The sequence below is a fragment of the Anopheles arabiensis genome, chromosome X (assembly GCF_016920715.1).
Source record: "Anopheles arabiensis isolate DONGOLA chromosome X, AaraD3, whole genome shotgun sequence".
Taxonomy (NCBI): Eukaryota; Metazoa; Arthropoda; class Insecta; order Diptera; family Culicidae; genus Anopheles; species Anopheles arabiensis.
The window spans coordinates 21,147,290-21,219,378 of NC_053519.1; the positions used below are offsets into that span (position 1 = coordinate 21,147,290).

The 72,089-nt window shown below is 43.3% G+C and overlaps 2 long non-coding RNA genes across 2 annotated transcripts; both read right to left on the reverse strand.

Moving 5' to 3' along the window:
* Positions 1–23,371: 23,371 nt before the first annotated feature.
* LOC120906101 lies at positions 23,372–27,001 on the reverse strand. Its single transcript, XR_005740026.1, has 4 exons — positions 26,341–27,001; positions 25,671–26,266; positions 24,835–25,577; positions 23,372–23,716 (listed from the first exon to the last, which is right to left on the reverse strand). It is a non-coding gene; the product is annotated as an uncharacterized LOC120906101 (long non-coding RNA).
* Positions 27,002–30,867: 3,866 nt separating this feature from the next.
* On the reverse strand, positions 30,868–31,871 carry LOC120906427. Its single transcript, XR_005740090.1, has 3 exons — positions 31,481–31,871; positions 31,309–31,410; positions 30,868–31,230 (listed from the first exon to the last, which is right to left on the reverse strand). It is a non-coding gene; the product is annotated as an uncharacterized LOC120906427 (long non-coding RNA).
* Positions 31,872–72,089: the final 40,218 nt, after the last annotated feature.

Genomic DNA, 72,089 nt, shown 5'->3' on the forward strand with positions numbered 1-72,089 from the left:
AAAAGAAAGAATGAAAAGAATGCAAAAGAAATGTGCACATTTGATCTATTTTCGGACTAAAAAAATTAATATCTATCGCTGATGATGTAATAAATTTCCCACTAGCACTTGCAATATTTCTGTCACACAAATCATATGGTTTTCCTATTTTACAAGAATTCGCCAAATTTGGATCTATAAGGCTTACATTGGCTCCTGTATCAATAAGGAAAGGAAATTCTCCAATATTAGTTTTTAATTTAACAGTATGTATTGTTCCAATATGTGTTGTATTCGGTACGCTGTGGGATGCTGTGGATGGCACGAAGCTTGTGCTAGCTCTTGGATAGGGCATTGGATTGAAACTTCCACGAGGCTTCGGAACCGGTTTTTGGTTGAAATCGGCTTGGCCGCGTGGTTCAAACATTCTAGCGAAACGTAAAACTGTGCTGTAATATTCCTGACACAACTGATAAGCTTTGCTTAAATTTGCTGGAGCAGATGTTTTTAGGATGAAAGACAATGGCTTATCTAGTCCCCGTATAAACGAATGCAGTGCTTTTTCGTTGAAAATTTGCGTATGTATTGGTGCATGTTCTCGATACTTTTCATTAGTTTGTACATGTGCAATTATAAGTGCTAACGTCTCTTTTACTCTCCCATAGTATGCGGTTAAACTTTCAACGTTACTTTTCCGCATGGTAGATAATTCGAAATCTAACGTGAACAAATCTCTTTTATCACCGTAATGTAAGAGAAGTACTTTTTTTATTTCTTTCCAATCTGTGGAAATATTATTCGTATTTAATACTTCAGCTGCCTCACCGACAATCTTTCTTCTTTTTGTTCTTTGAACTAAAGTACCTAGCAGCTGCGATATTTTGCAACTCACGCACAGAGTTAAAATTTCTTCCACATCTGCTATCCAGTTCATTAGCTCTGTATGTTGACCATCGAATTCTCGAAGATCTTTTACAAAATCGGGAACTTTTCCAAGCTCATAAATGTTCGGCACATTTGTCTCCGTAGTCATTTTTACTTCCTACTTACCATAAAAAATTTGTCACCGTATGATGTCTTCGGGGGAAAGCTGGGCAGCTTGCAGAGAATGGTCCTTTTTTCCGTTCAGGTACTAGGGGCCTCAGCAATCAATCGGGCGAAATCCACAGTGTCCCAGTTCTCGCTTGGTGCAAATAATTAGTGGCTCCTTCAACCACTCGATAGAAGTGTTTTGCTTCACGTGTAGGATTTTTTTATACTTTACTAGCTGGCCCGACAAACTGAATCATTCCAAAAAAAAACTAAAATATTCCATTATTGCTTCGTTACTTGGGATTGTTGTATCGTGCCCGCATCCCCTCAGGATCCGATCATCGAGTGTAAACCGCCAGGCACCACCAAGTGTCAAAGTGCCGTATACAACACAACAACAATCCTGCTCTTTGTATGAGAGTTAGAAAATCATTATTAAATTAAGTTTAGTGTAACATCTGGACGATTTTTAAATCTTAAAACCTATTCTCATACCACCATAAGGTGTGTGCGAAGTTTCGTTGAAAATGATCCAGCCGTTTTAGAGGTTGCTCGCAACAAACACCGTGACACGAGATTTTAATATATATAGATATGCACTTATACTCTTCCCTCACACACATACAACCTATTCGGGCGCCAGTTAATATATTTTTGGATCAAATGATGCGAACGCTTTGAATTCCAGATTCTAACTGTCTTTATTTCTCCTAGTTTGATTCCTATCAACTCTAATCCTAACCTTATCTTGTATGTATGAGTGTACGGCTTATCTTATATGAATATGGTGCTTGGCTATAGATATTGGTTAATATAGTGGTGTGTCACATACACATAGGAAGGTTAACTCGCGTTTCGATTGTTTTCGATAAATGTGTCTCAATTGTTTTTTCTATGAACGGTATGGTCTGGGTGTGTTGCTATGGTGTGGATTGATTTGCTGATGGGTTATAATGAATGTGTTGCAATGGTGTGATTTGGCTTTCCGAAGTGTGTTACAATGTGTCTATAGCTGATAGTGTGTATTATAATAAGTTCTGTATAGCAGATATGCTACAAGTATATACTTCGAGGTTATCTGAAGTAAGTATCCAGCACATCCGAGGTTCGGATGGAATGTTTCCTACCTCATCACCTTGTATTGAAAGAGTCGAGCACTAGCACAAAGATTCGACCGGTGTTTGATGGATCGGCAAAGATATCAAGTGGCTATTGTTTAAATGATGTTCTGTTGAAGGGACCGGTTATTCAAGAAACATTATTGAATCTTTTGCTACGGTTTCGCCTACAGCCAATTGCCATGACGGCTGATATAGAAAAAATGTATTTGCAAGTAATACTCCACTCAGATGATACACCGATGCAACGAATTTTGTGGAGGAGTGATCCCACAGAACCAATAGAAACATTAGAACTTCAGCGTGTCACCTTCGGGCTGTCACCTTCATCGTTTCTAGCCACTCGCGTGTTGCATCAGCTTGCTCATGATGAAGGAGACAACTTTCCAATGGCAAAGGAAGCACTCCTAAACCATTTCTATGTTGACGATTACATTGGAGGTGCTGATACGGAAGAGGAAGCTGCCGAGCTTTACAAACAACTTGTAGCATTGCTTAGCAAAGGAGGTTTTAGTTTGCAGAAGTGGAGCACAATTTCGGAAAAGTTGTTGGAGAGCATCCCACCCAAAGACCGTGCTTCAAAGACCGAAGGGAATTTCATATCTGATGATCCAGTCAAAACCCTGAGTGTTGTATGGCTACCAGCATCAGACCATCTGTATGAACAAGCGAATACTAATGAATTTGTCGAGCCTCTAACAAAAAGAAAGGTATACTCGATGATTGCCAGGTTATTTAAAGATAAAGAAGATAAAGATGCAGAAGTTATGGCTCGCCTCTCTTAATTGGGACGATACATTACCAACAGAACTAATGCATGGATGGAAAGAGCTTCATTCCAATCTTCCTTTGCTGTCAGAGTTGAAAATACCCAGATACGTTTGTTTGACAGAACCTACATCAATTCAGCTTCAATGCTTCGCCGATGCTTCTGAAGCGGCATAGGGTGCTGTCTTGTATCTGAGATCCGAAGATGCGAATGGACAGGGAAAGGTAGAAAATTTGGCTGCTAAATCGAGACCAGCGCCCTTAAAGAGAGTAAGCTTAGCCGTCGATTCGTCTCTCGCAGAGGTCTCCCTGCAAAAGTTTATTCCGATAATGGACTGAATTTCCGCGGCGCAAACAGTGAGCTCGTTGAATTATATCGCCTGCTGAACGATTCCCGCCATATAGAGGCACTGCATGGAGCGGCTGCCATGAATAACATTGAGTGGGGCCAGTGTAGTCGGTTTTGCGGACGACATCGCCGTCCTGGCCGAGGGCCGCACACCAGAGGAGGCGGCGACGGTTGCCGAGACAGCGATCGAGGCGGTGATGGGGTGGCTCGAGGAACGTCATCTCAGTCTCGCCCCCCACAAGACCGAGGCGGTCTTAATCTCGAGCCTGCGACGAGGACGAATGGAGGTTCCGGTACGAGTCAGCGAGGTGACCTGCATGACTAGGAGGTCAATTCGCTACCTGGGCGTTCAGCTTCAAGAGAAGCTATCGTGGAGACCGCATGTTTAAGCGGCCGCGGACAAGGCCCTACGTGCGGTGGCAGCTGTCACCTCGGTGATGAGGAATCACAGCGGCCCCCAGGTGGCCAAGCGGCTTTTGCTGGCTGGAGTGGCTGAGTCCATCATCCGCTACGCCTCGCCCATCTGGGCCAAGGCAAAGGACCTGCAGTGGTGTCGGAAGAAACTCGCCCAAGTCCAGAGACCGTTGGCACGTGGAGTGACGAGTTCATTTCGCTCCGTGTCCTACGAGGTGGCAGTGGTGATGGCTGGTCTTGTACCCTACCGCCTAATCATCCAAGAGGACGCAAGGTGCCACAGTAGGCTGTTGGCCGAACCTGACACCAGCAGGAAGGAGGTACGAGCAACGGAGCGAGCGGCCACGATGACCGAGTGGCAGGACGAGTGGGACCGTGCGGCGGCAACACCATCGGCCAGCCGCTACTTGACGTGGGCTCACGGGATGATTCCCGACGTGCATCGGTGGATGGGACGGAGGCATGGAGAGGTGGACTTCCATCTCTCGCAGGTGCTCAGCGGACATGGATTCTTCCGCGAGTACCTGAGCGTCTACGGGTTTGTCTCGTCCCCGTAGTGTCAACGATGCGCAGGGTCGGTCGAGTCTGTGGCCGTCATGTTCGAGTGCCCAGTTTTCGACGATACACGACGCGAGCTGTTGGGCTGGGGGACACCCGAGGCAGTCCGTCTAGACAACATCGCCGAGAAGCTGCTGGAGGGTACGGAGTCTTGGGAACGGAGGCGGCTTTCGCAGAAGACGATGAAGTCGCACTCGAAAGTGTGGCCTCACTTTTCGGTGAGGAGATGGGGGATGACGTGATAAGGGACGTCACGCGGCGCGTAAACGAGTCTCGAGCTTCGCGACAGCGGTCTGCCCGCAACAGACGGCGTCGCGGCAGAGCCGACGATCGGGCACGAGTGCGTCTGGCGGCAGACGTCAGAGCAGCGCTGGAAGCCCGCGACGACTAGATACTGCGGGCGGCAGTAGAGGCGGAGCGCGAGGGCCTAGCTCCCTCTTCAATTCCTCGGAGAAGCAGGGGAGGACCACCTTCACCGGAGACGGCGAGGGCTCGGCATGAACGTCGCCTGTTCATGCAGCGAGCGTGGAGAGCTCGTGTACAAGAAATGGGTCCGTCAACAACGCGCCGTCGTCGGTCCACTCGAACAGAGGCGGATTTAATTCGGGCACGACAGAACCAACGCGAGAATGAGAGACGCCGTCGAGCTTTGGCTGCAGGTCGGCGATGGACGCCCGCGGAGGAGGCTTCCGCTAGTGAGGCGGAATGGTCGGACCGTTGAGTAGAGAGGAAATCACGATGACTGAGGTTAGGAATGAGGGAGTCATGCGGACTCAGGAAGCGTTCCTTTAAACAAGGGGGAAGAAGATACAATAAAATAATAAAGAATTGGGATAGCGACATCCGAAAGGACTGAACTACGTACGGCAAATCCCTGGCGGGCGACGCCCTACGTCAAGAGTGTAGGTTTGACGTTGTTTTGATATGAAATAAAACCTGCAATGTATTAAAAAAAAATGAATAACATTGAGTGGCATTTCATACCTCCACGTGTACATTTTGGAGGCTTGTGGGAAGCGGCGGTCAAGTCGTCCAAACGTACGCTGCGAAAACTATTACGCCAACAACCTTTATCGTTTGCCGAAATGACGACCGTGTTGGTGCAGATCGAGGGACAAATGAATAGCCGGCCATTGACACCATTATCAGAGGACCCTGTAGAGTTTGATGCTTTAACACCAGGTCACTTCCTCATTGGGACAGCATTGTTGGCCCTTCCTGACAACGATCTCTTGGATGTTCCTGAAAATCGAGTCCGCAAGTGGCCGCTAGCTAGGATCGTTGAAGTCCATCCGGGGTTGGATGGGGTAGTTCGTGTGGTGACTCTTCGTACGTCACAAGGATTGTTTAAAAGACCAGTGTCGCGCACATGTTTGTTGCCATTTGAAAGAAAGGAGAAATCTATAGCAATTTACATTTTTGGAAAATTTAGGTGGCCGAGATGTTTGGCGTCGTATATTTGAATTTTGTTCACTGGGTGACTGCAGGCAACTGACAGCTGTAAACGTAGCATGTGACTTTTAACAGCTACCGTTTCCGGCATCCCTCTCTCTGCTGGATCGTAAAACAAAGCGGTTTAGAAACACAACGTAGGAAAAAAACTTTATGTGAAGTATCGTTCTTATAAAGAAGAGCCTTGAATTAAAACACCCCTCTATTTGAAAGAGTTCATGGATTGTCCCCATATTTAAAAAAGGTGACAAGGAAGATCGTCGTGCAGAGTGGTAACATGTGTCACCACATATCCAAGCTTGGGTACACGGGCTTGACCCCTTGGGCGGATGGTGGCATATGGCGAACCAGGAGGGGGGTGTGTATCCCGGGAAACCGGGTGCTTGAACGTCGGGGGGGCAACCCGACGCTAAACAAAACGGTCACGTGGGCGCAGGGCCAGTCACCCAGTCCCATAAATCTACGACTACGGAAAGCTACAGAAGATTTCGAAACGGAACCAACGATACCGACCCTACGCAATGCCCCAGGACTACTCTTAAAATGGGCTCATGGAACGTACGCACTCTAAGCGAAGCCGGAGCCTTGAAAAAACTTGATGATGCCCTAGCCACACTGAGCATGGACCTCGTAGCTCTACAAGAAATTCGGTGGCTAGGGAACGGTGTGCACAACAGGCGTGGTAAGCAATGCTACGACATTTACTACAGCTGCCACGACCGCCACCACGTGCTCGGAACGGGTTTCGCCGTAGGTCCCCGGCTGAAATCCGTAATCATAGATTTCAAGGCTATAAACGATAGGCTATGTACCCTGCGCATGCGAGGCAAATTTTTTAATATAAGCCTCATAAACGTTCACGCCCCTACCGAAGATAAAGAGGAAGAGGAGAAGGACCTTTTTTACGGCCGCCTCGCTAGAACTATAGATGCGTGCCCCAGGCATGACCTCAAAATCATCCTGGGGGACTTCAACGCAAAAGTCGGTAGGGAGCCAATGTACCGCCAATACACTGGCTGTCACAGCCTGCATGAGCACAGTAACGATAATGGTAGTAGATTTGTCCAGTTCGCCGCAGCGAACAATCTGGTTGTAGGAAGCACCAAATTTGCGCGCAAGAAAATCCACAAGATTACATGGGCGCACCCGGGTGGAGAATCCTTCAACCAGATCGACCACGTGTTAATAAGCCGCCGACGACAGTCGAGTCTGTTAAATGTCAGAACATATCGAGGAGCCAATATCAATTCCGATCACTACTTGGTTGGCTTAGTGATATGTTGTAGAATCGCCCGCCCCCACGCCAATGGGGGCGGAGAAAACACGTAGCCTCGGCTCAACACGGACTCTCTAAGGGACATTACTGTCCAACAGGAATTCAAAGCCGCTTTAGACGAGTCTCTACTACCAGAAAACAGTTATGAAACTACGAGCGACAGGTGGAACGCTCTAAAAACAAAAATAATAAACTGTGCAAGAAATGTACTCCCACCACGTCGTGGCAACACCAAATCTGGCTGGTTCGACGATGAATGCAGACAAGTGACCAAACGTAAGAATACTGCATACCGAGCAATGCAGCAACGGCATAGAACGCGGGGATGCGCAGAGGAATATTCACGGCTCAGACGCGAAGAGAAACGAGTTCACCGCTCCAAGAAGCATGCTTTGGAAGAGCAAAACATGCGGGAACTCGAGCAAACCAGAGAGGCGTACGGACCGACACGAAAGTTTTACCAAGCGATAGCAGGTCATCGAAACAACGTTGTACCTAAGGTTACCTGCTGTCGCAACAAGGATGGAGATCTGGTCAGTAACCAGCCAGAGGTCCTCTCGCGGTGGGCTCAGTACTTTGATGAATTACTCAACGACCAGTTTAGCGAACAGCTAGAAGCGCCACTAGCAGATAGTGTCATGCTACTGCCACCTAGCATAGAAGAAACACGAAAGGCTATCCGTCGGCTGAAAAATAACAAGGCACCCGGAACCGACGGAATTGCAGCTGAACTGGCTAAGAATGGAGGTGCACGACTAGAAAACGATATTCATCAAATTGTTACTGAGGTGTGAGATAGCGAATCGATGCCTTGTGATTGGAATCTCGGCATCATCTACCCCATATACAAGAAGGGAGACAGGTTGGACTGCAACAACTACAGGGGTATTACGGTGTTGAATACCGCCTATAAAATATTCTCCCTGATCCTTCAGGATCGCCTTGTCCCGCACGTCGAAGAGATAGTCGGAAACTATCAAAGAGGATTCCGAAACGGAAAATCAACCACTGATCAGATCTTCACCATGCCGCAGATCTTGGAGAAGATGGCTGAATACAGAAACGACACATACCATCTTTTCATAGACTTCAAAGCCGCATACGATAGCATAGCCAGGGTAAAACTGTACGACGCTATGAGCTCTGTTGGAATCCCGGCCAAAATGATAAGGCTAGTAAGAATGACTATGGCCAACGTCACATGCCAGGACCTTGAAAAAACTCTCAGGACCTTTTGCTACCACCAAGGATCTGCGCCAGGGGGACGGGCTTGCATGTCTCCTATTTAACCTGGCACTAGAGAGGGCCATCCGCGACTCGAGGGTAAAGACTACGGGAACCATCTATAAGTCAACCCAGATCCTGGTATACGCTGATGATATAGACATCATTTTTCTGCGGCTCTCCTATGTAGCAGAAGCCTACCAAGGGATCGAGCAGGCGGCAGAGAGCTTTGGAGGCAAAGACCAAACTGATGGTGGCAACATCAGCGGGCCTACCAATAAATAATCAGAATCTACGTAGGCGTGACGTGCAGATAGGTGAACGCACGTTTGAAGTCGTCCCACAATTCACCTATCTTGGGTCAAAGGTCAGCAACGACAATAGCATGGAAGCTGAGTTGCGCGCAAGAATGCTGGCTGGGAGATGTGCGGCGACCTCACTGTCGTACAGCGTATCAAGCTCGCCAGGCTCCGGTGGGCTGGCCATGTTATACGCATGGAAACGGACGACCCAGCCCGTAAAGTCTTTTTAGGCCGTCCACAAGGACAGAGGAGGCGTGGTAGGCCCAAATTGAGGTGGCAAGATGGCGTGGAGGCGTCTGCCATTAAGGCCGGGATAACGGACTGGCAGACGAAGGCGCGAGACCGTGAGCGGTTTCAGACACTAGTGAGGCAGGCCAAGACCGCAAAGCGGTTGTAGCGCCGGATAAGTAAGTAAGTAAGACAAGGAAGATGCAGCCAACTATAGAGGCATAACATCACTCAGTGCTGGAGCCAAAGTTTTTGAGAAAGTGATCCAAACAAGTTTACTCACGGCTTCATACAACTATATTAGCCCTCAACAACACGGTTGCGTTCCAAAGCGGTCGACGATTACTAACCTTGTTGACTCTACATCACAATGTCTCCGTAACATGGATAGCAAGATGCAAACAGATGCAGTTTATATGGATTTAAAGGCTGCTTTTGATAGCATCGATCACAACATCCTTTTAGCCAAGATGAATAAGTTGGGACTTGGGCGAAATTTAATATGCTGGTTAATATCGTACCTTGTCAATCGATCGTATGCTGTATCTTTCCAACGGTGCCATTCAAGGTCTTTCATTGCATCATCTCGTGTGCCACAAGGTAGCAACCTGGGTCCACTACTGTTCGTACTGTTCATCAACGACCTATCGTATGTAGTACCAGCAGCGAATCATTTAATGTATGCAGATGACATTAAAATCTACATGACGATAAAGAATGACACAGACCACTACGAGCTACAACAATACCTTTTCGATTTTCACCAATGGTGCAATCGAAACCGCCTGAGCCTTTACATTGAAAAATGGCGAGTCATTTCATTCACACGAACACGAGAAATTAGGAACACCAGCTACACAGTTAACGGTTTACCAATAGAACGCACTAATGCTATGAAGGATCTCGGAGTTATACTTGAATCAAAGCTGTCATTTGACCATCAAACGGAGGATGTGATTACCCGAAGTAATCAATTGCTTGGCATGTTGTTTCGGATAACAAGAGATTTCAAAGACCCAGTCTGCATCAAAGCGTTATACCGCTCGGTACTCGAATACATCTGGAAGCCCTCAACCCAAAGACTTTCTGAGAGATTGGAATCGATACAGCGTCGCTTATCCCGATACGCAACACGCTTGTTACCTTGGCCACCTGGCAGTCAGTTACCACATTATGAAACGCGACTTCAGCTTCTCGGACTGCAACCGCTCCACATCAGACGCCGTACCGCGCAACAACTGTTTGTGGCTGGTTTACTGCAAAGTAACATCGACTATTCATCCTTGCTTCAGCAGTTAGTTACAGCCTTACACAGCCATATTACAAAGAACAATCTCCATTGCCTCGGCCATTTGGGGGCCCCGTTGATGATCCTGTCGATTGAGGGGCCCCTTCCATTTGGTGTCGTCAACCCATATACACATTTTCCCCCGGTGGCTATGTTTACTATCAAATTTACTATAACTATCAGAACTGTCAGAAGCATATTTATTTTATTTATCAGAAGCATTTTACTATCAGAAGCAGAACAAATTTGCCGTTTTAACATTTGCAATGTTTTTACCTTAGTAGGAAGCGCAGAACGCTGCGATTCATGCGCACAGCTCAAAACTTGGATGACTGTTGCGCGAGCACCGAAACTACGCGGATATTTCCAGAGAATATCGAATGCATTGAACGCTACACACGAGTTGGGTAAAGCGAAAATCCGGTAAAGAGAAAAAACAGATGCCTCACGCAAACTACTTGCACATACGACATTAAAATGCTCCGAAACCAATCTCAACTCAACGGATCGTAGCCGGAGATATTAGGCTCGATTATAAAACACAAATTGTAAAGACGAGTTGTCAAAATCGGAAGATTTGTATTATGACATCCGTTTGTGTTGTGTGTTGGAAATTTTTTTTGACGAAACACAAACTCACAAGCATACTGCCAAGATATCTATTATGAAACACAAACGGAAATCCAAAACTGTCAAACTGCTTTCCGTCAGCTTTTTGCCACGGAAAGGCGCCAATCTCAGATTGTTTGTTGTTTGTGTTGTGTCGTTCAGAGTTGTTGCTGTTGCTTTCACGACAAAATGTAAGTATTTTATTTCAGAAATAATCAAATTTTATTATTTTAAACAAAAATATGTATACCGCCATATTCATACAAATGGCGATATCCTGAATATGCTGGTAACGTGCTGCTGTTACGGCTTAAGAAGCTGCTGGTATTTCCTTCCTCTGCTTTTGTTCGATGATAGTCGAAAGCTGAAGGGCATGCTCACCCGGTTTGCGTTCGACAGCAATGGATCCCAACTACTTCTTCAGTTAGCAACTTCTTCAACAACCAACAGCATAAGCAAATGTTATTAACACATCTAATACTGTATACACTTTTAGGAATAACAAGGACGCCCGGACATCGCGAACCCAGTACCAACAAATGGTAGATGAGTTGGAAAAGGTCCCTGACATCGCCAGAGGGATGTACAAAGGTGACCAGACCGCTTTTTGGGAGGAAATGGCTGAGCACCTTAACGCCCTGGGACCACCGATAAGAACGGGTGCAACGTGGAAGCGGGTAAGATTAAAAGAGCAACACAACATATTTACATTTTGCTTTTAATGTTCTCCGTTTTTTTTTACAGGTGTGGTTCGATTACAAATGTGCGGTAAAAAAAATTACGTGTGAATAAAGCATCTTTGTTGGCCACTGGAGGCTGTCCGTTCCAGCAAAGGCCATTGAACGACGTAGAAGAAAGAGTGGCCGATTTAACTAATTTGAAGGCCACAATAGAAGGGAACGCAGACCGCTCTTTTGGAAATTTGAACGACGACGACGACGACAACGACGACGACGACGACGACGACGACGACGACGACGACGACGACGACGACGACGACGACGACGACGACGACGACGACGACGACGACGACGACGACGACGACGACGACGACCACCACCACCACCACCACCACCAATTGTTGCCAATTAGCAACATAGATCAGCCAAACAACGGCAGCGAGGCGCCAAACAACGGCAGCGAGGCGCCAAACAATGAGCAGAGTACTGTAACGGAAAAAGCAAAGAGAAAACGAAGTCGGAAGCGGCAGAACACGGAAGCGGTGTTGCGTCAAAATCAGGAGCTTCTTGACCTCATGAAAGAAAATATTGAAGCTCAAAAGGAGTCCACAGCCGCATTGAATAGGGCAGTTGTGATATAGGAAAATATCACAGTTTTGTTAAAAGAGGCTGCTGAACGCAAATCCGATTTGTGATTTTAGTTGTTTAGTTGTTGTGATAAGATTTTAGTAGTTAGTTAGCTTTAAATGTACTTATTAAGTGAATTATGCGAACTGTGATGAATTAACTCTTTTTGTGATGCAAACTTATGTGATAAACTTAAAAAAATAAATGAACTTGACCACTAGCTGAGTTGCGTTGCCTTTTATTCATCTGAGCTTAGCTCTTCCAATCCATACGCAATACACATGTTGTGTAAGATGCAACATACGTTCGTTATTTGAGTTGCTTTTAACGGGGTGTAGTGCAACTGTCGAGCACCTAACAAACACCTAAATCTATTTTTGAGCAACCCGATCGTGCGCTCCACTATTTCTCTACCTAAAGAATGGTTTTTATTAAAGGCAGCTTCTGGTGTGTTTGGAGCAGGATTACGTTTTGGTGTTATTAACCATGTGTAAGGTACGACCGCAGAATTCGATATCGGTCTATAGACAAGGTAAATAGGCCTTTCTTGAACGCGGTAAACTGCTTCCGCAAAGAGTGCGATTTGCGAGAAGAATAGAAATGAGAGCGACAAAACGAGAGAGAGTGAGAGATAGAAAGAGAGAGAGTGGAGGAAAGGTCAGTAGCAAAAAGGAAGTCGAACAATACGGAAGCAAATAAAACTAATTTTTTATGCGATCTTATCAAAAGTGCATGTAAAAAAGGTTTGCCAAAAGAGTTGCTTTCCGAATCGTAGCGCTACTCAACAATAAAAAATTAGTTTGTTACCACAATACTAAAAGTGATCGTGAATCTCTACCTGCATCGAGTGCTTGTTCTGCCAGATGATGGAACGCAAAACGGAGCACGACGAAGAGGCTGGACCGTCACGGGAATCGAAGCCGACGACGCAGCGTATTCCCGAAAGTAAGAACGAGACCGGCGACGTTGTGGATGCCGTATTGGCCGTTGCAGCGAGAGTGGAGATGATCGAAAAAGGAGAATCGGCGCAGCAGACGCACACCACTAAGCAGACACGTGGTGCGCAGCAATTGAAGCTAAACGGTGAGAAAAGAAGTAAAACGAAATCGAGCAAGGAGAAAAGCATCAATGCGCTAGTAGCCAAATACGACGCAGAGATGCGAGAGAAAGATAACGAGATTGAGAATTTGCGTTTGAAGGTTTCCAAATTGAAACGCAATCAACGTCGTCCCGTTGATAACCCTTGCGTGACAAGTCGTAGTGCAACAAAGGAGATGGATGAGGATGAGCGCAGCACGGCGAGTGAGGATTTATCTAGCGGTGATCGTGAGCTCGTTGAAAGGGATGTGGAAACGGAGGTTGAAGAAAAACCCCTTACGCGTCGTCAAGAGTCGGCACGTAAACGTTTATCGATGCCATTACCCCCGTTTAGTGTTGCCCCCGAGGATTGGCCGGCGTTTATCAGCTGTTTTGAGAACACGACAAAAGCATGTGGCTTTTCTAACCTCGAAAACTTACAACGATTGAGACAAAGCCTAAGTGGAGATGCATTGGAAGCGGTAGATGGAACGTTGATGCTCGCGGATGCTGTTCCAGACATGATAAAGGAGCTGCGAAATTTATTTGGGAAACCTCGTCGTATCCTGAAGGCGCTGTTACGCAAGGTTCGAGCTGTACCTGCTCTGGATGCTGATCGACTGGAGACGTTTATAACGTTCGGACTCGCAGTGAAACAATTGGTCGGACACATCGTGGGTGCGAAGCTGACGGAGCATTTAAGCAATCCTTTGCTCGTCGAAGAGCTGGAGAAGAAGCTGCCTCCAGGTTACCAGTTGGATTGTGTAAGATATAAACGACATAGGCGTGGAAAATCTCTACAAGTGTTTTCAAGCTACCTGACTGCCCTTACGGAGGATATCACGGAAGTGAAGGATTTCGGAAGCTACAAGACCAACAGAGGAAATTTCCGTTCTGGGACCCGTGCAAACCTAAATCATCATGCGATCGAAAACAGGGACGTCAAAAAGTGCTACGTTTGCAACAGCATTTCGCACAAGGTGAGAGACTGTAACGAATTTAAGAATCTTTCAGTACTAAGCCGGCTGGACTACGTAAGGAAAAATTCGTTGGGCGAGAACTGTCTGAACAATCATGGATGAGCTGTGTGTCGGTTTAGGCGTGCATGCGGGTTTGAGGGATGCAACGATCACCACCATCCTTTGCTGCATCAGACGTCTACCCTAGTGGAAGCTGCGTGCAACGCACATCGTGGAAAATATCCTTCCACGGTTTTTCGAACGATGCCAGTTACGTTATCGGCGGGTGATCGTACTTATGATACGGTGGCCTTTCTGGACGAAGGGGCTTCGGGAACATTTGTTGAGGATGAAGTTGCTGATGCGCTTGGCATTCAAGGCGTGAATGAGCCGCTAGTGGTGAGCTGGAGTGCAGACGTCGAACGACGGGAAGATAAGTCAAGGAAAATCGATGTCGTTTTATCCACAAGAGGATCATCAGAGAGCTTTCTACTAAAGGGAGCACGAACCGTGGAAAAGCTTGTACTTCCTTCTCAAAGAGAGTCCTATCGTTATCTACAGCAGCAATACCCACACCTGAAAGGTGTGCCAATTGAAGAGGCGGCAAATGAGCCCGTGAGGATACTGCTAGGACTGGACAACCTGCATTTATTTGCCCCGATGGAGTCGAAAATTGGCAAGCCAGGAGAGCCAATCGCCGTGAAAAGCAAGATCGGTTGGTCAATTTATGGCCCGAAGAGTACGGTAAGCAATATACCAAATGAACGCTGTATGCCGTTTTAAGAATGCAATACACTTTAGAAAATTCTGACGTTCTTGAAGCCAAGCTGCCAGTACCCAAAGAAGATCGCAGAGCGAACGATATCTTGCAAGCGACCACGGTGCGTATAGGTGACAGATTTGAGACGGGACTCCTTTGGAAATCAGATGAACGAAAGTTTCCTGACAGTTTCCAAATGGCAAAAGGGCGTTTAGATGGTTTGAAACGAAAAATGGCGAAGGACAAGGAACTGGAAGAAGCCATACATAAGATGATAGAAGAGTATGAATTAAAGAATTATGCTCATAAGGTGACTAAAAAAGAGATAGATGAAACGGACCCTGCTTCTGTATGGTATCTCCCACTTAATGTTGTAAAAACCCAAACAAACCAGGAAAACTCAGATTAGTTTGGGATGCAGCTGCAACCGTTAGAGGTGCTGGAATTACTAAAGGGCCCTGATATGCTTTGCTCGCTGCCATCGGTTATATGTCCCTTCAGAGAAGGTCCAATTGGATTTGGTGGAGATATCAAAGAGATGTACCACCAAATTGCAATTAGAAAGGAAGATAAACAAGCTCAAAGATTCTTGTTCCCTGACCCAGAAAATGAGAAACCAATAACATACGTTATGGATGTTGCCACCTTCGGATCAACATGCTCGCCATGTTCGGTACAGTTTGTAAAAAATAAGAATGCCGACGAGTATAGTGAGACATATCCTGAAGCTTGCGATGCAATAAAGAACCGACACTACGTTGATGACTATTATGATAGTGCGGATTCAATAGAACAAGCAGTACGATTGGCAAAGCAAGTAACATATGTACACTCAAAAGGTGGTTTCCATATACGAAATTGGGTCAGTAATGGAAAAGGATTTAGCGAGGAAATGGGAGAACAAAATCCTGCGCTATCAATCCAATTTAAAGAGAAATGTTCAGAGCGTATTACGAAAGTTGATCGAGTTCTGGGCATAATGTGGAATGTAAAGGATGACACATTTCAATTCGCACCACCTTCTAAAGCTTATGAAAATGATCACTCTTCGAAGAGAATAGTTGTCAGTTGCGTGATGTCGCTGTTTGATCCAATGGGATACCTGACAACAATCACATTGTTAGGAAAAATGCTCGTTCAAGAGTTATGGAGAACTGGATGCGATTGGGATGAACCCATCGACTATTCGACGCTAAAAAATTGGGAAAATTGGAGACAATTGATGCCTAAAATCGAAGCTATTAAAATCCCGCGAGCATATTTTGGTGGGTTGTCTACAAAACAGATCAAAGAGCTTCAATTGCATGTGTTTGTGGATGCTAGTCAATCTGCATATGGGTGTGTAGCGTACTTCAGAGCCGTGTTCTTTGATAGCATCCAGTGTGCTTTGGTGATGAGCAAATCAAAGGTAGCACCTATCAAAGAACGTACGATTCCACAGTTAGAGCTATGCGCAGCAGTTCTAGGCGCAAGGTTAGTGAACACAGTAAAGAAAATGCATAGATTGGCAATTACGAAGCAATTTCTCTGGTGCGATTCTCGTACCGTATTATCGTGGATACGATCCGACCAACATCGATACAAACCCTTCGTTGCTTTCCGGATTGGTGAAATCTTGGAAACGTCGAGTGTGATGGATTGGCGCTGGATTCCTTCGAATGAAAATGTAGCAGATAAACTGACGAAACGTTGTAAAGAATGGTGTTTCGATCCGGAAGCAGTATGATACGAATTAGAATGGCCAAATCAACCAAGTATTGCCGCAAACACTGAAGAAGGATTACGCGCAATTCACCTATACCATGAGGTAGATCTCCAGAAACCCCTCATTGATGTGACACGTATATCGAAATGGACTATACTAATTCGCACTATGGCATGTGTGATTAGATTTATATCCAATTGTAAACGTAGACGAGATGGGAAAGAGCTAGAAACATTTAAAGCGACCAAGCTACAGCGGAAGAAAATAATCACGATAAATTGGAAAAAAAGTAAACGTTCCTTTAACTAAAGAAGAGCATTATAAAGCAGAGTGTATTCTCTTAAAAATGTCTCAGGCGGAATGTTTCGGAGATGAACTAAAGGTATTGAGACATAACATGAATTTGTCAGCAGAAGAGTGGATTCCTCTTGAGAAGTCGAGCATGTTATATCGCCTAACACCATTGATCGACGGCGATGGAATTATTCGCATGCAAGGGCGCACCATTAATGAAGAAGTACTTCCTTTTGATTTAAGATTTCCAATCATTCTGCACAGGCACCACTCCATCACCGGAAAAATCATTCAGTGGTACCATGAAAAGCATGGACATGCTTTTCGAGAGGCAGTGAAAAACGATCTTAAGCAACGTTACTTCATTACAAATATGAATGCAGCAGTGAGAAAACCCGTAAGCGGTTGCGTTTGGTGTAAAGTCAAGCGAAGTCGGCCGGCAGTTCCCAGAATGGCACCATTACCTCCTGAAAGGATCAGCAACACGCAACGCCCATTCAGCAGTGTCGGAATCGATTATTTCGGCCCAATCGAGGTGACGGTAGGTCGTAGTCGTCAAAAAGGTGGATTGTCCTCTTCACATGTCTTGTAGTACGTGCGGTGCACTTAGAAGTAGCCTACGATTTGAGTGCATCGTCATGTTTAATGGCTATTAGAAGATTTATCTGCCGTCGAGGCCCTCCTTCAGAATTTATTTCAGACAATGGGACGAATTTGAAGGCAGCCAGTAAGGAACTAGTGGAACGGATGCAGGCGGTCGACGAAGAATGCGCCAACGAGCTGACTAACGCGCGAACTTCTTGGCGATTCATTCCACCCGGTACACCGCATATGGGCGGCTCATGGGAGAGAATGGTGCGGACTGTTAAAGCTGCTTTAGAGGTTCTACAAGAAGGAAAGCGATTGACAGATGAAGTCCTTCTTACGTCGATCACGGAAGCTGAAGACCTGGTAAACTCGCGACCTTTAACGTATGTGGCGGATGAATCGTCGGACGCGCTAAGTCCGAAAAATTTTTTAAGGGGAGTATCTCCAAATGAACCAAATTTGGTCTCAGCAAGCCCTAATAATGCAGAAGCGCTTCGCGATAAGTATAAGCTATCACAATTATACGTGGAACAGTTGTGGCAGAGGTGGATATACGAATATTTGCCAGGCATAAATAACAGATCGAAATGGTTTGCCGAGTCCAACCCTTTAAAGAAAGGAGATATAGTGTTCATAGCAGAAGGAAAAAACAGAAAACAATGGATACGAGGAGTTATAGAGGAGGTTATACTTTCTAAAGATGATAGGTGCCGTCAAGCATTAGTAAGAACTGCAAGTGGAATATTTAAAAGAGGGACGTGTAATTTAGCGGTCGTTGATATAAAGTAACACTGGCCTGTGATACTAGACCAGGATTACGGGTGGGGGTGTAAGGTACGACCGCAGAATCCGATATCGGTCTATAGACAAGGTAAATAGGCCTTTCTTGAACGCGGTAAACTGCTTCCGCAAAGAGTGCGATTTGCGAGAAGAATAGAAATGAGAGCGACAAAACGAGAGAGTGTGAGAGATAGAAAGAGAGAGAGTGGAGGAAAGGTCAGTAGCAAAAAGGAAGTCGAACAATACGGAAGCAAATAAAACTAATTTTTTATGCGATCTTATCAAAAGTGCATGTAAAAAAGGTTTTGCCAAAAGAGTTGCTTTCCGAATCGTAGCGCTACTCAACACCATGGTTTTGACGGGTATCCAGCATCACCTGTGAGAAGTTAAAAGATTATTTACATATACCCATACATATACATATACAAATACCCATAGGATGGTTTAATGTATTACCTAGTAGCTTGAATGCAGTTTCTCCGCTTCGATGTTTTGTTTCGAAAAAGTTGTCCATTCCACTTACATTCCTAATATGTGAATCGTGATTAGCTCCTCCGAATTTGGCATTCACATACCGAATTTTCATGAGATGGTCGCAAATCTACCGGTACGAAGAAAAATAATATTGAAGTACACAACATAAGACAAAAAAAATTAAAGCTTTACTTACAATCATCGCGTTTAGGCTGTAATAGTCCTTCCGGTTATAATGCTGATCGTAATCGTCCACTAGTACAATTATTTTTATGTATGTTCCATCAATACACATCACTACACCAGGGATGCCACTTTTTGAGAAGAAGTATCGTCGTGCATCTTGTTGCTCATTTGGTTTCATCGCTAAAGAGATCCATTTGTTCCCAAGAGTTTCTTCGATTATATTCAAGCACTTTGCAAAGGCTACCGAGAAAGTAGGCTGGGCAATAGCTATTTTGTAATCATTTCCTGTTCCATTTTGGTAGCTGCCTTCAGCTAAAAATCGCAGAGCAGCAGCCAAAATTTCATTTGGCTTAAGCTCCTTTCCCTTAACCGGTGGGAACTTGGGCTCGATCTCCGCCAGAATGTCAAGGAAAATTTCCTTCGACACACGAAATTTTTTCTTAAATCTGAAAAGAACAACCACACATGTTTAAAACGGTTTGCATAAATGAGCCGCATGCTTAACTCACGCTTGGTTATAAATCTGTAACGGGTCGAAAACACTTCGAAGCAGTCGGCGCTGTTTTGCCAGATCTACCGTTGTTTCTTCTTCACTGCTGCTATCGTCACTTACGAAGTGGGAGAAAATCATTTCGATGTTTAAAACAAGGATTGTTGTTAGCTTGCGAAACGTATGTTTCTTAATTAAAATTGTTTACGTTTGTTTTATTTTGATTTTGAACATTTTGACACATCGACAAAGGCTTTGACACAGCTTTAACGAAAGAAATTTTTTAACGAAACTTGTCTGTCACAAGAACGGTTTCAAAATGCATACCTATTTTCCGTTTGTCTTGACGCACTTGTCTTGTGTCATTTCCGTTTGTGTTTAATAATCGGGCCTATTAACAGGTTGGCTGATAAGTCCCCGGTCTGACATATAGATGGCTCCGCTAGTATTAAATGCATATTATTTTTATATAGTACCAACCTCCAAATGATTCGTGTCAAAATTTGACGTCTGTATGTCAATTAGTTTGTGAGACAGAGCGTCTTTTGTCAAGCAACTTTTGTTATTTTGTTGTTCCACCAAGACAACGCACCGTTCCACAAGTCATTGAGAACGATGGCAAAAAATCATGAATTGGGCTTCGAATTGCTTCCCCACCCACCGTATTTTCCAGATCTGGCCCCCAGCGACTTTTTCTTACCAGGAGGAAGGAGTACTACCAAAATGGTATCAAAAAATTGGAAGGTTGTTATAATCGTTGTATCGCTCTTGAAGGGAACTATGTTGAATAATAAAAACGAATTTTGACAAAAAAATGTGTTTTTCTTTGTTCGACCGGGGACTTATCAGCCAACCTGTTAGCAAGAAAAATTGGCTGACACCAAGCACGCTCTTTTTATCTGTTGAGGTTTCATTCAAGAATCGATTCCGATGTCGATGTGGGCGCTCTTTAATTTGGCCTGTGTCTGTGTTATCACGCAAAAACTAAGAACTAGTGCCTCGGCTAACTTTTGGGACCCTAGTCAAAATTGTGGACTGGACGAAGTGATGGTGGAAGGGCAAGCTGTTGAAGGGCTTGGGTCAGATTTGGAAGGGTCGACGGAAAGGAAATATCGATATGAATGAATGGCAAAGTCCGGCAGTCAGGCCCGTGAGAATATTTACGCGATTTTGAAAGATAGGAAGATGCTATTCATTAAAAAATAACTAGACATATTTTAGCATGACATTTCATATTGTTGAACTCTTCCAAATTTGATCACCATAGCATGGATTGGCGACCAATGAATATGGTCAAATTTTGAGGATAAATTTGAAAATAGAAACAAATATTTCCCAAAAAAATTATTTTTGATTTTACGAGAACAATTGTTAAACACTATTGCATTTTAAGAGTAAAACGATTTTATAGGAGCTTTTTTTAAAGAAATGCGCTTAACATTTGTCTGACCTGGCATCACTTGTCCGTAAAGCCTCATAATAGTGCTGAACGTTTGTCCGTTTGTTTGTACGTTTGTCTCGATAACTTTCAGCTGTTAAGGTTTTTTGCCATCTTCAGAATATCCTGAAAACAATAAGCAAAATCCTGTTTGCTACAGTAAAATAAATTATACATTGGTTAGACCGAATAGAATTGAATTAGTAAGAACATATGAAATGCCAAAAATTGCCTTAAGTGGCCGTAATTCGACGCAAGACGGTACATCAGTATCCATTGTAAAGGTAAACACAAAGGTTTCATGTTATTCTCACATTTTTACGAGAAACAACTTAGAATTTTGCCCGGAATTCGAAGGAAGATTATTTATGAAGTTGTAAATTTCGGTCAACCGAACCAAAATTGTGTTTTGTTACTGTCAAGATTTTAAATCAAATCGTCCGTAATATGAAATACGAGCTGAAAAGTGTAAAAAAGGAAAGAAAATATCGTTAAACACTAGGTTTACGAAACTTGTCAATTTGACGGAATTTTAACTTTGAAGAGGAATACGAAAAATACCTTTTGTTTAATCTCTATTTTTACTTTTCGTAAATTCATCCAAACATGCTATGAGTTTGTAGCATAAGTATTATTTTCTGAAGTTTCATAGATTTTCAGATACATGTGTGGTATACTTATCTCTACCGAACCCGTCAAATTGACAAGTGGATCGATTAAATTTAGTTTATTTCGTGTAGTTGTATCATTTTTTTCTTAAAAATTAAATGTCGAAGTGAAAGGGAATTCTAAACCAAACTTTATCATAAAAAATATTGATAAATGATGTATCTAAAGTGGCCTGAAATGGAATTGCTAACCCACTTATTCCTTTTGTTTTCAAAACTCTTGCCGACATTGGTCTAAATACGGCATCGACATTGATCGAACCAAAATTTTGTTCATGCGTTCGGTAAGCCAATAACGACTATTGCAATAAAAAAACATTGTGTAAACAAATTTCTATGAAAACCAAAACTTATTTAACGAAACATAATTATAATAAAAGAAATTTTTTCCTGATTTTAAGCGATCAAAATACGTATTTTTATCCATCCGTCAAATTGATGGATGTTCGTAGAGATAGATACATGCGAGATTCCCGTAAACCTAGTGTTAATTTTTTTTCGATAAGGTGAGAAGGTTACCACCAGTCAGAGCCGAAAGGCTCGATACCTTGGCGAACTTTAGCAAGGCAGTACGCAAGTTGTGCGCCACAATAAAAGCGTCTGGTTAAGAAGATTATAATTGCAATGTTGCATTGCTAAAGGAGTTAGTTGCAAATTTACCAGCCGAGGGACGCCTGGAATGGGCACGCTATAAGGTGAAGTTAGCGAGGAAGACCATAGAAGAATTCGGCAAGTGGTTTACGGAAATTGCGGTGGCCGCGAGTACCGAGGTTAACCCGTTCGAAAAACATACGCAACACACCGAAACGACGCGATCACAACCGGCGCGCCGACCACACACTAACCACCACCACCTAAACGTTCACCGTACCACTACATGCGTGCTTTGCCACGATACATGTCGCACACTCGTAGATTGTGCAAGGTTTTAGGAGCTAACGATCCAGGAACGTCGAGTTTACATTAACGAATATCGTCGGTGCCATATATGTCTCGGAACACACCGAGGCCCGTGTTTCGTCCGATCTCTTTGCGGCATGGACGGATGCCAGGCGAAACACCACCAACTGCTTCACGTAGAATGTGACACTACACAACGCAGCGGCAGCATACAACACGCACTGAACACTCACGTAAGCACTAAACCGAACTCACTCTTTCGTTACATACCTATCACGATATACGGCGGAAAGAAGGATGTCAACACTTACGCCTTCTTGGACGAAGGCTCTTCGGCGACGTTTATTGATCGAAGGTTGATCGATGAACTTGGTATTGAGGGCATTCCACATCCATTGTGCCTGAAATGGACTGGTGACACTACACGCGAGGAGGCCAATTCGTTAATGGTGTCGCTGCGGATATCAGGCGTCTACAGGGGAGCTCCAACATACGATCTTCAAAAGGTGCACACGGTGAACGAGTTATCACTTCCAGCATAAACGCTACCGCTCGAGAAACTGGCCAAGAAATATTCACACTTAAGGGGCCTGCCGATAGCTTATTATGCTGGAGAGAAGCCACGAATCCTGTTCGGTATGGACAATATCCACCTGGGAAAACCGTCACGATGCGCTGAAGGGAGCTTCGACGAACCAATCGCTGCAAAGACGAGACTTGGATGGACTGTGTTTGGTCCATGTGCTACACCGACAACCGTAAGTAGAACCAAGTACAATAACTTCCACTTATTTCATTTCATTTCATTTCATTTATTTCATACAATATCCGCCATCAAGGCTAAATATAATAGACTTAAAACTAATTTACTACTAACAAATAAACAAAATAATTCATGAAAAACTAAGCCTAACTAACCTAGTCTTGACCTAGCAAAAAAGAAAAGAAAAAAAAACAAGAGTAGTGCGTAGAGACTATCATAAACTTAACAAAAAAAAAATAAGAGAGTAATAGAAAACTAAGGAGAATAATTAAAGGGAATTAGAAGAAAAAATACGGTTACGGAAAGAGTTAAGAGAGGAGTCGAAATCAAAGAGATAGTAAAAGTGGTTAAACAACCTGAAACAGGACAGAAGAGGGTCATTGAAAGTATAAAGAGTATGACGTGTTTCAATTGACAGAGGATCACGTGGACGAAGAGAACGAGAGGGAACATACAGCGAGATGGACGAGAGTAAATCAGGAGCATCTGTATCTGTAATGAGAATGGGGGGGAAAGCATTAACACAGCGTTGAAGGAATATTTTTCGTTGGATTTTATGGGAATCAATACTCCCCGTAAACTGCTTTCCAAGGAAGAGGAGAGAGCAATTACTATGCTCAGTTCCGATACACGGTTACTACACGGTCGATACGAAACAGGATTGTTGTGGAAGTACGACAACGTACGCCTCCCCTGTAATCGAGAAATGGCTCTCCGTCGTCATGCGTGCCTGAAAAGAAGGATGAGCAAGGATCCAGTGTTAGAGACTGCCATAAATGCCAAAATGCGAGAGTATATCGAGAAGGGATACATTCGGCTGATGCCGGAACGAGAACTAGCAGAGAGATGGGAAAGGGACTGGTATTTGCTAATTTTCCCCGTCTACAATCCGAACAAGCCCGGTAAACTTAGGATGGTGTTCGACGCTGCGGCGCAGGTACACGGAGCAAGCTTGAACACATTTTTGCTAACTGGACCAGATCAGCTAACTAGTTTGGTAGAAGTACTGTACAGATTTCGCGAGTTTCGCACTGCCGTGACGGGCGACATCCGTGAGATGTTTTTCCAGGTGCGCATGAAGCCTGTCGATCAACGAAGCCAGCTGTTCTTTTGGGACAATGGTAATAAATCGGACGGAGGTCCTAGCGTTTACGCCGTGTCAGTTATGACTTTTGGGGCCGCTTGCTCACCATCCAGCGCTCAATTCGTTAAAAACCTCAACGCGGAGAGGTTTGCCCAGCTATTCCCACGCGCAGTAGAGTGCATCAAACACGAGCACTATGTTGGCGAGCGTAGAAACAGTTGAAAACGTACGCTTTATACACGCGCAGGGCGGATTCGAAATCCGAAATTGGCTATCCAACTCTAAGGAAGTTGTACAAAAGATGTGTTGGGGAGCTAATGACGAACTATCCATCGACATGAGTCGCGACAAAGGAACCGAAAAGGTTTAGGGTATGTGGTGGAATACCTCGGACGATACGTTTACGTTCCGAATAACTCCACGCATAGATAAGAAGCTGCTAACATTAGAAAGACTACCATCAAAGCGTGAAGTTTTAAGCACGCTGATGATGATCTACGACCCTTTGGGGCTCATTGGCCACTTTATGATGTTCCTTAAGATTCTACTACAGGACTTATGGAGATCCGGTACGACTTGGGATAGCCCTGTCGATGGCGAATCCGGGAAAAAATGGAAGAAGTGGGTTGGACTACTGCCCGAACTAGAGAAAATCGTCATCAGACGGTGTTACAGAGGTATTACATCAGTCAATACAACAAACGTGCAGTTGCATGTTTTCAGTGACGCGAGTCAATATTGAATAGCTGTGGTGGTGTACTTACGGTACGAGGAAAACGGCGTCGTAGAATGTGCGATTGTAGGTTCCAAAACAAGGGTTGCTCCACTGAAGCTACTATCTATACCACGGTTAGAACTCCAAGCGGCAGTGATAGGAGCCCGGTTCGCAGATCACATAATGAAAGCGCATCGCCTAAAAATAACAAAAAGGATTTTTTGGACGGATTCGCGCATCGTTGTGAGCTGGATCCGCTCCGACCATAGACGATATAGTGCCTTCGTCGCATTTCGAGTGAGCGAATTAGTGGAAACAACGAACGTGGATGAATGGCGCTGGATCTCCACCAAGGTTAACGTTGCCGACGACGGAACCAAATGGCAAGGGAATCCTGACTTGTGTTCATCCAGCAGGAGTCGGAAGATAAGTGGCCGGTTAATCCTGTCGACCCAGGTGAAACCTTGGAAGAATTTCGCCACAGTTTAATGCATCAAGTTGCAGATACCACCGTAGTTGACTTCACGCGATTCTCGCGGTGGAAAAGATTGTTGAGAACAGTGGGTTACGTTCAACGTTTCATCGGGAACATGCGAAGGCATGTTCAACAGTTAGCGAAGATCAATGGTCCATTGACGCAGCAGGAATTGTTGGATTCCGAGCAGTCGCTGCTCATCTGGACTCAGGCCGATGGATTTTCATCGGACATTAAGCGGCTCAAGAGCGATGCGCAGCAAAATCATCCGTGGAAGAAGCCGATCGCTCGCGACAGCGTGTTGTATAAATTATCACCTATGATAGACGAAAAGGGGATATTAAGGGTGTGTGGGCGGTTAACTGAACGTTCTTTTGTAGAAACATCATTGGCAAAACCGGCCATCTTACCGAGACGACATCACGTGACCGACTTAATCATCGGGGACTTCCATGAACGGTACTGCCATCGGAGCCACAGAACGGTGATAAACCAACTGCGTACACGTTACTACGTACCAAAGCTGCTGATGTAATTTAACCGGGTTCGACGTGGCTGTCAGCACTGCAAGGTGAAGAATGCTTTACCAAACCCGCCGTTGATGGGCAACATTCCTCGCCAGAGATTAGCCGTATCTCAAAGGGCTTTCACACATACAGGACTGGACTATTTCGGACCGATACATGTGGTAGTGGGTCGACGCTCGGAAAAGCGCTGGGGAGCGCTGTTCACCTGTCTCACGACTCGTGCTATACATATCGAACTGGCCCATTCGCTAACTACTGCTTCTTGTATCCTAGCAATCCGTCGATTCATCGCTAGAAGAGGTTCACCGCAAGAAATTGTTAGTGACAGGGGCACTAACTTCATTGGTGCCGCACGAGAGCTCAACGATGCCCTGAAGGAAGTAGATGGGGTTGCACTGCAGTCGAGATTCAGCTCACCCGAGCTGAAGTAGAGTTTCAATCCGCCGGCCGCACCGCACTTTGGTGGATGTTGGGAGCGCCTGGTACAATCAGTGAAAAAGATTTTATGTAATTTTAATTTACCACGTTTACCAACAGATGAAATACTACTAACCACGATGACGGAGATTGAGATGATGGTAAACTCCCGGCCGCTGACCTACATACCGCTCGATGATGACTTGGACTTTCCCATAACCCCGAACCACCTACTGCTAAGCAGCTCGGACGGAAGAAAAACTACGGCGTTCTTCGATGACTCCCCGGCATCGATTAAATCGTCTTGGAGCGACACACAAAGGAATGCGGACCTTTTCTCGAAGAGGTGGATCGCGGAATACCTTCCTACACTTACCCGCAGATCGAAATGGTTTCATCCGGCACCGCGCATCAAGGTAGATGTTGTCGTAGTGATTGTGGACGGAAATTTGCCGAGGAAAAGTTGGCCGATGGGGAGAGTTTTAAGCGTAATTTGTGCAAGGGATGGGCAAGTCAGAAGAGCGACAGTGCAGACGGTAAACGGAATTTTAGAACGTCCGGCGACAAAAATTGCGGTTCTAGATGTAGGCGAAAAGGTTAAGTCGAGTGATGAGTCTAGCAAAGAACAACAAGGGAGACCGCATGGGATTAATGACAGCAGTGGGGAACAGAGCGAGCAGAAACAAACGTCATAGGAGTGTAGCACCCAGGGGCGCTAAACTGATGGGGAGAATGTTGTGACAGCAGCGTTTGTTATGGTTCTGGGGAACACCACAAAGGTAGAGAGGAAACTGTTGTAGAGTTCCACTGCTCGACAGGAGAAAACTCCATCGCGATTGAACCGCGATGGCGGGAGGTGGTGAGAGGATAAAAGGGCTGGAGGGCGGACTCCCGGCCTCTTTTCGCGTCAATTACTCGGAGAATAAAAACTAATTTTGTGATTTTTCGCCACTAAGAAATATCTACGAAACTTTCTTTTGAGTACCTTTTCGCAACAGTACCCAAAAATTGTACATACTACAAAGCCTTTCTGATATTACTGATTGTGCAGTAATTGAAATCGATATAAAAGAGTCGCGAAAAAAAAATTAAATTGGTGTTTTTATTATGGCAGTATGTTCTGCTCATATTCATCTCTGTTTCATAAACCTTTATACAGATGTGAACTGTGTTTTGTCGAAACAAGTTTGATGATTTGGTATGCACTCACGGTTACCACGAAATTTCAGCAAGAACAGCACAGTGACATGACTTTTACTGAATTTCATACGAGAAATAAAAAATAGCTGAATTTCAGTAAAACTTGCTGTACTGCAATATATTTAGCAAATTGTTGAACTGAAAATCATTAAAAACATGGCATTAATGGAGAAATTTATCAAAATATGTATTACTGAATAGCTTTCACAAAAAAACATTACTGCAGCAAACTTTGAAAATTTGCTGTGTATGATCCATACATCATTCAACCACCCCCCCCTCCCCCCCCACCCCCCGTCGAAGAATTTGGTTGGTTGGTCTACCATAACGCCTAGGGCCTCGGAGAGACATTATATAAAATGCAACATTTTAACCGTATTTTTTGCACTACACCGCTGTTGATCATGGTTGTCATCTTTCCACTGTACCCGTCATTTGCACCAACATTTGCACATCACAGACACTGGTTTTTATTGTCTCCGATTGCCGTGAAACACACATGAAATTGAAGAAAAATTATATTGATAAGGTGGGAGGATGTTGGTTTATAATTTTAATCACTTTTACTTACCTCAAATTATACAAAACTCAATTTTTTACGGAGTTTATCCGCTGACTACCAAGCGCTGAAACACCACACAAGCACCAACCTCACTGGACTAAAAGTAAAGCCTACTGCGTGAATGTGTGTATAAGTGATGAGAATAGTTCCGAAAATTGAGGAACGGAACGAACCTGCCAATCTGGAGAAAAAGAACGGAACGCGGAACGCAGGTTCAATGGAACGCAGGATGATCTGCCATGGTTACGCTTTTTTCAGTTGCTCACTTTATGTATGGTTAACTTGAAAGTATTCATTGAATATTGTGTATTATATTTTTTGTGCAGTAATCACACAGTTACAATTAAAACAAAGCTAAAAAATAGTTTACTGAATGTGTAAAACTATTCTTCTACTAAAATATAAACGCCTAACTTAAGCAACCCGCTATACAGTTCCTTTTTCATTAAAAGGTTGGGGCATTTTGTTGTTTTTGTTTTTACTAAAATTAATCATAATTCTCTTTTTATACTTCTAAATAAAGAAGTAAATCAGAAATTTGTTGCAACGTATATGAAATTTTGATGCAAAATCAAAAAGCTTACAAGTTTAATCGGCTTTTTAAATTTCGTATGGTCTAAATTACACTACACTGATTGAATTAATATTTCTTAATAGAAGCAGATAGCATCGAATAACATTGGTTTATATAAAATACACAAGCTGTGAAGTTGTTTCTGTAGGGTTGACATTATACTGTACGGTGAACTACCCGTATGAAAGTGTCCGGTAGTACACTTTAATTGTCCATAAGAATAGCGCTGTTTCACGGGGCGATAAACAGCGTTAAAGAAATTATTGCGGAAGGCTAAACGTGTCATGCACCCTCAATATTGAGTTGCACAAAGAAGATCTCAGGTAAAAATTCAAACGAGTTCATTGGAGATGCATGCGCAACGAAGCAGCTTAGCACCAGACACATAGCAATTCATTGACTACCACAATCCAGACCAAATAACGCACCTATACTGATAACATCCATATGGCAGAAGAGAAACATTTCATTCATTGCGCTTACCGCTAGTGCAGGATTGTCTCTTTAAATTTTGGCGATTAGCTTCCCACCCACAAATCTCTATCCTTCTCTGGCTTCACGGCTCAGGTGTTGTACCGTTATCTCTTTGACTGAGAGAGTATGGCTTGCGCTGTTATCACTCACATAAACAGAATTTGTGTGTGTGTGTGTGTGTGTGTGTGTGTGTGTGTGTGTGTGTGTGTGTGTGTGTGTGTGTGTGTGTGTGTGTGTGTGTGTGTGTGTGTGTGTGTGTGTGTGTGTGTGTGTTTGTGTGTGTGTGTGTGTGTGTGTGTGTGTGTGTGTGTGTGTGTGTGTGTGTGTGTGTGTGTGTGTGTGTGTGTGTGTGTGTCTGTGTGTGTGTGTGTGTGTGTGTCCATACTAGAAAGAACCAAAGAGAAGGGAACGCCGTTCTTTACCGGTACGAAAAGAACGCTGAGAGAAACAGGTTCAGATTTCATCTGCTTCCTTTGTATGTACCACATCGGCCCATCGTATGAAAGAGATGAGATGATCGTGCGTTCCAGACTGGATCGAAAAGAACGCTGAGAGAAACAGGTTTACATTGAACCGGCAAACCGGCTCATCAATACAAAGAGAGAAGAATGTCGTGCGTTCTAGGCCAGACCACAATAAGCACTGAGAGCAACCGGCCCAGCACAGATCGCCGAGACCGCTGAGAGCAGCCGGTTCAGATCGGATCGATAAGATCGTTGATAACAGTCGGATCAGGTCGGATCGCAAAGAACGGTGGGAGCAACAGGTTCAGTTTGAACCTGCTTGGGTTAAAAATAAGGATCGCGGTCCGGATGCTTGCATGCTGGAACGGATCGCACCTGGCAGGTTCGGAACGCAACGCGCTTCACTTGTGTGTATGCGCTTCTGCCAAGCCAACCGCGTGTGTAGCCAAGTGCGTGTGTGTGTATATTTACACCACTGACCACAGAACACAAATCTCACCGCACAGCAGAGCGTGTGTCGCCAATTGTATGCATGTGTGTATTTGCACCACTGAATTCTGAACATCCACAGTGTATCGCCAAGTGCGTGGCTGTGAGTAGTATCACCGTGGACTGCAGCAAACTACCCAGATAGCAAAGCCGAAGGCCTTTGTATGGGAGCCATCGCGCTCATCAAGGCTCACTTAGTCGCGCGCATAAAGCAAAATGTGCGCGAAGGCGAAAAAACCCGAAAGCGCTTCCCAAGGAAACATTTTGGACCTAAACTTGAACAAAAACTGGGCTGTCTTGCTCTACCTTCTATACCGCACCTGCTTGCACTCATTCGCGAGCGTTAAAATATACTCTCCCGATTTCATGTTCTCGCGAATTGCCTGCTGCTGTAAGAATGTATGAGTGAATGTGTAGCGTTTTTCTCTGTGCATCCTCTTCTCCCCCCTCGTTCGTACTCCCTTCTTCCATCGATCCGATGCGCGATTCCTGATTCGTCTGCGCAATAACATTTGTAAGGTTCCGCCGCAATGAGATACTGTACGGAAATATACAGGGCATTTCCTTTAAGCGTGCACACGGAACGCTGATGAACCAAACACCACCGGCCAATGTCAAATTCTCGATATTGGCGGTGACTGGTGAATGTGTCCCACCCCTTCCTCATCAACTTAAATTCACTTACTTCTCATCTCCTTCCCTTTCTCCTTCTCCTAGAACTCATGCAAATGGAATTCTAGAGAGAAGTGGAGAAGAGGGGAGGAATCAGCTTTTAAGCTCTCTCTCAAAAAATAAGTCCAAAATTGTCTACCTTTGGGTACTAGTTTGGGTACTGAGATAGGGCCCCATCTCAGGTCCATAGTTTTACCCATTCATCGCGTTTTGGACGTTTGGGTGGGTTCGTGTTGCCCTCTCTCGTGTTTTTAGTTTTATTCTCTCTCGCATGTCATCACTCTCTCCCAGTTTTTCGGATTGAAATGAGAATTCACTCTCTTGATTTGGTTGCGGCAGTCTAGCTGCTTCACACTCTTTATTCTCTTCTTTTTGCAGTTCCCACAAGAGGATTCACACATGTGTTCTCACATACTTACATACACACACACGGTGGTTGGAAGCCTGGCGCGGCTGTTTCCAATTCTGTCTTTTCTTCTTCCCTCTTCACACCGCGCTGGAGCCCGGAGCCCGGTGCGCGTGTTCAGCCTGCTTGGTTCAGGAAAAATGTCATCAGATTTGGCGCGCCTCAACCGTGGTGTTGTATGAAGGCTGTTGATGAAAGTACACAATTAATAGACATACTTTGTTAAAAAAAATACACTTGATTGAAAGATGTGACAAACTTACCTTTGTGCTCGAGGATCAATTGAACCTTGAACGCCTATGCACACAGTGTCGCAATTTGAAGAGGTTCTGAGAACAGCTAGCGGTAGCAGCACACATCTGAAACTTGTAAAGTGCAATGTTTTAATTAGAATAAATGTCACATAACACTAGACACTTAGAAAAGGACACTTACCGAAACAATTAAATGATAAAAATTCGTCCTCCGATGAAGCAGAAAGAACACCGTGGATGGTGCAGTACGGGAAAGTGTTTTACGCAGGAAAAATAGTTCACGCAGCACACAAACACACTCTCATGTCCACGGTTCAGAGCACACTGAAGTCGCTCTTTGGCTTGGATGGAAAAGAGCAAACACCCAGATGAGTGCGATGGAAGAAAATGACTTGTGTTCAACAGGGATGGGTAGAATCAAACACACGAAGAGTGCAGGAGAATTCTCTTCGTGTGGCAAGAGATAATTGACTAACACCCTGATGAGCGAGAACGCAACAAACGTTGTGGAATGTAGAAATGGGATAGAAATAGTAAGCGAAGGCAGTTTTTGGACAGGAGGGGGTTGAAACTGGGAGAAACAGGCTTCGGTTGTAATTGGGGATCTTCCACGTTTGCGTGTGTAGGTGTAGATGTCGCCACCGATAGGAACCTTGAGCGGCTCTTCTTCTTTTTTCTTCTGGCCACTATTGCCTGCTGCAGTGTGTGACGCTGCTTGTGGTGTGGGTGCAACTGTTTTTGCACTAACGGTACTGGCATACGTGGCCTTTACTTGTGCAACGTTCGCAAACCGATTTTGCCGGTTCTGCACACAATTCAAACCGTGGTGCACCGGTGCAGCACAGTTGCGGCAAGTTTGTGCCTGACCACGATAGGACACACCTGTAACTTCCCCACAGAGTGTTACGTAGGAGAGGATGGGCTTTAACAGCTTCATCCTCAACACTCGCACCAGCGCACCAGCCAACGGTGAATCGGGGGCCCATACGCCCTTGGTGATCGATAGGACTTCACCGTATTGTGCCATCTCAGCAACAATTTCCTCGTCCGGGATTAGATGAGGCAGATCGCGCACGGACACGTCTACCGCCCCATCTACCGTCTCAATATTGATGGGAAAGTGCTTTCCCTTGTGCGTGATGGAGTGCTTTCCTCTGTGTTCCTTGACGATGGCCTCCGCATCCTCCACCCTTTCCATCGTCACAAACACACAGCTCTTCGCACTATTCAGCTGGGCGACTTGCACTTTTTCCACCGATTCCCAGCCGCTCGCACATGAAATCTCCAAAGGAGACGGTCGCTTTGGCACCAGCGAGAAATCGATGCGGAACGTTTCGTCCGCATAATGTGAGCGCTTATTCGCCATCCCGGGGCCTTGCAAAAATAAATCAAAACACAACTGCACTCGTTGACGTTTGCAGGCGAACTGTCAAAAAAAATTCGATAAAATAAACCCGCAGAAATTTGATATATATTGTTAATATTTCCTTATTAAAACGAGATTTGAACTTCCACTTATTCTAAAGGTAGTTTCCAAATGGCCCACAACAACGTTGATTGTGAAGCAATGCGGCCCGCGAACTGAAAAGTTTGGAAACCTCTGGTTTAAATACTAAACTCCAAGGTAAACCATTTGTACAGAAGTAAGAGATATTTGAATAATGGTCGATGGTGTTGATTGCAATATATCTGACCACACGGCCATTCTTATTCATTTTTCTTCGGAATGTTAAAAGGGTATATAGGCTAGGAACAAAAACATTTTATAAGAAAAGGACAGCCTTATAATGATGATTTATAAAACACAATCTATTGAGTTTGAGCATAGCAGTGAAGCTATGGAGCTTTCGATTTTTTTCTGTGGTTAGTGTTAAACAAAAACATAAAATTGTTTGGAAATATTCGATCGAATTGATGCCTTTTTGTCCTGGAGCTGAAGCCGAATCGTTTCATGTTCGAGCTTGAGGTTAGCCATTTTGATCTCGTACTTTTTCATAGTCATTTCCCGTTCTTGCTGTTGCACTTCCATAAGCTTTTTCAGTGCCTCTTGCTTATACCTTTTTCGTAGCTCTGTGGTCACTGCATTGGTGGTAGGAGGCCTTTATGCAGCATGGAATGTAGTGGACTCCTTTTCCTCTGTAGCCAGATTATTCTGCGAGGCTTTACCCTTTTGGCTCTTTTGTCTGCCTTTTTGGCTTTCACCAGGCATTCCCGTCATCGCGATGGCTTTCTAAGGGGATTTTAGATGGCCCATCTCCTTAGCTTTGCAGTTTGCGACCTTCATCGCACATAAATGGTACCATGATTTTGACATCATAGTGACGTCGACACACCCGTAATGGTACCACATTCTGCACTTTTCGCAAGGCACCATATCTTCCACGGTGTTATACCGCTCGCAACCACCACAATCAAACCCATGCTTGGTCATCGCGAACACTTTTTACGGAAAATAACTTGCGTTAGAAAGTTTCGCACGATTTTTGAAATGTTGCTACGGACGTAACTTTCTGTTTATTTTGAGTAGCTTACAAACAGGTGCAAACTTTTATATAACTGTCGCTCACGTATTGATTTATAGCCGTTCAGTTTAAAAATTAATCTGGCCTTTCTTGCTAAACTTTTGCTCCTGCCGCGATTTTCGATGGCGCCTATTATTCATCAACTGATCAGCCCTGACCTTGCCTTACCCCGCTTAGATAACTTAGCCTAACTATTACCTAATTTGCCCTATTTATGATCAGCTGGTTGTCACATATCTTGGCGTATCTTTCTATCCTTATCTCTCTCTCGACAGCACCATCTGGGGTTACCTTTGAAAATTATTCGGGCTGTCCTTGACAGTTTGCTGTTTTGATTTGCTAATCCACACGAGGTCGATGTCGTGACAACAAGTGCCTTCCGTCAATCAGAGCGTGGCCGATTTGGGACTTTAAAATTGTATAGGTATTGTATAGACCAACGGTTGGCAAACTTTGCGACTAAAAGAGCCAAATTGTAAAAATAATTCGTAGAGTTTCACGTCAGGAGCCAAATTGTTTGACCAAGAGAAAAAATGTGTGAAATTTCTGTGAAATATATTAACTGTTTTGAGCTGCCATCTCGATACCAAAGAGCCGCATGCGGCTCGTGAGCCGGACTTTGTCGATAGCTGGTATATACGAATAATAGGTCATTCGTTGGCTATAAGTTTTTGCTGGTATTTATTACCAGTTTGCCTGTGAGGCGTCGAACACTTATACACGAACACGGCACGTTCGAACGCGTTTGATGTAGTTTTTATTTTCTCTAATAAGCTTCCAAAAGTCCTGGTAGTTATTTTTTTATGCATCTCATTCGCTCGTTTACTTTACCGAGCTGAATGGTGCTATTCTCGTTTATTTTACACATGTCTTCTGTTTTGCTATTTTTATGCTCCCTTTGTTTATTTTCTACCAAACGGAATCGTTAAGGAATAGTTTTAACCTGAATTTTTGAGGCAATAAGCTCCCATTTAAGGGGTCGTAAAATTGTTTAAGTAAGTTCTCAATCGTGGCAATAATTCTGTAATAGTTAATTTAAGCTTGAAATTCATTTGATTTTTTTATGATGAATTCAGACGTTTCATTTTCATCCGACGATTCTGGAACCATACTTTAACTTGTCTTTCGTTTAACATAAGCGAGACTGCAATTTCGTAACGACGCAGTCTTGTTAAGTAATGCGAATGTGCATATTCACTTTCTAATGCATTGATCTGTAAAAAAGGGAAATAATATGTAAATATGTAATCATTTGTCCTTATATATGCATAAATAAACAGTGTTATTTTCTACATCCGCACCTCTTATTTTCATGTTTTGATACATGTTCAAAACAAATCGGTCAGTATGGGAGGTTTGGTTGTGGTTATAAAGAAATTGCTTTTTCGCATTTAAAAAGAAACACATGCAATACATGCAACATTATGGCCATGCGCGAAATACCACATGCACTGTACATGCTGCAAAAAAGCTAGGAAGAAAATCTGCAAAAAGGTTGATAACTACTGGATCAGAAACTCACGAAATAAAGAAGCTTCGCGTAGACACACACCCACGCAACGACTCACGCATACGTTCCCATCCCCCCTCCCCCCTTCCCTTCTTTATTAACGAACTGAATTCTTTACACTCCTCTTCTAGACATCCTTTCCAATAGATTTATTTTTTAGATCTCCATTCTCTCATCGACGGTGTGTTGATGTGACGATATGTGTCGTCGGGAAATTCGACGGGTATTTAAGACGGGACTTCAATTGCCGCGTTATATGAATTCGTATGACGGGGCTGCTTACCGCTTAGCTTTGTGTGTGACGCTCAGTTATTCTCTTGAGAACGAATGAGAATGGAGAGAAAGAGCGAGAACGACATGTGCTACGACACTTTTTACAATGAAACAAGAGAGTGTTAATAATTGCAAGAGAAATTATCGATCTCTTCGCTCTCTTGCCATGCGCCAAACTCATGGTCACTCGAAAAAATGTAACATCAGGCCGACAATCAAAGTGTTAAACCGAAGAGTTTGCTGGATTACACTCCTGAGATATTTCGGATAAACAGTGTTAAAAGTATGTAAAGGTGCCTTGAAAGTGTAATTTTTCGCTAAATGAGACGTGACATTCTACTAAATGACCGGAATTACTTCGGAATACGCTGGAATAGTTTGTCAAAAAAGCAAAAGAAATGCAGGAGGAAGCACAAAAAGATCGAGAACTGATTGCCAAGATGATGCAGCTGCAGCGTGAACAGCCCAATGCACATCAAGAACGGCAAACGCGAAAGCAGCAGGAAGTGCAACTACAACACCAACTATCACAGCCATCGTCGCAACAAAAAAGCAGCACCACCTGGTAGAAGACAACGAAGTGAACGCAGGAGCACAAACGTCAGCGGGGATAGTTGAGGATCTTTAGCGTTTAGTTCAATTTTCTTTATTTTTACTTTTCCAAATCGGTCTGCTCTCAAAATGGGCGCCAAACAGAATGGTCGTTTACGCCTAGGAATTCTGACAGCTCTCTTGATGACAGCTCGTACACTGCGTACGAGCCACGTGAACTGCACAGTGGGCTGCTACAGTACTCCCCTTCGAGACTAGGATACGTACTGTTGAAGATAGGTAGGAAACACCACTCTTCGGCCTGAACGAGTGGTCCTAGTCGGTGGTAACTCAGAAGAACTGGTAGGTGGAGCAGGAACACTTGCAGAAGATTCTTGTAGGATGTGGGCTGGTTTGAGGCGGTCTATTGATATAGATACTGTACGACCTTTCACGTTGACCTTGAAGATTTTTTCTGTTCGATCCATAACCTCATAAGGCCCTTCGTACGGTGGTGAAAGTGTTGGTCGTATGGAATCATTGCGAATAAAGACGAATTTACATGATTTTAGTTCGGTGGGAATAAAAATGTTCCGAGAACCATGCCATGAGGTTTGTCTGGGGCGTAATGATCGCATGGCATTTCGAAAATTAGCTACAAACTCAGCTTCATTTGTTGTTTCGCCAATATCGTTGAAAAATTCAGAGGGGATACGAAGTTTGGTACCATAAATCATCTCAGCTGGTGATGCTTTAATATCTTCTTTGTATGTTGTTCTTAAGCCAAGTAGTATCACTGCGAGAATTTCGCACCAGTGTTCATTATCGTGGCAGAGAAGAGCTTCTTTACATGTTCTATGGAATCTTTCGATGATTCCATTGCTTTGAGGATGGTATGCAGTTGTACGTAGGTGAGTTGAATCTAACAGGCGGTTTAATTCCAAGAAGAGTGATGACTCAAATTGTCTACCTTGATCAGAAGTAATATATTTAGGTACGCCAAAACGCGCAATCCCGAAACTAGAGCATAAGCTATTGTATAAGCAGTCATGTCCGGAATAGGTAAAGCCTCTGGCCATCGAGTAAATCTATCGATTATAGTCAAGCAGTACCTATTTCCTCTGCTGATTGGAAAAGGACCGACTATATCGATGTTAATATGGGAAAATCGATCGTCTGGAGAAGGGTATTGGGATAATGGTGATTGAGTATGCCTTGATATTTTTGAACGTTGGCATTGTATACAATTTCTCGCAAAGGCAATGCTATCTTTTCGAATATTTGGCCAAACGAATCAATTTGGCTGTGCTTCGTGTCCCAGGATGCGATAAATTATGTACCGCTCGCAGCGCAATATTTCGAAATGATGGTGTGACATACGGCCGAATACGATTAGTAGAGCAATCACAATATAATTGTGTGTTGCTGCCTGGAATCTTAATTAATTTTAATTGCAGCGACGATTCAGTTGTACCTTGCAATATCTTGCTAAGTTCCTCGTCATTTTTTTGATCATTTGCCAGCGCAACAAAATCCATCGAAGGCAATGTGTGTATAGCTGATATGCGAGACAGCAGATCGGCGACGATATTTTCTGTACCATTTATGTGGCGTATGTCAGTAGTTATTTGGCCTATGAAATCTAGTTGACGGGCTTGCCGATCAGAAGCTTTATCGAGTTTTTGGCGAAATGCATGTATAATGGGTTTATGATCAGTGTAAATATGACAGCTGCACCCTTCCAGCATATACTTAAAGTGACGCACTGCCAAATATATTGCCGATAATTCTCGATCGTAAGTACTATACCGCAGCTGCGCTTTATCAAATTTTTTGGAAAAGAATCCCAGGGGTTGAACGTTTCCCTCTACAATTTGATGTAATACAGCACCAGCGGCAGTGTCTGAGGCATCAACCCAAAGAGAAAGCTCAGCAGATTTAGCAGGATGAGATAATAAGGTGGCTTGTGCGAGTTGTTGTTTACATTGATCGAAAGCTGCAAGAGTGTTGTCAGTCCAGGTCAAAGGAGAGCAGTCGTTTCGTTTATTTCCCGGGATCATGTTCAATAATGGAATTTGAGCTTCAATGGCATGAGGAATGAACCTTCGATAAAAATTGATTATTGCCAGGAATCGTTTAAGTTTCTTTACTGTCGACGGAAGGTTAAAGTTTTGGATGGCTAGTACACGATCAGGTAATGGGCGAATTCCTTCAGCAGATACAGCGTGACCCAAAAAATTTAGCTTATCGCGACCAAATTCACATTTAGCTACATTAATGGTTAGGTTGTGTTCATTTAGTCTCTCAAACAACTGTCTCAGATGTTGTTTATGTTCATCGGAAGAATTGGACGCTACAAAAAGGTCGTCGACATAAGGGAACACAAACTCTAAGCCACGCACAACTTCATGTATCAATCGCTGAAAGGTTTGAGCCGCGTTACGCAAACCGAACGTCATGAATAAAAATTCGTACATTCCGAACGGCGTCGTAATATCTGTTTTCGGAATATCATCCGGATGTATAGGAACTTGATGAAATGCTTTTTGTAGATCAATTTTAGAAAATATGCATTTACCTTGTAACATTGATGTAAAATCCTGGAGATACGGCAACGGATATCGGTGCGGAACAGTTTGAGCATTAAGAGCACGATAGTCTCCACATGGTCGCCATGTTCCATCTGCTTTCTTGACCATGTGGAGAGGGCTAGCCCAATTGCTGCTTGATGGACGACATATTCCCAATTTCATCAAAAGTTCGAATTCGTTACGGGCTGCTTCGATTTTTTCTGGTGAAAGTCTTCGAGGTCTAGCATATACAGGCTGGCCAGTCGTTTCAATTCTATACATAACAGAAGACTTAGTTGTTGTACCCATAGGGGCGAGGTGTGTTATTTGTAGAAATTCAGTTAGTAAATCTATAAATGGCGACGCCGCGGAAAAAGTTTTCACCGAAATGTCAATATCTCTGGTAAGAAAACCACGTGACTCTAAATTGGTAGTGTTGTCTATGAGGCGGCCACGTTTTAAGTCAATGAGAAGATCAAACTTCCGTAAAAAATCTGCTCCGATGATACCCGTTGAGACATCAGCAATGAGAAACGACCACACAAATTCACGACGAAGGCCGAGGTTTACTTTCAGTAACACTTCACCGTATACTTTAATAGCAGTTCCATTAGCGGCGAACAATTGGATGGACGAAGGCTTCACTCTGGCTGATTTTAATCCTTTTGGAACGACGGAAACATCCGCTCCAGTATCGATAAGAAATTGCATATGAGTAGAAAAATCTGCAATTTTCAGTCGACAGATTGTGGCTGCCGAGGAAAGTTCACCATTTTCCTCCACAGCATCAGCAGAGTGGCGTCATTGCTGGCTGGAAGAAGGCCAATTACCTACAGAGCAAGGTGCGCGACATACTCTAGCATTACTTACGTAAGTACGATGATACCAGCATGGCCCATTTGATGTGTCTCTAGCGCGATCAGCATCCGTACTACGTGTGCGAGAACGGGATCGACCTTGGGGGTTATTAGGATGGATCTTGTCGAGTCGTTTCGATAATGCGTCGATTGCCAATTTAAGATCCTGAATCTGTTGGTCACTCGATGTTACATTGAGAGCAGTTGTAGTTGTTTCCTGACCGATAGAGCTAATATTTCGCAGTCTCATAGATTCGACAATAGCATCAGCTATAGTCGTTTTTAGTGATGAGTCAAGTAGCACTGTGCCACCACGCACACACAGCACAGTAAAATGTGCGAGCAAAATTGCACATTTTATAAAACTGTGGTGCCACACTTTGCACATTTTTGTGTTTCGTACGATTTTTGTGCTCCGCTCAGTTTGTGTGCTCCGCACGATTTTTGTGCTCAGCACAGTTTGTGTGCTCCGCACAGTTTGTGTGCTCCGCTCAGTTTGTGTGCTCCGCACAACTGTGCGGATCACAGAAACTGTGCGGAGCACACAAACTGTGCGGAGTACACAAACTGTGCGGAGCACACAAACTGTGCAAGTGAATAAATCGAGGTTTTCATTGTTATTTGTGCAATCTAAAGTATTAATATGTTAATATGTATACTTAAAACATCATTTATTTGTAAAGTAAGATTAAATCGAATAAGTTTCATCAAAATGAAACTTAAATGACTTTCATTAGACATTCAAAATCTGAAATCCGCTCGTGTCGTACTGCGGAGCACACAAACTGTGCAAACTGTGTGGTAGCTGTGCGGAGCACAAAAAGTGTGCAAAACACACTAATTGTGCGATAACACAGTAACTGTGCGATAACACAGTAACTGTGCGGTCGCACAGTAGCTGTGTGCGTGCACAAAAACTGTGCAGGAACACAGCTACTGTGCGACCACACATTAAGTGTGGTACCACGCACACACAGCACAGTAGACTGTGCGTGGTACCACAGCACCACACAGTGAAAAGTGGTACTTGACTCATCACTAGTCGTCTTGTCAGCAGCATCACCACGCGAAGCGATTACTGCTGCTTGGGCGTGAGCAGGAAGTCGAGCTGCCCATAAGTCTAGCAGCAAGGTGTTCCCTAGAGAATCGCCGGCAACTCGCTTCATCTCGTTAAAAAGATGGCTAGGCTTTAAATCTCCAAGGGGCATTTCAGACAACACACGATGCAAACGCCGCTGCTGGCTGTCAGTGAAATGTTCCGCCAGCTTTGATTTGATATATGCGTATTTTCCACTAGTTGAAGTATTCTCGACAATTGTGCGAAGTTCACCAAGTTTCTGCGGGGGAACCTGAACCATGACGATATTGTACCGTTGAGAATCATGTTGGGCGGTGATTCCAGATGCAGCAAACCAAAACTCGAAGGACATAAAATATGCGTCAATGTTGGTGTCGGCCATAACTGGTGGGTTAAGACGCGGGGTAGCAATTGCTGCAACAGCCGCGGATGATGATGATGATGATGCTACACTTTCACCAGCATAAACATGCTGAGCACATGGTTCAGCTGCGTTCTCGTTCTCCATTGTTTGTATTCGTTCGTAATTGTGAAAAAATATTGACGGATCACGTCGGGGTCACCACTTTAGCGTTTAGTTCAACTTTCTTTATTTTTACTTTTCCAAATCGGTCTGCTCTCAAAATGGGCGCCAAACAGAATGGTCGTTTACGCCTAGGAATTCTGACAGCTCTCTTGATGACAGCTCGTACTCTGCGTACGAGCCACGCGAACTACACAGTGGGCTGCTACAGATCTCTTAATTGAGGTGGTTCAACGAGGGTTGCGTCGCTAGCCAGAAATTCTGGCGGCGGCAGCAACATTAGCAGCAACAGCAATAGCAGACATCCTCGACCGTGGGTGAATAACTATCGGTTGATGCTCATCAGCCGCTACAGCAAAATAATCAGTAGCAGCTGAGACGCAAGCAAATCAACAAGAAGTAGAATCGTCCAGCTCGAATTCATCCGGATAAAATTTTCGTGGAGCCGGCAGCTGGAGTGACATATTTTATCCTGTACTAGAAAGTTTGGTTGAATCTGAAACTGGTGGATGAGAATAGCCATATTCGTCACGAAAATCGTACGACGAACGATCACTTACGCCTCCAGCTGAAACAAGGTGCCGATGGCTACTTGGGCAAAATACAAGAGGCTGTCGGCGTGAGCGACACTACCCGTGTCGTAACAGATATGGGGGAAATCATCATACCAAACATTGACGTGTTGGCTATGGAGGCAGATATCCTCAAGACACTTCAAATTGCCTTGGAAAAAGATTCAACGCTGGCCTTAATTAATGTCTGGGAGCAGCGTGATGGCTCATCACGTGCGCATGTGAAACTGCCTCGTAGTGACGCCTACCATCTCATTTACAACCGGCTTCTAATCGGCTCCTCTTGCTCCAGGGTGAGCGAAGCACCGAAACCGTCTGCCAAATCTCGTCGATGTTTTTGATGCCTTGAAAGCGCCCACATGTTCCGGGACGGTCAGCGGATGGATCGATCTAGTCTGTGCACACTTTTTTTTAAATAATTTATTTGACTCATCGCTTCACTCACTGTATTTTGCACTACTCAAGACTAGTGTTGGGAATTTCGTAAAAAAAAGGAACGGAACGGAACTAGTTCATGTTTAAAAAAGAACGGAACGTGAACCTGGGGTGCAAAAGAACCGACCCAGAGCTTAAAAGCCAAACTATCATCCCGGGGAGGGGGGGGGGGGGGGGGGGGTGCGATTTTGTTACTTGTTACAGGATATGAAAAGATGGGTTCAACCCAAAGTGAGTGTATATATCAGGTGGGCTTATAGTGCTCTTCCTCACCAATACATCGACACGCAATTAGACAGTTTGTTCCATAACAAAATCTAGTATGCCTTGAAATTTAAACAGTAGCTGGTATCGCGAAAGAATTGGTTTAAAATTAACAGTCGTTAAAAATTAACCAGAGTCGTTAAAAATTTGCTAGAATTTGGCATCGCGAACGCATTGAGTTCATTTGTTAATTTTAACGACTGGTCCTATGCCGCCGTTAAACAAACGACTGTCAAGAGCGTATGCGATACAAATTAACAGTCGTTTAATTATACTGCTCGATTTTTTCCCCGTGTTTGCCTATATGCGATATCGAGCAGTCGTTAACTGTTTTGACGGTCGTTTATTTTAACAGGAATGAACAACAAATGAACTCGGTTAAACCAAAATGAACTTTAAACGACTGTTAAAATGTGTTCATTTATTCGCGATGCCGGCTAGTATCTCGCAGAAATAGTATGTGGTTTTACTCAGGCGTAGCACGAAGAAAGAAGCCAAAAAACTTACGTGACGGTCAGTTCTTGGATTATAATGATGATCTGATGATTACTGGATTACAATAACACATTTCCCTAGCAAAATCTGATATATAGGAAACATTTATTGAATCCGTTCAGTCGGCAAGCAAGGAGCAATGTACCAATCGAACCAAATACGGTATCATACTTAAAGTAAGGAACTTATCAGAGTGCCCTTGAATACATCATTTTGTTTCATTCAACAGACCTCTGATTGTTCTCAAATATCGTGTAAAATTGTGAAAACTTGGGATAGACTTAGAAAAAAGTGTATGGAACAATCATCAAAGCACCCAGTTTGTTATGGATCCAACTGACAAACCAGGTTTTCTTCCTATTTTCGTTTTTAGACGTCAAATTGCACTGGATAACCCCACCTGATATGTCAACTCACTTTGGTTCAACCTATGCCCAGTAGGCTGTACCAGCTGTGCCAATATAAAGCATGCATCGATTATCTAGCATTTTTTAAACTTTTTAGATGCAACAACCATTTTTGGTTGTTGGCACACCTGTACCACTAATAGGCTTGGCTATCAGTAACTTATTAAATGCCCATAGCAGGATAATCATCCCAGCGTATGGGGGCCGATGTTATTGAGTGGTACGAGTTGACGATTGTATCACGAGAATGACTACTTATTTGAATTTCACTTACTATTTAAAACAATTAGTTTTTTTCACACAAATCGTTTACAAGATCACGGCACTCAAACGGTTGTCAAATGGAACAGAATGCTTCGAATCGAATGGCCAAATATTGGAATCATGCCGAGTGCCAAGATCAAGCGTATATCGTGGCATAAAAAATAAATACATTTTATTTTTCGATGTTTATACTCGCATATTATAATACATATTTTTCAACCCGTTCTGCCATATGAGTACAGATTTTAATTGAATGAATTTTATAATAGTTATTTGTCTAGTTAACCCAAACTAAATTATAACAAATCGTATAATAAATGTTACAAATTCCACCATAAAACCAAATGCAACACCATTTTTGGTTTCGCTTATCACGATTTTTATAAACGATACGCGACGAAGTGCGATGAATATTCCTGTGAGCATGGGAGAGTGCACAGGCAACACATACTTTGTACGAGAAAGAGTGAACAGTTATCTTGCATGCAGCAAGCAACAACCGGACAAAGCCGGTTTTTTTCAAATAACGGAACGCACGAACGATAGCACCTTGCTAACAATAGCTGGTATCGCGAAAGAATTGGTTTAAAATTAACAGTCGTTAAAAATTAACCAGAGTCGTTAAAAATTGCTAGAATTTGGCATCGCGAACGCATTGAGTTCATTTGTTAATTTTAACGACTGGTCATATGCCGCCGATAAACAAACGACTGTCAAGAGCGTATGCGATACAAATTAACAGTCGTTTAATTATACTGCTCGATTTTTTTCCCCATGTTTGCCTATATGCGATATCGAGCAGTCGTTAACTGTTTTGACGGTCGTTTATTTTAGCAGGAATGAACAACAAATGAACTCGGTTAAACCAAAATGAACTTTAAACGACGGTTAAAATGTGTTCATTTATTCGCGATGCCGGCTAATAGCCGTTTGTTTAACGGCGGCATAGGACCAGTCGTTAAAATTAACAAATGAACTCAATGCGTTCGCGTTATCCAATCCAATGAAAAACAAATCCGACAATTTCTTGGATTATCAGGACATTATCGTCGTTTCATTAAAGATTATTCAAAAATTACTAAGCATTTAACTAAATACTTAAAAAAGATCAGACCATTATTATCAATGACCAAGAGTATATCGATTCATTTTCTAAATTAAAAGAAACAAAAGCATCAGATCAAATACTTGTACATCCGAAATTCAAATTACCTACCTCGTTCTTATCACCGACGCAAGTGATTTTGCTGTTGGTGCGGTACTTTCGCAAATACAAAACAAAGTTGAAAAGCCCATTGCATTTGCCAGTAGGACATTAAATAAGGCAGAAATCAATTACTCTACTATATAAAAGGAGGCACTAGCAATGATTTTGTCAATCCGCAAATATAAAGCTTATCTTTATGGAAATGAGCTCAAACTTGTCACTGATCATAAACCTCTAACGTTTATTAAAACCTCCATCAAAAATACAGGGTTTCGAATCATATAAGGGAATAGTTCAATCACTTAGGGGAATGTTGCAAATCGGTAGGGGAATATTGTATGCAAGCTGTGGATGTTTGCAATCACTTAGGGGAGTTGTACAATCGATTAGGGCAGGGGCCTCCAAACTTTTCAGCTCGCGGGCCGCATTGCTTCAAAAATAACTATGTTGAGGGCCATTTGACGCTACCTTTAAATGATGAGTGAACTTTTAAATCTCGTTTTTATAACAAAATACTAGCTATACTTGTACAGCTTCGTGTTACTAAAGCTTGATTTTTGTCTAAGAAAAGTAAAAACTACAATTTTATTTGAAAAAGTCAAAATAACGTAATATTTACTTTAACTGTGGCAAAGTCATCGTGGGCCGCATTATCATTATCATCTTACAATTGCCGAGATATAGAATTCGGCCTCTTCTTGAATATGCTAGCATCATCTGGAATCCTCCTACTATTGATGGCTGTTCGAGAATTGAAAGCATTCAGCGCCTTTTTACCAGGGTTGCTTTTCGTCGTTTGTTCGGTGCTGCCTCACTACCTCCCTATGAAACGCGATTGCAGTTATTCAATCTTCACTCTTTAAGCTTCCGCCGCCAAGTGTTTCAGGCTTGTTTTATTGGTGGCTTATTACTTTCTGCTACTGATGCTCCTGATTTACTCTCGTCCATCTCGTTGTATGTTCCCTCTCGTTCCCTTCGTCCTCGTGATCCTCTGTCAATTGAAACACGTCATACTCTTTATACTTTCAATGATCCTATTCTATCCTGTTTCAGGTTGTTTAACCACTTTTACTATCTCTTTGATTTCGACTCCTCTCTCAACTCTTTCCGTAACCGTATTTTTTCTTCTAATTCTCTTTAATTATTTTTCTAAGTTTCATTAAGTTTTGATAGTCTCTACGCTCTACCTATGTTTTTTTTTTCTTTAATTTTTTGCTAGGTCTAGACTAGTTTAGTTAGGCTTAGTTTGTCATGAATTATTTTGTTTATTTGTTAGGGTTTATTAAGTTTTAAGTCTGCCTTATTTAGCCTTGATGGCGGATATTGTATTAATAAATGAAATGAAATAAGCTCTTGAGGGCCGCATGCGGCCCGCGGGCCGTAGTTTGGAGACCCCTGGATTAGGGGAATGTTGCAAGCGTACTGTGGAGCTGTCATCAGACTGTGGGTGCCGCTGTAAATACCTTAAAATATTTTCGTCAATCTTACTAACTTATCGTGTTTAATTATGACTCCGCAGCAGGATTTATTTAGTTTATCATGCGTACAGCAGAATCCCACACGAAAAAAACTCCGAACGATGTTTTTAAAAAAAAACATCATCGGTATCAATTCGTAGCTTTTTACACCGGCATCGCTCCACAGTACGCTTGCAACATTTCCCTAATCGATTGCACAACTCCGCTAAGTGATCGCAAACATCCACAGCTTGCTTGCAACATTCCCCTAAGTGGTTGAACTATTCCCTTATATGATTCGAAACCCTTTAATAGAATCTTAAAATGGAGACTAGAATTAGAAAACTATCAATTTTCTGTAGAATACAAAGAAGGAAGAGCTAATATTGTAGAAGATGCCCTTAGCATAAAAACTGAAAATACTAACGAAATTAATTCAACCAACACAACAACTTTAGCTACAAATCATTCAGGAAGTACGTCAGACGACTTTTATATTAAATCTAGCGCAAGGCCATTAAATTACTACCGCAATCAAATAGTTTTTGAATTAGATGCTCAACATGAAGATTTAATAGAAATACGATTTCCAAATTACAAAAGAACCATTATACGTAGAACCCACAACGATGAATCAAAGATAACAGACATATTACGTGAAGTCCATAACGGGGAACAAAAGGCCATTTTTACCCCACAAATTATTGAGCAGTTCCCATGTTTTTTTGGTGCGTTCCCACCCCATATAACAATGGGGATTTATTTTTAGGGCAAACGGGGTGTGAAGTAGAGAGAAACAGGTTGCGACGAGGGAGAAGCAGGATATTTTTGGAGAAAGAGGAATGAAACCAAAGGGGAAACTAAGAGCCTCACATACGGAGAGCGAGAAGGCCATGGCGAGGGGTAACAAAGGAAGAGGATGAAGTGGAAGAGAAGGAGAAATGTCAAAACAAACCGTTCGAAACACGTTCAAAACAAACGAGGACGCTTCGCGAGCTGGTGTTTGTGAAAATTAAATTTTGTGATTTTAGAGTGATTTAATGTGTTTCAGAGAAGAAAATAGACCAAATAAAGCAGTTGAAGAAGAGTGCGCTGTTAGGGAAGCGAGCACTGGCTAGGATGGGTGAAGTGAAGAAGAAATTGGTGGCTGAAAATCAACCCGGTCCGAGTACGAGTATGGAAGTGTAAGGTAAGCGATTTCATCATCTTTTACGCACATTAAACTCGGTATCGAATTTATATTTAAAAGTTGTTTTAAAAAGAAACCGTATTTAGCTGTGTGTAACTGTGAGTATACGCCAGTGCGTATACTTTTTGTGCATTTTGGTGCACGCTCTGGGCCGGTGACCGTGCGAGTTTTTGCAAAACATTTCTGACCGTTTTTAAGCTTTGCGTCAGACCGCAAACTCAAAAGTGTTTTGCTGAACGCACAAATCACTAATACCAATTTATGTACGCTTTTATGGACGTATTTCGTAATAAAGTCTTTTAGTTTCAGCTCCGGAAGTTGTGATTGATGGCGTTGCTGAGGGGCTCCTGATGGATTTCCCGTTGTCGGAGGAGGATGTATTTTTTTTATCCGATGATGAAGATGAGGATGAAATAATCGAATACATCGAGAACGAGAGCGAAGGGGATGATAAAGATGAAGAAGATCATCTACTGAATGAGGATAATAATATTCCACCTCAACATCCGATGGCCACGGGGTTGAGAGTGTGGGCTTTATCTCATAAGATACCTCATTTAGTATTGAATGATCTTCTTTGCTTGGTTCGCAAAACAACGGACTTTCCTCTTCCTCTCGATTCTAGAACGTGAGCGGACTTAATAAATAGAGGAACTCTACATTTGGCGCAGCGGGTACGAAAAAAGAGAAAGGAGAAACAGAAGTGCTAGACGCGGTAAGGTGGAAAAGTTGTTTAGACTACGATAAAGTTGTATAGCATTCTAGTTTAATTTTACAAGAATTAAGTGATAAGCGAACTTGTGAGTAGTGATTGTGGTAAAAGTGTACTTGATACTTAGTGTCCATAACTGATCGATTGTACAAATGGTAAAGGATTGGAATAAAAAGGAAAATGGGGGTAAGAGGAAAGAAAGTTTAGGGCAAAACCACGTTGATGTAGGTTCAGTCGAAAATTACGATTGTGCTAAGTGAAAATAGCGAGTCCGGTAAATGACCGAAGCGCACACCACCAGATTTTGTTGCGAGTCCGAGAAAGAAAGAGATCTCGAAGCGCACTATGAAGAATAAAGTAGAAACAGAAAAACGTGGTTCACGAGATAATAGCGAGTCCGGTAAACGACCGAAGCGCACACCACCAGATTTTGTTGCGAGTCCGAGAAAAAAAGAAAAAAAGAGATCGCGAAGCGCACTGTGAAGAATAAAGTAGAAACCGAAAACGTGGTTCACGAGACAATAGCGAGTCCGGTAAATGACCGAAGCGCACACCACCAGATTTTGCGGGGAGCGTGGAAAAGACCTCTAAGCACACAGAGTAGTATAGAGCGATACCGAAATAGTGTGGGTGAAAGCAACGGTAAAGGACGGAAAGGTTATGAGTTAAAATGTGTCCAGAAGTGTGTGTCGAAAGAGTAAAGCAAATTAATCTGTTATCTTGGCGGAAATAGAAAACGGGGGGCGATAGAGAGAAACAAATTGAATAAGGGTTTTTATTTTTTCTATTTGAATGATGGAAAAGAATGAAGTAAGTTGAGTTATAATTATAATCTTTGTATTTTATACCGAGTGAACAGCATTTTCAAATGGAATTTAATGATGCCGTAGACAGCTCGGCACTGCGGCGAGAGTGGGAAGAATGGCGTAGGTCGTGTGAAATTGTTTTAGAATTGAAACAGTTTGAATCACAACATGAGAAGCTGTTGTTTATGTTGGCCCGTGGGGGCAGAGGATTACAGCGTATCTTCTACAATTTGGCACCGGTATTAGGAGAGGTATATCCGGATCCCCCTAAACCACCGATGGCACCTCAAGAAATTTCCGAATATGATAACGCAGTTAAACGCCGTGACGCGTCCTTCATTGGGAAGCGAAACGAAAGGGTTGAACTCGAAATATTCCGATCAGTTACTCAAAAAATTGACGAACCCTTCAATCGCTACTTGTTACGTCTGCGAACACAAGCGGCTAGTTGCGATTTTGGGGACCGCATAGAAAAAGAGATTCTGAAATATTTCAGCGAATCATGACGGAGATGCTAGCTGAGATAGAAGGAGTAATTATCTATATAGATGATATTGTTGTATGGGGAGTATCCATTCTCGAACATAACACACGTTTGAAACAGGTGTTGGATAAACTGGAGCAAAATAATCCACTGTTCTACAAAGAGAAATGCATGTTTCAGGTCAAAGAGCTAGAAATATTAGGATTCAAAATCAATTCAAAGGGCATAAGACCAACAGAGGATAAAATTGAGGCAATAAACAATTTCAGGCTTCCAGAAACAAAAGAAGCAGCTCGTAGCTTTTTGGGCCTAGTTAAATTTGTGGGTCAATTTATCCCACATCTGTCCTCGCGGAAAGAGCCCCTAAGAAGCTTCATTAGAGGCGAAACGTACGTGTTTGGAGAAGAACAACATAAAGCGTTTGATGATCTACGCAATGAGTTAGCAAACACAGTGCACAGTTTGGGTTTTTTCGATCCTACAGATGCCACTGATTTGTATGTGGACGCGTCAGGAGTGGGTCTGGGGGCAGTACTGACGCAGAGCAATAAGGATCCCAGGATTATCAGTTTCGCGTCAAAGGATCTTACAGATACCGAGAAAATTTACCCACAAACGCAGAGAGAAGCGTTAGCTGTGGTCTGGGCTGTAGAGAAATTTTCACATACCTATTTGGAATACATTGGACATTAGAACACGTATTTGAGGGAAAGCACCAAGAAGGAAAACGGGCTTGTACTCGGGCCGAGGGATGGGCACTATGGTTACAACCGTATGATTTTACAGTTGTTCATGTTCCAGGCCATAACAATATTTCGGACATCTTGTCGAGGTTGTGTCCTCCCTCTAATATACCCTTTCATGAAGATACAGAGCACTATGTATGTTCTATTGGTACAGGACCATTGGCCATAACGTAAGAAGAAATCAAAGAAGAAACTTCTTCGGATACTACAATGAAAGGGCTTAAAAAAGCTATTGAAACACACACATGGCCACCACAGTTGTTTACCTTTTAGGCCTTTGAAAAGGAACTAGGAGTGATAAATTGAGTGGTAGTCCCAAATGACCGCATCGTGCTTCACAAAAAATTGCAACCTAGAGCGCTGGATATCGCCTATAGGGGTCATGCAGGAGTAGCAACAGTGAAGAGAATTATCAGAGAGAAAATGTGGTGGCCGTACATGGATCGGGATGTTGAAAGTAGGGTACAGGAATGTGAAGGATGCGCGTTAGTAAGTCAACAAGGGCCACCGGAACCAATGATAAGGAAAGAAATGCCAGAAAGAGCTTGGCAAGATCTAGCAATAGACTTTTCACTGCAAAGGAGTGTGCCACATTGTTAGTTACAGTTGACAATTACAATCGGTTCCTCACGGTTACGGAAATGCGTGCTACGACTGCCATTAAAACAATTGAAGCACTGAAAGGTATATTTCATTGCCATACTTATCCTGAGACAATTCGATCTGATAATGGGCCACCTTTTAGCAGCGAAGACTTCTTAAGTTCTTGTGGAAGTAAGAATATTCGACTCATACATACTATTTCATACTGGCCGCAGATGAATGGGTTGGTAGAGCGACAGAATAGAGGTTTCCTCCGGACGCTAAGAATTGCCAAAGCAACGAGAAACGATTGGAGGAAAGCTATTCTGGAATACGTGTATATTTATAATACAACGCCTCATTCGGGTATAGGAAAACCTCCAATGGAACTCCTAACGAGTAGACCTGTAAAAAATTTACTACCCTCATTAAAAACGGACCCTTACTGGAAAAGTGACGAAGAAGTTCGGGATAAAGATAGGATGAAAAAGTTGCATGGGAAGTTGTATGTAGTGATGAGTCAAGTACCACTTTTCACTGTGTGGTGCTGTGGCGCCACGCACAGTCTACTGTGCAGTGTGTGCGTGGTACCACACTTAATGTGTGGTCGCACAGTAGCTGTGTTCCCGCACATTTTTGGACAGTTACTGTGTTATCGCACAGTTAGTGTGCTTTGCACACTTTTTGTGCTCCGCACAGCTACCACACAGTTTGCACAGTTTGTGTGCTCCGCACAGTTTGTGTGCTCCACACAGTTATTGTGCGCGCACACTTACACCGCGCTCTGACACCAATCGAACAAGACACCACATGCAACACACCATAACTGTGCGGATCACAGAAACTGTGCGGATCACATAAACTATGCGGAGCACACAAACTGTGCGGAGCACACAATAACTGTGCGGAGCACACAAACTGTGCGGAGCACACAAACTGTGCGGAGCACACAAACTGTGCGGAGTATACAAACTGTGCGGAGCACACAAACTGTGTGGAGTACAGAAACTGAGCGGAGCACAAAAAATTTGCGAAGTGTGGCACCACAATTTTATAAAATGTGCAATTGTGCTCGCACATTTTACTGTGCTGTGTGTGCGTGGTGGCACAGTGCTACTTGACTCATCACTAGTTATATGCTGATAAAAAACGACATGCGAGAGCCGCTGAAATCAGTGTTGGAGACAACGTATTTATAAGGAACTATGAAATAGGGAAACTGCAGCCAACCTTTCTATCAGAGCGTTTTACTGTAACACAAAGAAATGGCACAAAAGTAATTGTCGTTACATAATGAGCAAGGAAACAAGTATCGTAGGCAGGTAGCACACGTAAAAAAATGTCCTATAGCTAGCGAAATACGAGACGCCCCACAGGGTGAAGGCACAACTATGGACGCTCCCTTAGATAAATTAGATAAATAGATAAATTATTTAAGGAAAAGATAGGACATAAGCAAAATCGAGATGAGACCCCAATAAGTAAAAGGCCAAGAAGATGCATCAACATGCCATCAAGGTACAATGATTGAGTTTTTTTATATGCGCTGTTAAACGGAAAGTAGTGTATTTTGTAAACCTAAGTTCTCGAGATATTGAATTCATCTAGTTATTGTTATAAAGTTATTCATAGTTTTGGACTGGGTAAGGGATGTAGGATACGTATGTTAAAGGATAGAAATTGTAAACAATAACAAGTATCAGAAGGAAGAACTGTCAGTTGTCGGCAGGGGAGAAGACTGCGAGAGACCAGAGCAACCGGCAGTTGACTGGTAGGCACCGAAGTAAGCGGACTTAATAAATAGAGGAACTCTACAGAAAGGTTTACTTAATAGGACATTAGTTAAAGAAGAAGAAAGTCAGCATTAGTACTCCGTTAATCTGAATTTTTAGCCTCAAACAATAAATTAACGTTGCTTAAAAACCGCTTGTTTTACATATTTCGGGTGAAAGAAAGATTCCTGCTGATAACGTCTCAACAGTATCAATTCAGTCCATTATTACATACTTTAGCTGAATAGGTTAGACATGGTTTCATTAAGGTAGCTTAAGACGTTTTAATTGTTCCATGCAAGGCAGCAATGCTTCGACAATTTTCTTTTTTTTCTTTTTCAGCTGGCTAGCAAATGCTTTGACGCTTTTATGCATCTTTGAACTCCTATCCCAACCTCCACATAGTGCTAGCTGGATTATATTTATTGCAGAATTTGTTACATTTATTCTACAATATTTATAAACTATTAGAGAAGGGGGCTTTTAAAATTGTTAATATAAAGGACTAATAAACGATGATCAGAACATGTCAACCATATAAATATGAGCAGTTCGGTTATTTTATTAAACTAGAAGCAATTTTAACAATTTAAGGAAAGGGGTTTTCTATAATTGGAGCTAGTTGGAACCTGGCAGTTGGGTGATTTTTATTAATAAAATATGAGCCAATTGGTATAAATGATCATGTAGTAAACAACGAAGTAAACAACGAACAACGAAGTAAACGTTTGTTGTAAAAGTTCATTTGTTATTCAATTATATAGCTCTTATTACATACATAATTAGTTAACAAACCAACACATCTTTTAAGAAATTCATCTTCGTTCATAGTCCTTTAACAATAAAATAAAATCACAGCAATTCTTCGGTTTTTCGTTTTTTTGCTTCGCTTGCAGTTAACGCATTCCCTAGTTTCATCATAAGAAACTTTTTTTACTAATGTACCCGTAGCCTCAAGACAATCGTTACCTCCTACAACTCTAAATAAATGAAGTACGTATATAAATTGATTGAAATCTATCTTACGTGCACCTACACTACTTTCCCCGACCAACTACAAGTGGACAAAAATTTGCGATCGAACATTACTTCTGAAACTAAGTTGAGTCTACCTCCTATATCTTTAACACATGCAACATAAAATATAAGTTTTTGTGCTGTGTCTAACTTAAAGATTCTATCCAATTTGAATCTTTCGTTAAAATTAATCAATCCTGCTTCATAAAAAAATTAATTGACGCTTTTCTGGCTGTGGCATTTTTGTGATACATTGTATCGTAAATTAAATCTACCTTCATGGACATTTCTATCAAAATCTCCGTCAAAGCTTCTACGGAAAAGGGAGTAAATGAAGGCATAATCGTAAATGGCATTTTCGTTTTAGGTGTTCCTATGTGTACAGATGGAAGTACGGTAAGACGGGATTTCGACAAATCACTGATATTAGAAATAGATCCAGAAGATTGAGGCAAATTCGCGAGCGCGCTATCGTGGGTGCGTGCTGGCGTGCGCGCTTTCGTGCGTGCGTGCTCGCATGCGCGCGTACGTGCGTGTGTGCGTGCGTGCATGAGTGCGTGCGTGCTGGCGTGCGCGTGTTCATGCATGTGTGCGCGCGCACGCGCGCGCGTGTTTGTGTGTGTGTGTGTGTGTGTGTGTGTGTGTGTGTGTGTGTGTGTGTGTGTGTGTGTGTGTGTGTGTGTGTGTGTGTGTGTGTGTGTGTGTGTGTGTGTGTGTGTGTGTGTGTGTGTGTGTGTGTGTGTGTGTGTGTGTGTGTGTGTGTGTGTGTGTGTGTGTGTGTGTGTGTGTGTGTGTGTGTGTGTGTGTGTAAGCGTGCAGAAACTCCACAACTGTTTGTAGCCGCAGTGGATGAAAATGTACGCATTTTTGAGGTTGCGCATCTCGCTACCTGAGAGACAACACAACCATTGGATTGGCACTACCATTTTTGAGACCGGTTCTGCTGTTGGGGGTGTTAAAAAGAAACACGATCGAAGCAAACGTGCGTGTGATATGTAACACATTGCTTTCCCATTCAGCTAGCGGATGCAAGTGGAAACAACATTTTGCAATTCATACAAAAGAGGATCCTGGATTTGTTTATTACGTTGCGCGTATGCTGCTGCACCTGTCCGTCCAGAATCTGGTGGGTTTGGAGTAGTTATCATGACGCCGATTGACCGGCAATGCCTTGGAATGGGTTCGGATCGGTAGGTTCATGTTTTGGTCGAGTGCATTCTGTGCATTTGACATGCAGCACCAAAGTCAAAACAAAAACCTTCCCCGACTGTGGACTGCTATGCTAAGTTCTTCTTATTATTATAATTATTATTATTGGCGTAATGGCCTACGCGATCATGCCGGCCTTTTCAGGACTTGAGAAACAACGTAGCCGGAGCCGGTGACAAACCCCCTTGCTACGGCGGACGGTTCATACGCGGTTAGAACTAGTGATGGGAGCTCGGAATCGGACCTAGCTGATTCCGATTCCGTGTTCGGAATCAATTCCGGAGCCGATTCCGATGCTGGAATCGATTCCGATTATGGAGCCGTTTCCGGAGTCGATTCCGGAGCCGATACCGAAGTTGGCTCCGGAGCCAATTCCGGTGTTGACTCCGGAGCGAAATCAGTCCGTGAATCTCCATGAGAATGGATCTTTTACATGTAAATTTTTATTTTTGCGGTTATCAATAAGTAGTATGATTGGACCCAAACGCCTTTTTTATGGCGCTGCCGAAACTGACTCCGTTTGGGAGCCTATTCTTATTTATGAGCCATTTCCGATTCGAGAGCCGACTTCGATTCCGAAACCGATTCCGGTCGATTCCGGAACCGATTCCTATTCCGGAGCCGATTCCGGAGTTGATTCCGGAACCGATTCCTATTCCGGAACCGATTCCTATTCCGGAGCCGATTCCCGAGTTGATTCCGGAACCGATTCCTATTCCGGAGCCGATTCCGGAATCATCTCTGGAGCAGATTCCAGAGTCGATTCCGATTCCGGAGCCGATTCCGGAATCGATTCTGGAAACTGATTCCGGACCTACTATCCGGAATCGATTCCAGAAAACTGTGGAGCTAGCCGGAATCGATTCCGACAAAAACTTCATTTTTCCCATCACTAGTTAGAACCCACGACGGGCATGCAGATGTGCGGAATGATGGCGGTGCCGCGGGACCGCTCCTATCCAGCGTGCAACTTGCATACTGCCACACTGTCTCCTGCTCGATACATACGCTGCAGGCAGGGGGAAGGATGCACCTCCACGATAAAAAAAAAAAAACACGGCCATGAACCAGCGGCGGACCTAACGATAGGCGGACTAGGCGGTCGCCGAAGATCTCTAGTCTGTAATATGCCGTATGTTTACAAGTGGACAGAGTATTAGCGACAAAGGCCCCCAGAAAGATGGTCGTTGGGGCCCCGTGGTTGGAGAACCAATCCCCCGCCCCCCCAACCCTCCTCATGACGGCAATAATTTTAGGGCCTGTGACCGATGTTCGTAGGGGTCCCATGGCCGAAGCCCATCTTCCTCCCTCCCTCCGCGGGCAATTTCAGTATACGTTCAATATTCCAAGAGCTGTGTGTTAGTAACCCCCTCCTCCCGGTCATCAGTTACCATTGACAGGGGCCACAACTCGTCTTTCCGCCTTTCATGAACACCTTCCTTTCTTTGACCGATGGATCATAACATTCCGGAAGAAAACACATTCGGCGACAATTTGCTCACAAACGCACACTCACACCCATGCGCAGTCGGCTCAGGATATCTATGTAATCTACAGCATACGAAAGCAAAAGCTTAGGATAACAAAGTTATGCTTAATGCTTAACACGTTCAGCACGATGACATGTCCCAGGGACTACCAGTGAACTTTCCAGGATGCTGGTTTCACAATCACAATTTCTTGTTGCTGGCGGAACGGAAAGTTGATGAAAATCCAGCGTAAACTAGCGATTCCTTAGTCATTTTTATATTGCAGTGTTTGAACTCATTGCGATAGTTTGGTTTGATTTGTGAAAATGCAACTTCATCGCCGCAATGTTTGTTAACGGCTTTTTTGAGCGCCACAGCAACTCATGGGCATTGTGCACACGCGAGAAAGAGATAGCGCTATAGAGGGAAAAAGCACGGACGACGGCTGACAGCGATTGGCCGTCTGACGCACCAACACATCCAAACCTTCGACAGCGCGTTCAGGCGAGGGGTATAAGACGGAGCCAGGGACGGGTAGCTCGACGAGCTGCTTGACAAATTTGCCGTTGGAGAAAAAAGGAAGGCACGATAAAATGCTCCGAACGCCATGTTGTCTTCCGTCGCTTTACACAGCGGGTACAATCCTTGGTGAAAACGTACCTTGGTTTTTATTCACCTTGATGCATTCAAAATGTCACCAAACCTCTTGTTTTGCTTAAATCAAGAGGTTTTGAGGTGAATTTGTGGTGAAAATTGTTATATGGGACGATTTTTTGATGGGATCCCATATATTTTTGGTTCGTTCCCATAAATGATTGGTATTTTTTTATTGGAAATCAATACATTTGGACTAAAAAGCTCAGGAAAATGTCCAAAACATCGTGGGAACGCACCAAAAATTGATGGGAACTAACCAATAAATCGTGGAAAACCCTGTATAAAAATAATTTTAGCTGCAGCGGTTACATCGTTATGACACACTCCCAAATCAAAGATGTGGTATCCGTTGAAGAGCAAAACCAGCTAATAACAAGAAAATACGGAAGAGCTCACCGAGGTATACACGAAATCGAAAATCAGATGAAGAGGTCATACTTTTTCCCAAATATGCATGATCGAATCAAATCTGCTGTCAACGCGTGCCCTGTGTGCAACATGCACAAATACAAACGAAAGCCATATAACATCAAGACCTCACCGAGACCAGCCATCCATAAATCGATGGAGCGTATCATATGGATATTTTTTTCCAAAAGCTCAAAAAGCTTTCTTTCATTAGCAGATTCGTTTTCAAAATTCGTGCAAATGATTCCTATAGATACAAACAACTTGGTGGACGTAAAGAATGCGTTAGCCAAATATTTCAGCGACTTTAAAATAAGATTCATCGTATTAGGTCATAGTAATACGTCCGAGGACGTCTGTCTTTTCCCCCCGTGACGAATTATGTGGTATAACCATTATTAACCATAGCGCCATCTGTTGTTTGGTAGCAGAGTGAGTGCGCTCGATCTTGTCCTGGTCTCTAAACGTCACTCGGCATATCACATATTGCCACATATATTGCTCCTGATCTACTTCAACATCTATTACTGCTAGCTTAACTGTGGGACGCTTTAGCATTTTACCTGTGGCAGTGCGGACTAAAGCTTGTCGAACGATACCATCTTTCCCTGGGAACGTTTCTTCCACTATCGCTCGTAACCATTCCTTCCTCGGACCTTCCGTTGTGAAAAATAGATCCCCTATTTGAAGCTGCTTACAGGGTTTTAGCCACTTGGTTCGACGGTTCAGTGTTGGTATGTATTCTTTCTACCAACGATCCCACATAGCCTCGGAGAGGATTATCATTCGCTGGTAGCTACTTCGTAAGGCACTTGCTAGATCGGGTATTGTACGCAGTTTTTCTTTTGTTCCAGCCGAGCTACCTAAAATGAAATGATTAGGGGTTAGCGCTTCCCTATCTGCTGACTCTTGAGGCATATATGTTAGTGGGCGGGAGTTGATTAAATGTTCTACGTCTGTCAAAACGGTTAGCAAAAGTTCATCATTCAACCGTCTCCCATCATCCAACGCGTTCAACCCTTCTTTCACACTTCTGACCAGTCGTTCCCAAACTCCCCCCATATGCGGCGCGGAGGAAGGATCGAAGTTCCATTTAGTATGGGCGTCCGTAAAGGTGGTTGCACAGGTAAGGTTCACATTCATCATCTGCTTTTTTAGTTCATTACTGACGCCTTGGAAGTTAGTCCCATTATCTGAGAAGATTTCTGTCGGAGGACCTCTTCTGCTAACGAATCTCCTGATGGCCATTATGCATGATTCTGTTGAAAGGCTGTGAGCGACTTCAAGATGAACCGCCCTCGTTGTTAAGCATGTGAAGACGGCCACGTACCTCTTCTCATTACGTCGGGCATTAGTCACATCGATTGGGCCCAAATAGTCGACTCCTACATTTGTGAACGGACGCAGGAATGGGGTGAGTCTTTGTTCCGGTAGTTGTGCCATTCGAGGGTTCTGTACCTTACACTTCTTTACCTTACAGTGTCTACAGGATTTCATAGCCCTATCCACGGCTGCTCTCAAAAACGGAATGTAGAACCGCTGCCGGATTTCGTTACTACTGTCTCTCTATTGGCGTGTGCATGCCGATCATGGTAGTGTCCTAGGAGTAACGACGTCATGGTATGTTGTGAAGGTAAAATCACCGGAAATTTTGCATCATATGGGATTTGAGACGCGTTAGCAGTTCTTCCATTGAATCGTATAATTCCATGCTCATCGGTAAACGGGTCAACGTTATATAATGGACTTGCACGCTCGATAGTGGAGTTTATCTCATTGCCGTCGTTTTTCGATAGTATAGCAAGCTCTTTTGCGTAGTGGTCTCTTTGAGCTATTTTAAACAAAGTGATCTCAGCGAAGTGTAGTTCCTCGGATACGAAAGGAACGATTTCGGCCTTTTCATTCGTTTTGATAAGGTGAGATTGTTTTTTAGTAGCTTCTAAGGTTTTTATTGCTTTGCCTATTTGTTTGAGTCGGCAATTAGTAATGAATCGACGAATTGTGGCTATTGTTCTAATCAACACTTTCCATTTAGAAAATCGAGACGCGTCTATCAAGGGACTTTCTGAGGTTGCTGTCGAGTGAGCAAGTAGTGGTACCCGTCTTTCTTCGCTTGTGTGGGCTATTATATTTTGTTCCGGCCAACATTCCTTTGGGCGATAAAGGAATGCCGGACCATTTATCCACCTCCCTTGTGCATGTATTTCGGTGTCTCTATTCCATTTGGTGAACGAATCCAAGAGAGCACGACTTTTGAATCTGTATCTGTATCTTTCTGTAATATTGAGGTCGTGATTCTCGCAAACGGTCTTCATCATTCTTGCTCCAAGCAGGGCTGCTTGTAGTTCAAGCCTTGGCACGGATAGGTGTGTAAGTGGTGCCACTTTACTTCTCGACATGACAAGTGCACAGCGAACATTGACTCCTTCCACCAATCGAAGGTACGCAACGCAACCGTAGGCCTGTTCACTTGCGTCCGTAAATACGTGCAACTGTACTGCTTGTGAAGTGTTGAAATCAGTTTCGTGAAAGTACCATCTTGGAAGTTTTAGTTTGAAAATGTTGCGTAGTATGGCTATCCATTTTTTCCATTTTACTAGCTCCTCATCTCCCATTAATTCGTTCCAGTCTATACGCGCTCGCCAGAGATCCTGCATTAATAAACGTCCGTGGATCAATGCGGGAGCTACAAAACCCAACGGGGCGAAGATGCTCATAATTACTCTTAGAGCCATTCGCTTTGATGGTCGTTTCCCTTCAAGCACGTAGGGTATCAAATCTTTGTGCCACGAGGAAGCAAATTGAAGAGTGTCTGTGATTGGGTCGCATATGATCCCAAGTACTCTTGTTTCAATACTTTCAGTTGACTTAAAGGTAATTGGGTTTTGATTGGCTTCGGATTTTTCCATGCATTCTAATATTGCTGGATGATTGCTTACCCAGTTACGCATATTAATTTTTGCCTGAGAGTGAATGTGTTTCACTTGTTTCACCCTTTCTATCGCCTCTGCTGTTGTGTCACAACTATCGAAATAATCGTCCATGTAGGTGCACCGTTTTATAGCGGCTGCCGCGATAGGGAATTCAATTGAGTGTTCGTCAGCGTTGCGGTGCATAATATACTGAGCCGAACAGGGAGAGCAAGTGGCACCAAAGGTTGCGACGTCCATTAGGTATACGTCCGGTTCTTTGTTCTTGTCGAATCGAAACAAGAAACGTTGGCTGTGGGTGTCTTCGTTTCTAATTCGAATCTGGTGGAACATCTTCTCTATGTCTCCACCGAAGTCTATTCGCCTTTGCCTAAACACACACAATACTTCTGGCAACATTGTTAATAGATCGGGCCCTTTAAGAAGTTGAGTGTTTAGAGACACTTCATTAACCTTTGCTGCAGCATCCCAAACTAGTCGATTTTTCGAGGGTTTTTTAGGGTGAGATACGACATTCAGCGGAAGGTACCAAACTTTGTCAGAGTTAGCATTTTCGAGTTCTTCTCTTGAAGCTATGTGTGCGTAGCCTTTCTTCACATAGTCTTCAATTTGTTGGTATACTTCTTTTTTCAACTCTGGGTCTTTATCTAATTTCTTTTCAAGAGCAAGCATTCTTTTTATCGCCATTAGTTTGCTGTTGGGAAAACGAATGTCGTCGCTTTTCCAAAGAAGACCGGTTGTAAACCTGACGTCAATCTTTATGGACGAATTATGCAAAATTGATTTCGCTCTCACTACGTCGTTGGGCTCCGGGATTGGGATACGTTCCGAAATCTTCTAGCGTAAATTGTTGTCGCAGTAACTCGTTGAGTTCGCGATCCACGTCTACATGCACGTCGACCATGCTACCTGTTCCTTCATCGCGTAGCTCAACGCGAGAACTATTTTGTACTGCAACATTGCTTGGTGATAAAAATTGGCAAAGAGGTTCGCTCACCGATTGTTGTGCAGATGTGTGACCTTCCTGAGCAGCTTCATTCACTCCCTCTTCGCGATGGGTTCCGCGGGAGTTTTCGTGTGGGGCCTCAGGGAAAGGACCGCTTGTTATTCCCCCTTCGCGGGAGTCGACGCAGGAACATTCCTCCAGTTGACGCGGGATTTGATGGATTCCCAGCATCATCTTTGTAGCACTCTCGTTGTTTGGGCCGTAGATGGCCCAGCCTAGGACGCTTTTCACAGCGATGGGTTCGTCGGGCTGTCCGAACCGTGTCTCTAGTGGCCGTATCAGGTTCACATCGCTGAGTCCGATTAGCAGGGTGGGTCTTGCCGTCTCCAGCGATGTTGTCGGAAGGTGCTGTAGATGAGTAAAAGTACTTATCAGTGTGTCGTAATTAAAGTTATTAGACGGGAGACTTAGCTTGTTTATGGTGTGGGCGGCCGCTATGTTGTAGCGCCGCCCTCCCCCCTTCGCTGATATCTCGAAGCTCACGCGGCGAGACGCTTCTTGTTTCCGGGATACGTCAGACGTCCAACAAAGCTCCAATGGATCTGCCTCGCCGTTGAGCCCCAATTGTAGGGCCAGTTCCGCTTCCACAAGGGTAACTGATGATCCCTCGTCCAGGAAGGCTACTGCATCTACGGCTCTTCCATTATTGTAGACAGTTACGGGAACGATGCGAAAGATTGCCGATTGTTTCGAGAGGTGATGCGCTTGGTAGTGCACCTCTCGATATGTGTCCTGGCCACGGTGCAGCAAGGTATGATGTCGTTCGCTGCATCCTGGGACACGACACAGGAATCAGAGTGACCAGAAATACCGATTTATCTGTATTCCTACCGATTTTTGATATGCCTACCGATTCACAGATAAGCCCCCTAAAACTACCGATTTTTCATTTATCCTACCGAAAATCACAGATTTTTTCTTAATGCTGACCAAAAAGTCATGTAACGATTTGCCAAATTACTTAATATATTAAACTGTACAGTCTGTTCTCGAGTTACACGGTTCTCGACGTACGCGGATTCGGAGATACGCGGTTTTCTAAATTTGACAGATTAAATGTCAAATCAATACAATTTGCTTCAAGTTAGGTATAAATGACATTTTGGCTAACAAAATGGAAACCGCCATTAAAAGCCAGAAATATTAGAATTTTCTGCACGAAATATCTCAAATAAATGATAAAGTGTATAAAAGAATTAAATTAAATAAAAACTCCGAGTAACCAATAGTATTTTAGTCAAAAAACGTGAAATTCGACATACGCGGATATTTGAGTTACGCGGATTCGTCGGGAACGCAGAAACCGCGTAAATCGGGAACAGATATGGAAATCACTATCAACCAGAACCAGAAGTTCAACAGAGACAACTAAGGCCGTGTCTGCACTTCATGAAGTCGAACGCGCTGATAAAATTGTATATGCAATTTGACAGAGAATGTAACCCGGAGCTCTAGCAGCAATACCCAAGTGCCACAAATCCACTAAAAGACCACTAAACGGCTTCTAAACGACTCAAGCTCTCTACCTAAACGGAATATAGAAAGACTTCGTTTAGCAGGCGGCAAACGACTCATGCATTCTAAAAATAGCAAAAAAGCTGGTGGCGCTATCTGTTGGTGGGATACCCCAACCAGTTGAGAGCTTCATCGCTTGGAGGAGAGCTTTCTCATTTCCTCTGTACTGTTGTATGGTTTCGCATTGAAGTTATGCATCGCTAGAACTAGAACGGCGATACGATTGTTTAAATACTAAACTCCAACGGAAACCACCAGCTCTGAGGCGAATGAGGTTTGAGTAATGGTCGTTGGTGTTGATACCCACGTATATGACCACACGACCATTCACATAGATTTTTGCTCAGAAAGTTAGAATGCTATATAGGTCATGATAAGATGAAACTTGTCGAAACACATTGCAAGAAAAGGATAGCAATATAATGATGAGTTGTAATACGCCATCTATTGATCAAACCAATGAAGCTGTGGAGCTTTAATTTTTTTCTATGGATATTCAATTTTCCAGTCGTTTAAGCTTAATCTGTGGCGCTTGGGTAGAACACGACATCGAACATGAAAAATGTATAGGACTTCACATGTTCGATTTGTGGGTTATCACATCGAACATGTAAAATCCCATATATTTTTCATGTTTGATGTCGCGTTCGATTGCTGCTAGAGCGTCCCAATCATTTGTTGGGTTAAATTCCCTAGTACAATTTTCACATCGACACTTCAGAAAGGCCTCATGTGACCGCTATGAACCAAATCTAAACCAAATCTCCTTTAAATAAATGAAAGATGTTATTTTCTCGTGCTGCTATTAATGGGACAGATTAGCTTCCATCTCCGAAACCACCCCCCCCCCCCGCTCACACTTCAAAGCCTACCGAAAACTACCGAAAAAATCTTAAACTCCTACCGAAAACTACCGATAAAATTTTGATGCGCCTACCGAAAACCGCAAAAATAATCTGGCCACTCTGACAGGAATCGCGATCGGCACGGTTTGGACCCGTGTTTATTGAGGCAGGTCGAGCAGAGTTGAAGTTTCGCCACGTTTTCGCATCGCTCGTCCATGTTCAACCGTTTAAACACCTCGCAGTGTTTGACAACGTGTCCACGTATGGCGCAAAATAGACACTTGACGTGGCTGGGTAGAGGAGCATTCGGAACACTCGTAGTCGGTTCCGTTTCAGCAGGTCGTGCGTGGACGTGTGAATGGAAACTTCTAGAGCTCCTTGAGTTATCTGTTCGGAGGGGAACATAAGCGGTAACGTCGCATGCGTCATCTACCAAAGCCTCCATAAAATCTCCGAAATGCTTCAATGTCGGTTCGGCAAATTGGTTTTTATACCGAGACCATTCTAGCCTTCTTGTAGCCGGTAGTTTTTCCACCAGATCCGCCAATAGCTCAGGGTTGTTGAAATGGCTTTGCATGTTGCTGAGCGTTAGGTGGTCACACAGGTTTATCACTTCTAGGCCGAACGTGATCAGGCTGTTCAGTTGTTCGGGTTTCGGCGGATCGAGTTTTCGCGCGTTATCCGTAAGCAGCCTAATGAGCTGGGCCGGTTTTCCAAAAAGCTTTTCTAGTCGCTTGACGATGAGAGGCGCGGCATTGGGTAACCTCAGCTTTGACTAGACGGCGTCTCGAGCGGGGCCTCTTAAACATTCTACCAACCTGATGGTATTTTCACCGTCCGTGTAGCCACAAGCCTTTGTCGTCTCCTCGTAACAGTTGAGAAACACTGCCCATTCCTTTGAGCATCCGGAGAATATTGGTAGCTTTTTCGGAAACATATTCTCGCGCGATGCTCTGCGCTGCTGTTCGTACGGGTGTTTCGAGCGGGATTGACGAGCTTACCAATTGCCTGTATTGCGTTGGGAGTTCTCTGGGTTGTGCAATGTTATGCGCCGTCGTTCGTGCAGGCATCTCCAGCGGGGTTGACGAATTTGCCTGCAGCTTTTGCTGCGAGGAGGGTTCAGCTTCATTTCGAACTGTTGGGTTGGCCGATGTTTCTCGCTGTTTCTGATCCTGACGCTTCACCCATTCAGCTGTTCTATCAGTTTTGGCGATGGAGGAATAAACTGAGAGGTTTTCCAGCTCATCTTCCAAGGCATTTTGTAGCGTTTGATGTTGCAGCTGCATTTCAGCCATTTTTGCCGTAATCTCGGCTTCCATTTTCTGCTTCTCCGCCAGCAGTTTTTTTTCTGTAACTCTTGCTCCTTCTCCAAACGTTGGAGTGCCACTTGTGCCGATATACGTGAGGAGCTGGAGGCAGATTTTCTCGAGTGGCTTGTGGCAATGGTAGGGACTTTTAGAGGCTTAGCTGATGGTTCCTCGCTTGTACCAGGCATCGACTCCGATCTCTCTGCACTTTTAAGAGGATCGGTCTGCTGGCTTGGTCCTGCTGCAACCGCCATCGCTTTCTCGCTCTTCGGGCGCCTCGTCTTCATCGACGGTCCTGGCCCTTTTCCTACGCACTTTTCACACCCCCAGTACTCTTCTACCACGCTTTCAGCAACTCCGGCGCAACTAAGATGACACCACTTTTTACACTCTTGACACTGCACCATGTCATCGATATCGTTTGGCGAGTCGCACATTATACACTCACACTTATTCGCGGGCATTTTGTAAACACGAAACTTTTAACGAAAAGTTTTTAAAGATTGTTGCGACGATCGCTTAGCAAAGACACTTTTGAAAGAAAAGGCGCGAGTAGAACTTTTAATAGCGAGAATTGCTTTTATTTTTCTTCACTTTAAAAACGTTTCTTTTGCACCGTTTCTCGTTTGCTACTGCCCTTGTTTTCGTTCAAGCGCGCTTCTTATGTCTTTGACCTCAGTCGACCCTTTCTTTGACCGATCTCGACCTAATCTCTGATTTGTCTCTTTTCGGGAATATCTAGTTGTACTCCTCTGCCGTTTTCGTCAGTTATCCCTTTCTCCTGCTTAGATAGCGCCATCTTTTGTTTGGTAGCAGAGTGAGTGCGCTCGATCTTGTCCTGGTCTCTAAACGTCACTCGGCATATCACAACATACCGACTGTCAGCTATGGCCTCGTGGTGTTTATGTCAACAGTACTGGTATAACGGTGATACACGCCCATATGACAATGGGGAATTATTTCTATGGCAAACGGGGTGTGAGGTAGCGAGAAACAGGTTGCGACGAGCGAGAGGCTCTGTTAATTCAGAGAGAGGGAAATTAAATAAAGGGGGAAGCGAAGAGCAACACATAAGGAGAGCGAGTATGCCATGGCGAGGAGCAACAAAGGATGAGGAAGAAATAGAAGAAGCTATGTAGGAAGCAAACAGCAACACATACGGAGAGCGAGGATGCTATAATGAGCGGTGACAAAGAAAGAGAAAGAGTGATATAAAACAAGGAGCGTGACAACACATGGAGAGAGTGTAGCTAAGAGGATAAGAGAAGAGCCACACATACGAAGAGCAAGAATATTTGCGCTTGCTATAGCTTGCTCAATTTTCATACATGCCGCTCTTATTAAAAAGCCGGTAGGTCTTCGCTGATGATCGTTTGAATCAATCAAAAAACTTTTTGCGCAACGGTACCGTTTGTATTTACGGCCGTTTTGTTCGTAAAATCGGAAAGTTTGAATGACTACCTTTGCCCATCGACGCATTTGCCTGGAACCGTCCGAAGCCATCCGCAACCGTCACGAGCTGTTTGGAATCGGCTTCGGATGGATCCAACGAATACGACGGCTGAAGTTACCGACTAACGCAACCGGCCAGTCCTGGTCGGCTACAACAGATGACACCAAACATTACCGAGATTGCATCTACCTTTCACAACATGCGATTATTGTGGAGTAATTCGGCAGCGACTCCGGTGTTTTTTTTAAATTTATCCATCGCTAGTAGCTTGGCCCTAAATAGCCACATTCATGATTCTCAGATGGAGAAGAAAACAAAGACAAATTGACTTGCGAGCGCGCTAGGGTTTTTCTTCTCGAGACCTTCTAGCGAACTCAAAGAATCCTTTCGATCTCCAAGACTCGCTCGGCCACTTATTTTGCGTAGAGATTGTTGGCAAGAAACAAGAACGCATTGAATAGTATTTTGTTCACTCATAGCGTAGGCAGGTACGTGCAACCAAGATAGCCGAAAACATTGACGATAGATCCAACACAACGCCGGTAAAGTATGAAAACCTAAATGATTACGCTCATCCTCCAATATTCTCTTCAATCACAGCAAAGAAACGCAGCGAAAAAAAGTGCGAGAAAAACGAAGATCCGTCCTCAGATTAAAAGCCACAACACACCAAGAACAGCTGTGCACAATACACACATAAATACAAATACAGAGCGAACAGAGCGGATACAGGTATAAGCCACGCACGGCCGTGGCCCCACCCCCTTTTTTCGCAAACCGCCGTTTGCATATGACGTCATATTCACCAAACCTCTTGTTTTGCTGAAATCAAGAGGTTTTGAGGTGAATTTGTGGTGAAAATTGTTATATGGGCGTTGCTGTAGTGGCAGCTTTGTGACGGTGACATTCGATCGAGGGACGATCTGATAATTCTCTTTTTCCGTTATCTGCCGAGCAGTACAGACGTCTAGGACGAGATAGGTTTTTTTTATTATTTTTTATAGTTAGGAGAGGTTATGTTAGGATAAGTTAGGTTATTTTTTATAAATAAAAATTTTATTAGATGTTTGAATATTCATTCCAAATTGATATATTTCGTTTTTAGCGTGATTTGTCAAATACAACCTAAACGAAACGTTTACAAAACTTTTTTTTTGTGTTGTTCTTACCTGTTCCTTTGTAAAAGCAGTTCGAGCCTTTCGACTGGTATTTGTGCCAGTTTGTAAAACCATATTTATTTGTGTTTTTTTATACGGCTGATCAATATCCAAATAATGGTCTATGCTTTCTGTTGTTCTTTGAACAACGTTATTCCTGTTGTTAAGCTTCTCATCGAAACCTGTAAAGAAAAAGTTTATAAATTATCAATTTGACACTGTTTTCAACCCCAGATAAAGAATGTTATACTACTTTTGAACACTTTTCAAAGGTAAGATAACATTTACTATCCAAATGACCAATATACCGAAAACGCCACCAAGTTTTAGTCTCATGGCATCAAACAAAGCCAAAATACTATCAGGTAAACCACAAGGCTACAGAAGCGGCTACTTCAATGTTGCTGAATTATTATTTTTTAAAGCACGGTTGGTTAATTTGTTTAACATGTTTCCCTCGAAAATATGTTGAATCATGCAAAGAAAGCGATTAAACGTGTGTGTTAAAGTTGGTTAGTTGTGAAATAGTTTTGTATAATATGTTTTTTAAGCAAGTAAGTTTTTTTTTATTCAGTAGGGACGGCTTTGCCGTATTGCTTAATATGTATGTAAGTTTTTGTTTACTTGTAAATGAACTCTATCATTTCGCTGACCAGTGCACATTTTATAGGTATAATATTGCTGAAGTTATGCAGTGAATTAAATGAATGAATTTAAGCAATCGATGTTTTAAAATTTTGATCGGTTTATTGAACTTAGCCCACCCTAAATACATCTTTTCCTTGCTAGCATGTTTGGAAAAAGTGGCGTTAAGTGCGAGCAAGGTCAATGCATCTGATTGGAACTAGCAGGTCCGATTGTTCCAAAATTTGGTGGGTTAACGACGACAGTGGGTAAAGGCCGATTTGATTATTTGAGGAAATGCTATTGAATATTGCTTTATCTATAGCTGCTGGCGGATGTGTTGCTCCGTCGCAGCGCCCAACGGCGATGCTTTACACAAAAACGTGTATATTTTTCCTTCGTTGACCGGAACGTGCCTCCCACTATTAAGAAACGAACGATTCTGAGGTTTGTGTTTGAATGAGCTTTCTTTATTTAGGTTCTGATATATTGTATACTAATAAGTTGCTGACCGTATATAGGACAGCTAACCGTAACTGTGGATATATAACAAGTATCCGCCTGCAGATATTTAACCTGCAGGACTACTAACCAATACGAATATAGACATCATGGTCATCATCATATCATCTTCTCGTAGCAGCTGAAGAGTGCGGACGCGTTATACCAAGCGCTCCTCGACTGACCAGTATTTTATACCCCCGTGATCAGTGCAGTGCACAATTACATGTGTCCAAACAGTGCAGTGCTGGAAAGTGTTGTTCGTGTTTGATGTTTCAGGAGTTTTGTGCTGTGGTGTAGTGCGTGTGGGAAATAAACAAACTTAGACATCCCTTTACGTCGTTCGTTGTTTTCACAGCGAGACGTTAAAGTAAAAATTTAACATTTTTAAGAACAATCCTAACGCACTTTACGTTGTTCGCTTTTCTCAAAGCGCTACATAAAGTGTTGTGGCCCAAGGTTGTAGCCTTTTTTGTGAGTGCAGATAGTGGAAGTTTCTAAGAAGTGTTAGACACACTTCTCTTAATACCGTCCAATGCGTAATTTTCTGTACCGACCTTAAACATATAAAGGATGAAGAAGTTCTAGTAAATTTAAAAGAACAAAAAGTAACTGAAGTGCGTCGTTTTACTCGTAAATTCAATAGTAAAATAATACCTACCAATTCTTTCCTATTCCGTATTGCTGCAACACGTGTCCCCTCTGTTATCCGCCTTGGCCCACTCCAAGTGATTCCCCGTACATATTATCCCAAACCCATGCTTTGTCTTAATTGTGCTCATTATGGTCATACCAAGCTGAGATGCAAAACCTCACAGGTTTGCCACATTTGTGGTATTCCTGCCCATGGTGAATGCACTGCTCCACTGAAATGTGTGAATTGCAATGGCAACCACAATTCTTTTGACAAATCCTGCCCATTTTATCTTAAGGAACAGGAAGTAATTAAATCACCCGTACCGGCGAACTCGTTCGACGAGAAACATTCGTCGCTCATGAGTGGACAGGGTTGTACCACTAGGTTGGCCAGTACAAAGTCTATACGGTTTTCTAATTTTTGATCTAGAGGGCTATGAAATGAGTGAAAATGAGCGTCGCGGCGAACGTTCTCAGGAACGAACGAGTTCGCCGATACGGCTGAATATAAAACTGATTACAACGTGTCTTTTTTTGAAGCACGAAAATACATAGATTCCCAACTACATAAACAGAGCGCAGTTCAACAAAGGCTCACTCTCGCTCAAGTTGTCTCCTCTAATCCACAAACTAACGTTGCCCCTTCCACTAAACCCGATTCTAGGGACGAAGAAATAGCCAATATTAAAAAACAAAATGAAGAACTTTAAAAAAAACTTACTCCACCTGTTGCCACGCCTGACCCAAAAGACGAAATTATTGCCCAACTTAAACAAGAAAATGCTAATCTAAATAAGAAAATTGATCTACTAACAGAAACTATCAAAAACATGCAAATCGAACAAACCAAATTTATTAGCACTTACAATCAAAACAAAACCACTGATAAAGTTGAAACCATGGACCAATCCGAAGAGTCTGACTCTTCTTGCTCCTCGTCTCTTCTGGACGGAAGCAAAGCGACCTCTTCAAAGGCGCTTAAAAAACGAGCCCTCTCAAAGGGCTCCTCTTCCTCCGGGGAAGAAACCTCTCTCCCTCCCAAAAAATCCCTTCACATAAAATCTCCCCCATCTCCCATCCCTATCCCTTTCGCTCCCAATCTCCTCAACTCCGAGGAAGAGGAGCCCCTCCTCTCACCCGATAATGTTCCATTCATCGAGGTGAAGAGGTCAGAGAGGAGGAAATATTCTTTAACACAATGACCACTTACACCACACCTTCTCTTGTATCAACTCCATTCATTCTACAAATTCCCATCCTCCGTTAAATAGCAATACGCCTTTGTTTGCCATGTCCTGGAATATCAGGAGCGTGAGCCGGAACTCTGATGAACTAAAAATTCTAATTACCCGCCACAACCCAATAATAGTCGCTTTACAAGAAATAATGACCATACCAACCTAAACAGTTCCCCGTTCAATAACTATACCTGGCATTTTTTTCCAAACACCAACCAATATGTATCACTCCGTTGGCATAGGCATACAAAAACACATACCCTCTAACCCTATTAATATTTCTACAAACATACCCGCAATATTCGTTAAAATATCTTCACCAATAGAATCCACAATGGTCAGTCTGTACCTTCCACCTTCTCTATGTCATTCTATTGTTGCTCAGGAGATGGAAACTATGCTACCACAGTTACCGTCACCTGCAATAATACTTATATATATATATATATATATATATATATATATATATATATATATATATATATATATATATATATATATATATATATATATATATATATATATATATATATATATATTTGCTAAATGCCAGTGCTGCGTCACTATCAAATGTCACTATCAATGTCAAAAAAATCTGACTGAAACAAAATCCATATCAGCGTCACGTACTCAATAGTGATAACTAGAGGTGATACTCAGAACGACTGGTGTGACTAATACATGCTCATAACATGTTTGCGACCATCGCTTGGTCAGTCTCTATATCACGACTTGTTTTTGCTGTGATCAATTTTGCAAAATGTCACTGACATAGTCATGACAAATTCCGGCTGAAACAAAATCATCTCAGCATCACGAGCTCTACTGCGAAGATCAGAGGAGAGCCTCAAACAGTTGGTGCGACCATCGCTAGGTGACATTGTGTGCACCCAACTCGTGTTCAATCACTTGGTCGCGACATTTTCAGTCGGTGATCATCGCGATGGTCACGGGAGATATGCGAGCTATGCATTGCGTGCGAGTGGTTTCAAGAAACACAAAGAGCATGTTTTCTCGCTCTGTTTGACCCGACAGATAATCAAAACAGATAGAGGGAGAAAGCATTCTCATCTTGTTGCTAGAGCCCACGCGCCAAGTATATTCCAAGAATGTCGCGATTATCGCCGACAATAATGTCGTGACCAAGTGAGTGACCAAAACTTGGGTGCTAAACTAAATGTCACCAAGCATGTGATTGATTCTCCAACTGTTTCAGTATAGTCACTGATCATCTCAGTTGTGTACGTGATCTGATTTGAGCTTCGTTTCACTCATAAGTGTTGATGATTGAAACAGTGGCATTTGGCAGTGCTGTTCACAGCCAGAAAAAATCATGATTATGCTTGCACCGGCATTAAGCGAAGCTTGTCAGTCAGAGTATCGCGTTGGACTCAAGAATTCACATGTCGTGTTCAGCATGTCATGACGCACTTTTATTGACTATCAGCAATGAGCATCAAGCTACCACGGATATGTACATTATATTCGTTGGTGAAAATCTCGTGTTACTCATGACATTTTGCAGCACTGGTTGTAGCCCTCATGAGGAAATTACAGGAAGA